The sequence below is a fragment of the Lolium rigidum genome, chromosome 4 (genome assembly GCF_022539505.1).
Source record: "Lolium rigidum isolate FL_2022 chromosome 4, APGP_CSIRO_Lrig_0.1, whole genome shotgun sequence".
NCBI classification, from domain to species: Eukaryota; Viridiplantae; Streptophyta; class Magnoliopsida; order Poales; family Poaceae; genus Lolium; species Lolium rigidum.
Genome location: NC_061511.1, coordinates 150,053,867 through 150,118,023, shown reverse-complemented (window position 1 = coordinate 150,118,023; position 64,157 = coordinate 150,053,867). Strand labels below are relative to the sequence as shown.

Genomic DNA, 64,157 nt, shown 5'->3' with positions numbered 1-64,157 from the left:
GCGGCAAGTGATCGTCTACCGCAGCAACGAGAGCCTCCTCTCGTAGGCTTTGGAAATATTCAAGGGTTAGTCTCGTTCATCCCCTCGTTGCTCCCATCTTCTAGATTGCATCTTGGCTTGGATTGCGTTCTCGCGGTAGGAATTTTTTTGTTTTCTATGCTACGAATCCCTACAGAATCCCCTCCCTGACAATCGATCGCTTGAGCAATCACTTTCCTTGGCGCGGAAGCGCTCACGGAGCGGAGTCAATTCCCTTTTTATCACGTAGTGTTTTAATTGCGTTCACACATGTTCACACTAACAACTTGTATTACTACTTTGCAAGTTGCATGCAATCAAGAGCGTTCACACTGCATGCATGCACATGCACAGATCATCTCATGGATTTGCATTTAATGAGCCAACTTCTTAGCACACTTTGATAAGTTGTTGCATGCATACACATAGCATCTCACTATTTTTCTTCAGCACGAGGCAGGCTCTCAATTCTCTTTTTGCAATTCCCACTTGGGTTTTATTTTCGTACGGTAATTCATATTTAATGGGGTCCTTTTGCAATTCCCTTTTTCGGGCCAGTGGTTTTTAAGGGGGGAAATAACGGGTGGGAAGATCCACTTGCAACTCAAATGAACTACCACTTGCTACTCAAATTAAGTATTGTTTTAAGTTGCAAGCTAACAAAAGTTGCTAAAATATTCTAAATGAAATTTACTTTTTAGGGTTGCTAGGTATTTATATTTACCGTTGATAAATAACGAGGCACCGAGTTGATAACTTGTAAACAAAAAAAGTGTGGCTACATATTTTAAATTAAATTAAATATTTAGGGTTGATATTTATTTATATTTACCATTGATAAATAGCGGGTCACCGGGTTGATAGCTTGTAAACTAAAAGAGAGTCGCTAAAATATTCTAAATGAAATATTTTTTAGGGTTATTATTTATTTATATTTACAGTTGATAAATAACGAGGCACCAGGTTGATGGTTTGTAAAATAAAAAAAATGTTCGCTAAAATATTCTAAATGAAATACTTTTTTAGGGTTGGTAGTTATTTATAATTACCATTGATAAATAACGGGGCACCGGATTGATAACTTGTAAACTAAAAAGAGTCGCCAAAATATTTGAAATGAAACAAGATTTTTAGGGTTGGTAGTTATTTATTTTTGCTGTTGATAAATAACATGACACCGGGTTAATACTTTCTAAATTAAAAAAGATTCACTAAAATGTTTAAAATAAAATTAACTTTGGGGTTGATAATTTTATACATTTACGGTTGATCACTCGAGTACGGAGGGGTTGATTATTCAAATAGAGAGGGCTGATAACTTTTAGCCAGAAAAAAGTTTGCCGAAACATATTAACATGGGTGCTAGTTTTGAAGATCTCGTCGAGACGGATTTATTGGTGAAAGTGAATCTTAATTTGGAGTTATCGTTTGAAAGTTAAGACGTTTTGAATTTTCAAATTTGGGAAACATTCCGCTGACATCAGCAGATTCGTCTATTTGTGCATGCATGCAGAACTTTCCCTCAATAGCCTGCACCAGGTTGATAATTTTATACATTCACCGTTGATCACTTAAGTACGGAGGGGTTGATTATTCAAACAGAGAGGGTTGAAAACTTTTAGCCCGATAAAAAGTTTCTCGAAACATATCAACATGGGTGCTAGTTTTAAAGATCTCGTCGAGACGGATTTATTGGTGAAAGCGAATCTTAATTTGAAGTTGTCGTTTGAAAGTTAAAACGTTTTGAATTTTCAAATTTGGAAAAGATTCCGCTAACATCAATTCATCTATTTGTGCATGCATGCAGAACTTCCCCTCAATAGCCTGTAACAGGTTGATAAATTTATACATTTATCGTTGATCACTCAAGTACGGAGGGGTTGCTTATTCAAATAGAGAGGGTTGATAACTTTTAGCCAGAAAAATTTTTTGTCGAAACATATTAACATGGGTGCTAGTTTTGAAGATCTCGTCGAGACGGATTTATTGGTGAAAACAGATCTTAAATCGGAGTTGTCGTTTGTGAGGTAAAACGTTTTGAATTTTCAAATTCGGAAAGATTCTCGCTTAGGTCATCAAATTCGTCTGTTTCTACATGCATGCAAAACTTTCCCTCAATAGCCTCCACTACAGTCCAAAATTTGCCAAAAATGGAAAAAAAATTGGTTGGAAACTAAGCGCTTAATCCCTCCCTGACGCTCGAGCGCTAGCTAGGGCAGCCCCATAGAATAAAGCCTACATATGGAGGGTGATGACAGACCGTTCGTGACAAAAGAAGGCTTCAGACCGTTCCCTGAGCCGAGTCGGAAGTCTTGATGCATGTTTCTCTAGTTGTAGTTCCGAACTATCAATAAGCATGTGTCGTAAGTCTTTATCCTTACATTAACTTGCCTAGCTCTACCGCTTCGACAGTCGTTTCACTTTATTGTGAAAGGTGTTGTTTAATTATTTTTTCGAGAGTGCGCAAAAAGGGCACCTTATCTTTACAGAAGGAAAGAGTTAAACATTTACAAGAGCCAAACTGGCAGCGAACAACCAGAATGGCAAACTCCATGACTCACACCTAGGCCTACTCTCTCACCACCCTTGCTCCCCCTTCGACTGTCGCTAACTCCAAAAGTCTAAACTCCTTGTCAACTCTCTCGGTGATCTGGACATGGCGTTGATGGCTGTGAAATACGCCATATTTTCTTGCGTTTAAATCCCTAGCCAAGTCACGAAATTGACTAAGTTTGTCACCCAACTTGCTACTAATGCTCTATCAATGCAAAGACGTGCAATCTCTTCTATTTTGGATGGTGTGCAGGATATCACGTCATAATAGCAAATGGACCTGTAATTACTATAAAAAATCGTGTCAGGAGCATGAAAAATTTGACTACGCTCGGAAAGGCGGTTTCAGGGGCTTTAAAAGGCACCGGTACGGGCAAGCTCCGCTCGTACCGTCCACCCGTACCGTGTGCCGCTGCGTTCCCGATGACAAACTCTATTAAAATCGTGAAGGGAACGATGCCAAAGAGAGAGTCATTCGTCGCCAAACAGAGCCGCCATCCACCAGATCCATCTGAAACACACCGAAGGAGATCCATTCCCCTAGTTCATCCATTCCATCCTCCACCTTCTTTATAGCCATAGCCATCACCATTGTAATAGAGATCTCCTTGAGATTGGCGATCATTGTAAGAATATTATGATTTCAATCTAAGTATTTTGCACAATGATTTTTATGTTTGATCTTGATCTTGATATTATGTGTGAGTAGTCGTCACGGGCTGCGGGTTGGGGTGAATCCTCGCACCAACTATGTGCATCTAATCTTATGTTTACGTGTAATGATTTTATATGAGTTTTGTGATCTTGTATCCTTGCCTCTTTGCCTCGTCTTTGGTGATCTACAGGTACCCATATCATTAGAGAGGATCTAGGGAAGAGGTGCGATGAGCGGAGAACGATGTGTACGCGAGAAACTCAGTTACAGAAAGGGGAAAATACCAGTACATGTTTAGTGATTCATTCGGGATCATAGCACAATCATCTAGCTTAAGGCTTTGGTATGTATTTACTTAATAATTGTTCTTGCTTGCGGCTGTAAGGACAATGGTTGGACCATTAGGCTCTTGTCACCTCTGGCTATAGGGGTAAGGGTATTACAGATGTGATACCTACAAATCTCTTATCTATATTTTATTTTTTACACGCATGAGCTTTATTTATATATATGTATGCATAGCTGCAGCTGGAACCTTAACCCTGACCTATTTCCATCATCAAACAACCTTCTCCAAAGTAAACTAGATAGGTCCGGTAAATCCAAGATAAGATACACTGGTAAAGTCTTGTGGATGTTTCCTTCATTTACACTATTTAGTAGCTAGTGCTTCCCAAAGTTCGATTAAACCTAGATCTTCTAGGGAAAATGCTTATCATACTACAATCGGTAATCCGATCGAAGGTATCAGGCGTAGTTGAAGGGTAATGTTCCTAAAACCCTAGCGTTTCTCTGCTTCCACTGCACGAGGCCATCAAGGGAAAGATGTGTGCCTGGTCGTCATCCACCTCTGCTGAGTGGCTGCTGCAGGCAGCACTATGCATGTACCAGGCCTCCAATCACCAGCGCCATGAACTACAAGACTAGAAGGTATGGATGCACCATCAGATCTAATGCACCAATACATGTGTGCGTGCATCATGGGCTACATAATCTGCATCAACTCCTCGTAATCTATGACGCCTCTGCGCGACCACGGTATCGACTGCAAGAGGGCCATCTCCCGCGCGTCGGCACACCGACTATCGAGCCACACCAATCTGCACTTCATTGAGCCGGAACTACAATGAGTTGAACCACGAAATCAAGCTGTATGACTACGCTAAGCTACGAGCCAAGAACTTCGTTGAGTACGTATAGAGAAGCGACATCAACCACACACAGGCCGGTGTGGAAACTTCATCGACTTCTCCGACAGTACGACATCATCACCATTGTCGTTGCGAGGGACGCCTCCAAGCAACACATCAAAGACATGCATGCTACTTCATCGCCGACACATCTTCTCCAAGGTCTACATCAACGTGGTCTTCATCGACATCTTCGTCAATACGCCGCCGCCGCACAACGTCGTCACATGATGGACACAAATCTATGACGCCCTCTAACAGTACAGCAGTACAGCTGCAAGGCACGACGCCGGTATTGACCGCGTCCCACGACACTGACGATGGTATTGACCGCGTCCGACGGCTAAGACTGCATCGACAAACCGGCGTCACAATTGTGATGCCCTACAACCGCCCATACGGTTTTGACAAAACTGTTGTGTGCGGTGAGTTTCCTACAGTCCTGGCAAAACTGGTGGTCTCACTTCTGACCACGTCCTCTGACATCTGCAAGACGCCCCCAACGATACCTTTCAAGGTGCAAAACGTCGGCCATGACATCAACACCGTCTAAAAAGAAATGAAGAAGAAACACATGCAATTTTTTGCGCCTCCGGTGAATGCGGCTACACCAGAATGGCGACTACGACATCGACCACACCCACCTCGACCACGTCTACACCATGATCAGCTATCTTGACATCGACATCAAGGCTACGTCTAAAATGACACATTGGCAACAACTCCAGTCGACAACGCCCGCATTGTCACTTGCGTCCACACGACACTCCCGCTCTGACTGCGGGAGGGAAGAGAAGGCACTATAAGGGGACGCCGATGATGACAAGGAGGAGAAGAGGACTGAAGCGCAAGACTTCAAATCCAGTCGTAATCGTCAGCTTCACTCCGGCTACGACTGAGGGGAATATTAGAATATGTATTGGATAATGAGATAGATTAGGACTCTAGAGATAACATCTTGTACTCCAAGTCTCCTCCCTCCTGTACTTCTATATATATCCCATGAGGATCACCGAAAAAAACATGAAACAAATATTAGGGTTCTACAAATTTCTACATCCACAACGTCCACGCCAGGAGAGTGACAAAGGTATCAAATCTCTTCATGTCCTTCTTAGGCACCCTCTCTCTTGTGGCAGTCCACCAAGCCTTCAACAAGCTGTCCTCCTGCGGTGCGGTTTTGCCACATGAATGTCCATGATGTCGAGGCAGCCAAACCAGACCACTCTGGCGTAGGGGCACTGCGTGAGTATGTGGTCCATTGTGTCTTCCGCTTGCAAGCAGGTGTAACACTCTTCGGTGTGATCCTCGAGCCCATGCTTGAATCTCCTATCCGCTGTCCATAACCTGTACTTCAGCGCAAGTCCGATGAATATTTTGCGTTTGAGAGACGCAAATGATCCGCAAATCAGTTTGTGCATACTACCCTCCTCCCTCCCTTGGCACAGAAGGTTGTAGGTGGCTTTTGCCGAGTAGATTCTAGACTCCGAGCCCTTCCACCATATGTTATTTAATTATTAGAGTTATGAATCTTGTTATTAACTAGCAAGGTGGCCCTCGCAAATGCGAGGGCATCATCTTTAACAGGTTAAAGCTCTTGATGATATAAATATATGATGTCATAGGTAACCGAAATTTGAAATTCTCCCAAAAAAATTATATGAGGTAAAACATCACATTTGTAATAATGTTGATTTGTCAAGAATAATTACTATGATGTTTCAAAGAATACCATGTCACATATTCTATTGTTTATATACCTTTTGTAATTAAAGTACACTAATTTGTTGACTCGATATTGAAGGTGTAATCTTGCATTAGTGGATTTTTATCGTGACAATCCAACATATTGGTATTGCTACTCTTACACATACATCATTATTCTCTCTAATAATCTACCAACAAACTACCTCCATGCACATATTATTCTTATTATCTTTCCTATTTAATCCAACTATGCTAGCGGATTACTTCCGCGTCCTACCCTCTCACCCGGAGTCCGAATTAGTATAACCATAAACTTGTGTCAACCGACTTAGAAGTGGGACATTTCTATCTTGAAATTACCATTTGTAAAAATTTCGTAAATAAACGTAGCCAAACATGGCGGTGAGCGTTAAATCCAAAATCATCTAATAATATATTTCTAATCATCTATAGAGCTTTTTCTAACATGGTATAATATATTGGGATAGACCCTAACAGTCTATCGAAAATAATTTGTCTAGTCCTTCGGAACCAATTACACCCTTTTCTCATAATAATTGATTTGGAATGTATTGGGATAAACCCGATGGCATGTATGTGCGTGATGAACACATGTTAGCATGTGGTCACCATGAGTGTATATACTTAGGGCAATGATCGACCGTATTACCTACAACTGAAGTTCTGGAGAAAAATTCGGTATCCAACTATCGAGCAAAAGAACTGTGGAGCAAGATGTGCACTCAATATTTTTGTATAATTCTTTTTTAATCAGACATACATGTGCTCTACTTTGTACTAACTCCGTCCATGAAAAGATGTCACAATTTTTTTGAAATCTGGATGTATCTCTACACTATTTAGTGTAAGTGTAAAGATATATCCTAATTTAGATAAATCGGCTACATCCTTCTCAAGAGGGAGGTGTATTTTTTTCTTCCGATTATTTAGATATACTCAATTCATTTATTGTATAAATCAATCCACACTATTTAGCCTAATGTACACCGTCATCTTGTGAGCTACCCGGCTCGCCGACAAGACGATAGCAGCAGAGACACAACATGTCCTCCTCGCCGGCACTCTCGCTCAGCTCATGCTTGCGCATGTGGTTACTAAAAAATTGAATTCTAATTTTAATATATTTGACGTCCTAGTCTAGAAACCTTGCCATGCATGTGTGGTTCAGAAAATATACGCACGCGACACAGTCCCCGTATACACAGATAACTCACCTAATTTTTTAAAAAAAACTGATGTAAACGTGATGGGATAGGCAACATGTATGGCTCAATCTAGACCTTACTTAGACGTGATCAAATAGGAGTCTTAGTCGTATGGGTAAAGAGACTCTGGTTTCATGTTTTTTCCTAAACTACACGTTACATGCCTTAGACTTTCTATGTAAAATAAAAAATTCACACTACTATTTATGTCATGAAATCTGGGAGGTAAGGTACAAACCCGAAAGGTACATACCTACCGTGATGGTCTGGATATTTTGCCAAGAAAAAATAGCTCGTGTCAAGTTCATGTCTGTGTTACACATGTGTACGTTACGTAAATCTCTTATTAAATCCTAGTCACAAACTACAGATCCAATGATTAAAAATAATTTAGATAATATGGATTAACCTCGTGTCTCTATTTAAAACCCCTTATTTTGCTTTTAGTATATAATAGATGCTTAGCTACATTGATTTTAATTAATGCAACCCTACTTGATGTTCGTTTTTACAAAAAAACGATGAATAAAATGTTGTGCCATCCGGTAGCAGAGGCAACAGCCAGAGAATGGGTGTACATGGTCTCCAAGATATCACATTTTTACATGGTTTTTTTCATATTTATTTAATGTGTATTGCTTTAGCCATAGCTACTCAAGCCTTTTTTTGTCAAAATTAATGGGTGTACATATGTATACCCATGTCCTTAAGTTGCTCCGCCTATGGTGCCATCACTATCCATTTACTTTGATCTTTCTTAAGTTTATGACGCGCAAATTCGAATCATTTTCGTTTACTTTAGTCTTTCTTAGGGAGAGTGTCGATGATTAAAATATTATGGAACTATGAGATTATACCCCAATGGTCTAGTGAGCTTTGTGATATGCACAAGTACATACCTTGTGCATTCTTCTGGCCTCACTATAACCATCAGGGTTTGCTTGTGTGCCCAACCAAAGTACGAGGCACAAATCGGAATCAATTCCATTTTTCTTTTGTCTTCATTCGAGAGAATGCCGATGATTATATTTGGCACCATCTAATGACAAAGTGAGTCCATAAGGCCATGTCATACGTCCATGCATATTTCTTGCACATTTAATTTGGTGGTATGTACTCCAGATTGTGTGAGCCTCCACAACCACTCCTTTAGTGAGGTGAATGTTTTGCAGTCGTGATCAAAGGTTCACAACTTGAATAATGTGTTGCTCAGATAGCCCATTTCACATGTTGATTCTAGAAATTCATTCGTTATCTTGCATGGCTTCAAGAATTAGGCACTTCTTTCTTCTAGAGATGGTGAAAATGGAGGGCGCGATGTCCTCTGACTTCAAACCAAACAACTATGGGGCATTGCTAAAAGCTAGCTTTTTCATTGTGGCTAGTGGTGATCTCAATCACCGCGTAGAAAAAATGCATATCCTCCTCGGTGCAAGGGTTTGCAAGGCCCACCCATCCCATCAATATATGGTTTTAAAAAAATGTTTCTAAATGCGGTATCTGTGAGTAGTGCGCACTTGAGACCTAACACAAGAATTCCGGACTGAAATTAACACACCCTGCGGTGATTTTTTTTTTTTTGAAACGGAGGTAAAAGCTTTGCCTCATTCTATAAATTAAGGAGAAAAAAGAAATTTACAAGGTGACCCAGCGAGATTTTACAAACTGCCACTCTCGCGGCATCAAAATACTCACATGCTTCGGCCCTGCGGCGACCCAAAGTTTTAGCTCTTTTTTAATGTTCTCGAAAACCACCGTTGGCGGAGCATGTTTGTGTCAAAAAATTCTAGCGTTTCGCTTATTCCAAATCTCCCAAGAGGTGAGGAGAACAACGGACCCAAGAGCTTTCCGGTTTGGCGTAGAGGCACCGATCATGAGGCTCTACCACTCATGAAGAGACATTGCAAGCCACGTGTGGATTTCAATAGAATATAAACCGAGCCACTCTTTGATTAGACCCCAAAGCCTTTGGGTGAAACGGCAATGAACGAGAAGATGATCGATGGACTCCGTACTCCTCATGCATAGAGGGCAATTGCCGCAATTAGGCCAACCTCTTTTTTGCAAACGATCCGCCGTCCAAAGCCTATTTTGAAGGGCAAACCAAGCAAAGAACTTAATTTTTGGAGGTGCCCAAATCTTCCAAACGGTCCTCTAAAAATCGGAGGCAATGGTGCCAAAGAATTGTGCTTTGTAAGCTGATGCCGCCGTGTAGTGCACATCTTCCGTGAGCGTCCAAGAAATGGAATCCTCCACTTCCTCTCAAAGTGAGTACCGAGCTGAGTAACACCATCATGTAAATTTATCAATCTACATAAGCCACCTGACAATGATGAAAAACAAAATACATGATGTACTGCCGTGATCTCGTAAGCATGCATATATACACACTGATTGATCAAACGAACAGCGATATCTGCTTTCCCAGCTATGCTATGCCAGGCATGGGAATCGATTTGTTGGGTGATCATGCGGACCAGCAGCACCGCATGCGATGTGTGAGCTTTACTCGTCCTCACACTCCTCTTGCTTCTAGTAGTAGTTTGCGGAGCTTAACGACCGTGATTGCTTTCGGTGTAAAATTATGGCATTGTCTACTACTATGATCGAGTAGTAACTTAACGGCCGCACGCACGTTCCAACTTCCAACCCTCCTTAAAACCGGATGCAAACGATCACCTGACAACGATTCTGATTGTTAGATCATTACTACTGATTCTGATTGTTAGCGTAATAGGCGATTAGATCATTACAGGTAGACGGGAGATGATGTTTGGTATCGTAGTTCAGCGATAACGTCTACATCTGCGGGGCATGCTTTACGGGTGCCTTTACCCAGGTACTATCATAGTACAGTCAACGATAAGCCCGCCACGATATACAGACATGTCAGATCTACAAACGCCACGGCGGTCCAGTGCCCCTCCAACGGGCACCGAACCATCTCCAAAAATCAATCTTGTGTCTAACCTATCTTTCGTCTAGTCTATTTTAGCTACCCCGGGTGCCTTTATATGTCAAGCCTAGGTTCACTTGTAGAAAACAAGTTTGTTGTTCGGAGCTGCCTGGAGTAGTAGTCCCGGCTGTGTTTGAATTCGGGACTAATGTGCCTATTAGTCCCGGTTCGAACGGCTAAAACGCCGAAAAGTTTTAGCCCCGATTCGTAACGCGATCTTTAGTCCCGGTTGGAGACACCAACCGGTACTAAAGGGGTTGCGCCGTGATGCCAAAACCTTTTGTCCCGGTTGGTGTTACAAGTTGGGACTACAAGTCTACCCTTTAGTTCCAGTTGGTATTACAAACCCGAATTAAAGTTTTTCTGGGGTCCTTTTTTGCCTCCGCTCTGTGTGGATAGATTTTTTTAGTTTTGTAAAATAAAAAAGAAATTGATAAAAGTTTCAAAAAATAAAATCCTTCGAGATGTTCATGTGTTATGTCATCTAATTGCAAGAGAAATTAACAAATATGAATTTCGATTTTTTTACAAATTGCGTCATGTATCGGTAAAACAGGATTTCTGGTTGCATACGAACCGGAAAAAAAACGTTTAATATATGAAAATGTATCTACGTAAAATTTGCCATTCAAATTCACTCGGGATTACCTGGTTATCCAATTTTTAGATTCTGAACTGCAAAAGGGAATTATGATATTTTTTAGGTTTTAGGTTTTGCAAAAAAATTTTATTATTTATTAAAAAATATTTGAAATTTAAACAATAAAAGAAACGTGACCTTAATATGATTGATATGATAGTAATATCAATAACATACGCGCAAAGCACTTGAAAACGAGATGGGAGGAACTCGGAAGTTAAGCGCGCCAGCAGCCTCGTGGAGGGCTTTTAGTCTGAATTTGTAACATAATCGGAACTAAAGAGTGGGGCTTGAGTCCCGATTTCATATTCTCGATTGGGAAATCGGGACTAAAGGCCCTTCCAACCGGAACAATAGATCCGTTTTCTACGGGTGGTTACAGAGTTCGACTGCAACACGTAATCTACCGGCACAGTCTAAATTTAACAATAGCCTATATACATACTCGATACAACTTCAATACTGATGATATGCCGATCGAATGAGTCTGGTTGGAGCTGCTGACATGACAAGCCGAAAAATAGCGTTGGCTGCCTCTGTCCGAGATGAATTCCCCATTCCCGCGACCGTCGAGGTGTAGCTAGCGAAGGAATGGATGTGGTTGTGCCCCGTGATCACCATCTCCCATCATCACTGCAGTTGAGGTTTTCGCGGGGTTTGTTTCTGTCGACCGGCATCGTGACGGTGACCTCCACGTACGGCGCGAGCGATCCATTGCAAGTGATGAAGCAGCTAGCAGATTTGCGACTTGCATGCATGCATGTTCTGACCAGTGGAACAGTGCCCGTCCAAACCGACGAGCTCGTGCCGTGACTCGGATCATGGCGCCTCCATTCTTGTGCACCGCAACGCTCAACAGCTACACAAAATGAAATCAATGCCTCCCCTCTTTACAGAATGATCGAAAACAGAATCTGTACTAGCAGCATCTGAAAGAAAGTTCATTTGCCCGCCCTCCTTTACAGCCTGCGCCTCCTTCAGTAATCCATCGTCACGAGAAGCATGCAAATTAAGAAGCTTACGTATTAAGGTGCCCAAGGACCGCCAGTTTCTGAACAGTGCAAGCAAACGGGTACTGTCCTACGTACGCTCCTTTACGAACCTTAACAGGAAAACTGTTCGTCCCGTCTCGGGACGCTCTGAGCTGGCGCGGTCCCTCCTGGCCATGTAAACAGCCCGGAAAGCCGATTTAATCATTGCTTGAAAGGATCCACGGGAATGTCTACCACCTGATGTATCTGTCTCCCCTTCCACAGATGCATCTCTACCTATCCAAATAAACCGGTTTTACTCCTCTAACGCGCACCTAGCCGAACTCTTAAAACTGTCAGCAGAATAAAACTTTTACTCCTCGCGTCCACCGATCCCTAAATACAATCGACCTTGGCCTCTGTGGAGAAAAAAACCAATCACCCACCCCGCCATGAGTTTCTTCCCCATTCTCACCGGCAACGCCTTCGGTGACCACAAAAACCCATCCGTCGGCACCCAAACACTGTGTCCCCCTCTCGCCCATCTCGATGTTGATGTCCGGTCCCCGTCGTCGTCAGAACCGACTTGCAAATCGAGATTTCGCTGCCGCCCCGATCTGTTGCAAATCGTCTACCGCCAAGCTCGATTCATTGCAAAACGGTGCGGCCGAAGGATGGAAGGGTGGTAGAAGACCCACACCGGAGCTAGGTTGCGCCTGAATCATGGAGGTCGGCGAAAACCCAACGACAAGGGTCTACGGCCGCGGTGAGGTTGGTGTCTACAGACTACAGGAGACCGTGTTTGGTGGCGATTTTTCATCGGCTGAGCCCCTGCATCGACCGTCCACTGTCCTGCAACCCCGCCACCCCTCAAGGTGCCTCGGAGATAACTGAACATCGTTAGTCACTCTCCTCACCTCCTCAGTCCCTGCATTTGAACCATGCCCTGTTTTTGGCTTTGTATTATTTGGTTTGGAAACTTAATATTTTTCGTTCGTAAACATGTTATTTCATTGTATTTAAACTATGCCAAGTGTTTGGCTTTCAATAGTTTGGTTCCTAGATTTTTATTCTGACTCCTCTAGCTATAGGGGTACGGTTAGGAACCGCATCTAGTTTAAAGGATAGAGAGGCATTTTACTCCTCTAAATTTAGGGATCGGTTAGAGATGCCCTAAGCGGTCCCGCAAATTGATATTATTTTGATGTACTTCACTCATAACATCCAACAGGTTGCGGATCTGATACTTGGAAATTATCTGAGCAATGCCGAACCTTTTTATCGGGGTGCGGATTTTTTTTTTATTTAGAGCTCCTTTGCTTCATAGGATTTGTAAAGAAATTATGCAGAATTTGAACTATATGAAAAAAAAATCTATACAAGTTGTTTATTTATAAGAAACATCATAAGGAATTAATCTTATACTGCTCCGATCGACCAAGCATTCAACACTGCACATGGCCGGCATGTCCTCCTGTGATCAGTTTATTTCCACGTCAGTGCTTTCGTTCGCCACATAGCTTGCATTTTGGTCCAGGATTGGAACCTGAAAGGATTACATGTCACGTGAACTATTCCATGGAGAATGGTTTAGCATTCGCAGCTTTACAAGGTATTGTGGTCGTATGGTCCCGGACACTGTATCGAATGACACCACGGCTAGCGGTATAGCGCCATGCCGCCATGCCACATGCACGTGGTACGTACTACGTAGACATCACCGCCGACGAGAACAATTCTTTCGTGTCCGACAATACTGGTGCTAGTATGTAGTCCTCGTCCTCATTATTAAGATTTTTTCAATAGCTCATTCATGCATTAAACCCCATAACCGCCTGCTTTGTGACCGCACTACGCGTAGATAAAAGTAATAAAACAATTTTCGATAATCGATCTGCCTCAACTCTTTTCTCCCCCTTTTTGTACCAGTCAGTTTAATATCAAGTCTAACCGTTCTAGAGTCAAGTAGAACTAGCAAAATAAAATAAAATATTCACGTGCGGCTGATAAATATTCATGCAACTTATGAAAATGGCTTCAGCGAAAACATATTTTGCATGAAAAACTTTCTAAGTTTTAACTTAAGGTTCATTAAACCTGCGATGTGTATTTAGGGCCGAAGGGAGTAGTGTTTCTTAAACAAAAGGTTCATGTATGTTCGGCATGTAAAGGTTATTTTATATGGAGATTTTTTTTGTTATAAATAAGGCATTCTATATTTTTGAAAAATAACGCTCATATAACCTATAAACGAAATTAATTTATCACACAAAGTAGCTATGAAACTAAATCACATTGACAACTGGCAAACCAATGCATGCATATTTCCAATATGTTATTTAAATAAATTATGCACATGTGATTATCATGTTTTAGGAGTAACAGAATAGGGAGATAAAAAAATTATATATAAATGAATGGAAAAGGGGAAATCGGAATATGAAATCTGCGTGATGGGTCGGTCAAGATAAATGTACTTGCAGGAGATATGGGCCGGAATTAGCATTCCTGGTCGAAATGGGCAGCCCGGGGGTGACTCGGGTTCATGCTGTTCTAACGTTGCGCTTATGCTTTCCGTCCGGTATTAATTTCTGGCCCACCCATTCCTTTTTTTTTTGCTAACAAGCCCACCCATTACTTGAACATTTGTTTTTAGAACGGTGCATTTCCTGTATGCTGCATCTGTAAATAATCTGATTTCCTTGCGCCTCTTATCTGATTAATAAATACCTACAAGTCAAGTTGAAAACATCTTTAGCCGATAGTACCACCTAAAACTGCAGCTCTTCGGTACTAGTCTCTCCATTCCTTGATATGCCATATAGTTTCTTTTAGAAAAAAAATGAAATAGAAGGTATACTAGTATTGTACTGCAACACTCCTGTGAAGAACTGTTTTATGGATTTGATTACGTTTTCTTATCTCATGCAAACTCCTCTATTTTTTCATTTTAATTAGTCAACGGTAATCTCGACCAAAATTGGTGTAACTTTCTCTTCATTTGCGTTCTTTAATTTCTGTACCAAAACTACACATCCTACATTTAGGAATGAAGGGGATAATTTTACATGATACTCCATATCCCTATTTAGTTGGCACACCTTTTTTTCGAGGTTTAAGTTTGAACACCGAATTAACAACTAAAACTTACTTTATTGAAAAACACAGTACAACATAGATGGTCATATACACGCACACACATACACTCTGCTCTATGAACGCACGACTGAGCTAGCGGTTATTAAGATTAACGAAGTCAGCATAGGAGTCTCGCTATCGACGAGAACGTCATCTCTTAAAAACAAACATTCCACCTTTATAAGACACATGTGTCAAAACATGGGTTTAAACGTGGCTGGTGCACCATCCTAGCCATCCAGACCTCAGATTGATTGTCTGTATCTTGTATACTTTCTCCGTCTTATGAAATTTATCTTAGATTTGTTTAAATTTTGATATATCTACATATTTGATATTGTTTAGATACAGTAAAATTGTGTCAAATCTAGTACTCCCTCCAATTCATATTACTTGCCATTAATATTGATATATCTAGAACTAAAATGTATCTAGATACATCTATATCAGAATCAACTTTCATGGAACGAAGGAAGTATTATGATATTATACTTTTCAATCCATATTTAAATAAAATTTATAATAATATATTTCTCGTAACAAGCAACACATGCAAAATTGATCAAATTAGTGGTTAAAATATAAACACACAAAACAACGACGTTTTGGAGTACTAAGGTCAGCTAAGGTCTTAAGATCTTAGTCTCAAACCAAATAGTGCCCCTCTTTATATCAAAGAGAGCAATTGTTTTAAAGTAGAGTCCAGTTTAGTCACTGTACGGGTGCAGCTTGAGTTTATTATATACGTACTCCACCGTCCATGGCTCCACCCACTATGAACTAATCAGTCCTGGTTAATTAGATGTTAGAGCATCTCCACCGATGATTTTAATAGTGTCTTTATAGCAGTATGGGGGTGTCACACATAAAGTGACCGGCATATTTTGAAACTTAATAGAATAGTCGACGATCCCAAAGCTAACACATACATGGAAGGGCCGGGTGAGGAATGCCGAGACTTTAGTTAACGTAGGATTTTGCACACTCGACCCTCATGGAAGCTGCACATGCCCATTCCCCATCACCTCCCGATCCACTAGATCATCATCGCCGCTGTTGTTGTCACCTCCCCGTGCTTGCCTCCCACCCGCCCTCCTAGATTCCCCACCGTTGCAGACACCACCGCCACGTCCGGCCATCTCTGTATGAACAGTTGACGGTTTAGTGGCAGTGTTTGGACCAGACTAATTGAGAGCACCAAATGTAGAAGACACAACGACTCAGATCCTGACACAAAAAGCAATGAGAGGATTTTCTAGGATGCTCGGAAACGTCAATTGCGTGCACTGGGTTTAGAAGAATTGTCCATTTATTTGGCAAGGATTGTACAAGGATCATACCGGAGAGTGCAGTATGATACTTGAAGCTATGACATATCATAGCCTCGGGATTTCGCATGCTTTCTTTGGCTTGGCAGGGTCTCGCAATGATGTCAACGTGTTGCAGCGTTCTTCAGTATTCGCAAGACTAGCTGAGAGACATGCTCCAGCCGTCAACTATGAGATCAACAGCAAAACGCTGTTGGAGCACATGAGAAATACTAAAGAAATAAAGATTTTGTTACTTCTCAACTAGCTGAGAACTAATTTAGTTCTTAATCAAGTCTTACGCCATCCGAATGATTCGTGATCTGTGTGTTCTATGAGTTGCAAGTTACAAGTTGAATTACAATTGGAATTTTTTTAATTGTGAGTTGGATTACAACTAAAACTTTTTTAGATTCGAGTGGCTTGCAACTAGAAAACCCGAATCCTTAGAATTCTTTCATGATTTGTGCTAACAGTGAGTTTGCAACATGGGTTGCAACTAAGATTCGACGATATTAGTTCTTAGTTGACCGAAAATTAGTCACACCCAATAAATGAAAGTATACCGACTCTGTCTGTGTCAACCTTCTAAAGAATATATCACATGACTGCAGTTAATGTCCATGCCGTAAGCGAACCCGAGAAAAATTTTAAAGCCTAGGCAAAATAGGTTTAGTGTGCTAATTTTGTATCAAATACATATGAAATAGGGCAAAAATAAGCTTGCCGGCCGGAAGCCCGGGCAGCCGCCCGGGCAAGAGGGGTGCTAGGTCCGCCCTTGGCCCCCGCTACGCCACGTCGCGGATACTCACCGACATTGATGTTGTAGAAACAACACCCTCTTCCAAGCGCAACTCTGCGGTTAATTTTTCGAAAGTTCAGAAACATTTTGATTCAACCATGTAATGAAGTTGAAAGTCGCAATTGATTCAGATGAGCATATATTGTTTCGTTCGTGTTACATCCTGCAAGTGTAATCACAATTCAGAAGTACTACAGTAGTATTTATTTGCATGCAGCACTTGATTATGAAGTTACGATGCAACATCAGAAATACCAAATAAAATAAGAGTACCACTTCCTTCTGTGTCAGCCCTCCAAAGAAATTGTCACTTACTTTATTACAGAGTCCGTCGACCGATGAAGAAGCATGCAGTAAAGTGTAAAGAGAAGCTCATGAGCGCCTGACGAAATCGGCCACGACGGCGAGCTCCTTGGCTGCATTGTCGCAGTCGGGCATGAATAAGAAATAGGTATGCATCTCGCCCTTGGTTTCGTAGAACTCCAGCTCGCCGTCCCACCCGCACTCCTTGATACCATCCGCGTACGCGCGCGACCTCTCCACGAATATGCAGCGTTCTGCAGTGGTAACCAGCACGCGGCCGCACCCGATCTGCCTCCAGTCCTCCGGTGACGCCGCGGGGTTGATGTACGGGTGGCTGGAGCCGAACTTACCGCCGGAGGCGAGGTCCAACGTGCGCTCCATGTTGGCGCGCGGCGCAACCTCGCCGCCCACCAGTTCTGTCCCCCAGAAGTAGGAATGCATGAGCGCGATGCCACTGACCTTGTCGCCGTAGCCCTCGATGCGTGCCTTCCGCAGCCTTATCGCCGTATTATGCGCAATGTTGGCGCCGACGCTGTCGCCGGCAAGAACGACGCGGGAGGCGTCGCCGTGCGTGGCGAGCCAGGGCTCGGCGCCATCCGGGCGGCATGCGGTGACGACCGCCTCGAGGGCCGCGAAGGCGTCGTCGTACGCCGCCGGGAGAGGGTGCTCCGGGGCGAGGCGGTCCACGTGAGGTCGAGAGGTCGTCCGTCCACGTGAGGTCGAGAGGAGTGAGGCGGTTCTACGCGCGAGCGAGCGGTCTGCTACGCACTGCAGCGACGCGTTGACCGCACAAGCCAGAAAGCCAAAGCGAAGAGATCCGATCCCCTCGCTCCAGTCCAGCCGTGCCCTCGCGGAATGAAACGCAAACGCGCATGTGTCACACTAGAGAAAGGGATCGATCGACGCGCATGTGCCTCGGCAACATCGGCGGGATGAGATCAGATTACCCAGGATCCATCCATCCATGGCTTCATTCATCCATCCAATCCAATCCAACGAAGCGAAGGAAAAAAAAAATCGGCGACGGACAAAGATGACAACTTACCCGTACAAAACCTTCCTTCATTCACGCCTAGCTCCGGCCCCCGCCGCTGAACCTCCGATCCGCCGCAGCAGCCTTGTCTACATATATTATAAAATAGAAAGGCAACATCCGTATTCGTAAGAAACAAATCTAAGACGAAGGAAGGGAAACAATTAATATGGCATGAAACAATATGTGGAGACAAATTAAACTGGATGATCACATCAGGTGGCCGAGAGATCAGCCCCCAAAATACAGAAACCGAGGATTATACCAGACGGCGACCGACGGAGTAAGCCCTCTCTTCTCTCCTCTCCGAGCAAGAGTCAAAGTCTAAGTCGTCACACACGACGCACGCGTAGAAACACACCCCTCCTAGTATATATAGAGCCAAGGTTGAGAGGGAAGAGAGGCTCAAATTAATTTTTAGGGGGAAAAGCAAGGCGGGAGCTATCTATCTAGTGCCTCTACTCTACACGATGGAGATGGAGGGCTCAGATGCCCGCTCCCACGGATCGATGAGCTGGCACCAGAGAAATCCTAGTCAATCCAATGAATTGCAGGGCGTAATAATTACTGTGTTGAGGAGCAACCGTTGCGCTGATTGAGGACACATGCAGATTCTAGGGAAGGGACTTAATTATGAATTGTTACCTACTCTGTTGAGGAACGTACAGAGAGCTGATTGACGACACATGCATGCAGATTCAACTATTCTTCTCTCTTTTTTTTCTTGTCATGGAGTAGTAAGATGTATGTTCTCCACTCCATCTAGCAAGCTCTCCAGGGCATTATTATTAGTCTTCTAAAATCGCAGACTACCAAATTAAGTTGCTGACAACCCAATACAGATCCACAACAACGAGCAATCAAAAATGGTTTTTCTCAAAATAATCTCTGTCTAGATTACCCAGATTACGCTAATCTTATCTCTTTGTCATAAACTCAGTGGGAAAAATGATCAAGGCAATGTTCCAGTAAGCACTAGGTCTTGCTAGCCCACCCCACTCCTCAGAAATTAGAAAAAAAAAATTAAGCCAAAGAAATATAAGTTTAGGGAGTAGTATTTTACATAGTTCTAAAATATTTGTATTGCCAGGCCGTTGATTTAACACTACCATGATTTTAGAACCGATGCTTTTCTTTATCTACACTAGGTAGCCACCAAAAATAGTTGTCAACATATATGACCACATGTTTGGCACACATATATTTCAATTCAACAGAAAAGTATTGACACACTGATTCAAAAGCTTTATTTGGATGAAGAAGCATATATATTTGTCATGCATACTCTACAACAGGCTCCGATACTAGTTGCTACCAAAATTCTCATTAATTTTCGTTCCATCAACCAGGCCATGCGCATACCACACTTGGTCTGTGAGGAGAGGCCTCTACTTATATATCAAGGTTAGAGGAGGTTTTGAAAACGCTTTGAATTTTTTGGAAGAAAATAGGGCGGGAAGAATATGATCTGAAAGCTGTCACAGAGACAGCGACGTGATCGACCGCTGAGATACGTCCTAGCTGTGGATTGGTGACCATAATCGATGACGTGGAGTTAGGCCCGTCAAAGGAATGCATGTCTGGTGTCAATTCCCCAATAATCACCTTCCGTATTCCAGGTGAGCTACCAAACTAATGGATCGATGGTTTCCAATGCTTCCGGAAGCTGGTGGTGCTGACTACGGAATCAACGTCCCTCCAAAATTAACTACCCCCTCCACAAAATCCCATATTTCAAGCGACCTACCAAATTAATGGATCGGTTCCAATGGTAGCAGAAGCTACGAGCGCATACTTCGCACTTTTGTTTTAAATTAAATTTATTCCTTATGTTCCAAAGATGTCGCGAGAATTTAACTACATTTAAATGTATCTGTACACACAAATTTAATCAACTTTATCAAGAAAAACAACCATAATAAATATCGGCATGTATGTATCTAGACATGTTTGAGCATGTAGATACATTGCCAATTCAGGCAAAGTTGAGATAACTTTTTATGAACGGAGGAAATACTTTTTCCTATAAAGTTCAAATTTGAAAAGAAACTAACTTAAAAACAATAGAAGGATGGAGAATCGATTCATGTAACGCCAACGTGCCGTGAAAAAAAAAACATGTATGTAATCTGCCCACATGTCACCGTTGCCTCATGCCAAGCTGGGCGTCCTCCTAGCCATGAAATGCATTCATACTACATACGTTGCAATCTGCCAAATTTTCTTCTTTTGCTAGATCAATCAATTATGTATACTTACAAATGGCCACAATCAGCTCTTGGCTACCATGGATGTTGCTCATCACTGCCCTTGTCGCTGATCACTGCCGTTAGTTCACAAATAATGCATCAAGGTGAAGACCAATAGTGCTTCAGCTAGCACCAACGGTAGAAGAAAAAAAAAATTCAGATCGCTGCAACTAGAAACCGCCGAAGAAGACCAAATTCAGTGTACATTGATGCTCAGGGCTGACTTGCAGTCAGCCAGTCACAACGATCAGAGATGGAACCAACAAGCACAAAGACAAGAGCTCCAAGCAACAACACGTCAGGTCAAAATATCAGCTATTATATGTGCCAATGATTAGAAATCGCAAAAAATAAACTTCTCTCACCAGTCACAGCCACATAACTAAGTTTCCAAATATAATAAAAGAGACGGCCATGTTCATCAAGATTCAAGTACTGGATATAAATATACAAGACTTGTTTCTAATCCCTGCAAGCTGCTAACAATATCTCCATTCGTTCGGTTAGTCGGTCTCTTCAACAACACATTCCAGATTTTGCTACATCTTCTCACTTCAACACATCTACGAAAAATATATCAACATGAATTCAAAACACTTCAACTCCGGCCTGTGTGGATTCTGTCGGCTGTCCAGCTCCTTCATCTTTGGTCCAAGCAACAACTGATCAACGCATGCAAGATCTGTATGGCTTTGACCTATGTGCCCTTGGTTGGTTGTTCAACGACCTGAGCAACGGATGATGCACACAAGTAAATAAACATCAGATTCGTAAGAGGTGGCTGCTTCAAAGTGCAATATTTTCAAGTGAACACATGATGTTCGAAATTGAGGTGCAAGGAACTATATAGTATGGTTATACACTAGCAAAGTAAAACAACAAAGTGATTCTGATTACTTTGCGCTACTAACAAAGCGGCATCTCAAGATGTAGAAATAACGGCCAACATGCATTGATGACAAGATATGCTTTTAACCTGGAAATATACAAGTTAAAAAAGCAAAATGACGTCGACGAGAGACTACACTGAAAAACACCATCTACACAGCTACATTAGCGTACAGTCAGCCACCGCACAGAACTGTCAACGACCACCAGCACGGTTAGGTACATGCTTAGTACTAGGTCTCACTAACTTCGGTACCAACACAAATCAAGGCAACTCACTAGCAAAATTTCATGAACCAATGACAGATCTCAGCGAAAGATATAACAAAATATCAGCATATGATATCTCTCTTGCTACCAAATAATCTAATATGGAAGGAATGACAAATCGCCGGTAACAATACACACAAGGCCAATTGAGGCAAACCATCCCTAGAATTTGAAGAAAAGGGAAGAAGACAACCCGGTTCACTGTTATTCCAAGAAAACTGGTCTAAACATAACTGGTTTTCATATCATGTTAAGTTTTGACAACCGAGTTAACTGTTATTCCAAGAAAACAATAATTTGAAGTTTTCAAATCATTCCACAAGAAGACAGCTCAGTTCACTGTTAGATCTCATTTTATGTACCATCGCACAAGACAGTCAAAAATTGGCTTCAAGTATTGACTGATCTGGTTTCCAAAGTTACCAAAGAGCATGGTTTTATCATCTTTATACTGCAAATAAGTCCTTTCAAATCAGCAAGTATAAGTTTCTCTATTGTGCACTTCTGAACCACACGAAAAAGCAGAAAAATTGCATGAAAAGATGGCATGCAGTAACGGTGCGGACAACACCTCCACTACATCACGGGCAATAGCAAGGGAAGCCACCTTCAGCCAAACTTCTGTATGATCAGGGTAAGAAAAAACTATGTAAGGAGATGCATTGATGGGATAGAAAACATTACAATGAGAAACAAATTGTTCTGCTCTAGGATTCTGGACTATGTAGACAATATGACAAGCATCAACAATAAAAAAAGCAATGATCTTTATCCAAAAAACGCTACGATGAAGCCATAATCCACCCATAACCAAATAACATCAACCAAACAAGGAAACAACAATATGAAAAATCATAAGAATTTAATATAATTCATACTTGACAGCGTCGTACATTAAAATAACTATGTCCTGTTACTCCATTTTCAGTTCAAAAGATTAACTAATGTCTGGTTTCTAATGAGAAACTAACTAAGGTACCTCAGCTTCTTCATGGATCACCACCTCACTCCATTCATGATCCATCAATCCATACAGGTAACAAGAACCAGATACTGAAAAGGTAAGCAATAGCATAAGAGTGTGAAATCTTGCATCTTATAATAGCATACAGCAAAACTACATTAGGAAAAGTATTACTAAACCGTAGTATAATGTGATAAAACCCACAAGCTACTCAGTACTACATAGAGTGCACAAGGTTTGTTGTAAGAGAGTAATGCAACCTACTCAAGGATCTCAACTCAAGGTAGAAAAGGAATGATACACTTACCTCCAATCGCAAATGGTTGCCTCCGAATAGTTCAACAAAGAGGGGTTGTGTATATTTGGCCTCCATGGCTCCACCAACTATCATTCCAGCTGGCAACATGCTCTGGAAATCGATAACAAGTATCATAATGAGATGACATGTGTTCAAGCAAGTAAACAAACATTTAGAACCGCCAATATTCTTGTATTCACAAATGCCGCCAAAACGTACTTGTTCAGATAGTCCATCAACCTAACTAAGTTGGAAGAAATTTTCACTGTAGCTGGTTGCCCAAGACGAATACTGTACACGAAGGACAAATTTCACATCAACTACACAATTAGGTTGTACAGTAACATTTACACCTATGAGATCTAGGTTCTATTTAGGTCATTCAATGTCACATAATTTTATCAAAAGCAAAACAGTGCTTTGCATAGAGTACTTACGTGTGTTGGTGGAGAAAATAACGCACATAATCTGAAATAACATGTGTATCAACACCTGCAAGACAATAAGAAACACGTTATATGCAAGGTTCAAAAAAGCGCTAGGCGCTAAGCGAGCGGTGAGGCACTGCTTAGAGGAACTGTTGCTTAAGCGAGCTTAAGCGCGGCTTAAGCGCTCAGGCTAAAATTGTACGAACATGAAACAACATGAAACAGGAAGTCAAAATGGGCACATATAACCCTATAATATGCTGTAAATTTTTATCTTAAGCCTGTAATGCTACATTTCTGAGAAACAAGAGGATTAATACCTTGGTTAGCCTCGGTTTTGCTCCAATTTTCTTATAGAGACAAGCAGCTAAGAAAACAATGTAACAAACACAAATAAGCAGCTAAGCAAACAATGTAACAAACACAAACAAGCAGCTAAGCAGATAACGTCTAAACAGAATATGCGAAACAGATAACGTCTAAACAGAATATGGGATTTCTAACTACCAAAAAAGCAGAAAATCAAGACTAATTATGTTGTCATATGTCACTGGGAGTTCCGTTCTTCGAAAAGACAAGCTATGATAAGACAATGACATGCAAAAGCCTAACACAGCATCAAAGAAATGTAATGGGGGACAGGGAACTCTCCAACGATAACTCGGGTGAAGAACAAGCAACTGACAATAAACACCTATAGCTTGAATAAATAAAACTAAGGGATGCAGAATTTAATTTTTAAACTATCTCTGTTCATCTTATTCAAACAGAGATGTACATTTGATACAAAAAAATGTCAGGGAATGCATAACTCAGCAGTCAGCACCAAAATAGCGCTTAACCACCCACAACACAAGTTATGGCTAACAGCCCATAAAAAAGCAGGCTCTGACTAGAATCAAACAGATGTTCAAAATAGCAAACAAAGAATGATGTCAACACGCGGGGAGGAAAAACTCACAACTACCGGTATAGAAATCTTGCTGAGAATAATTTCACATTCACTCTGATGAAACCAATAGTTTCACACATGAACTATCGCCGTTGTTTATCTAAAAAGCACTCCTTCAGATGAAGTCGGGGATTATTCACTTACCTACCATTAGACCTCAAGCAACTTCACAAACTCACATTCAGTACCCATGGTACCATGTATAGTTTTAGTGCCTACTTATCATTACTTTTTACAAACAGATTAACACGATGAAACTTCAATAATTAAAAGCTCTCTTAGATTAGGTGATCAATCAGACTAGACACATTCCAGCACCAATATATGAATATTTTATCATGTAAGTATATAACCAACAATCTGGGCTGGAGAAAAAGATACATCAGGGTTGCAGACTAGAGAAAACATGAGCAAGTTCTAGACAGGTGCTTCTATTGCGCATAGTACATACATTCACACTTGCCTCAAACACAAATTTTCCCTACAATATTTCTGACAAAATCCTTATTCCTTGCTAACCTATTATTTGCATTTGACAAGACCATAATGAACACTGTGGACTCAGTGGAGCAACCACCATACATAGAAAATCGATAGGGTTGGAGTGGGATTACTCAGCCCCTGAACAAATATAATAATCAGTAACACATCAGTGGAAGAATGGATCTTATACATAAAAATAAACAAGGTAGTACTCAGCCTGCTAAAAGTGTAAGATCTAACATGGCATGCACAAGTGTGATCTTATATGCTACTGCCACACGTTTTTATACCTCCTCATGTAGATACTTTAATATGTTTGCAGAACATTGACCCGACAGAATCATATCAATGTTGTAGAAGAGGGTTAACTTCCAAAAAATTGGACAGCAACAGATTACATCTAGAGAAGCAGAGTTCTATCACGATGTAGCCATCCAAAAATCATGAACCTTGTACAATTAATTTCATAATGGCTAACTCTTGCGATTTCTTCCCACCGCTATTTCTGATCACATCCATGTGTATATACTAATTATTTAAAGTAAGCACTAAAAGGTGCATATTTCTCATGTTCTGGGAGATGAATCATACTCTATACAACACCTAAACACAACAAAAGTTCCAATTTTTTAGCCCTCAAGCAAGAAGGGTGAACTCAGAGGTATACCTTGCTACGATGTACACAGTAGACTGGCGATGCGCTCGGACTTGTTCATCGACGCGGTTCCACGTTGTGCTTGTGAGGACGCAATGCAGCCCAGGGCGGACAACAGCGAACACCGCCATGGCCATGGCTCCCTCCTGGCCAGCTCCACTTCTCCCTTGCTGCCCTGCAAAGGATGGATGAGCAAAACCATCGATTAATATAAAGAGCACCCTAAGTCAAATTCAAGGGGATACGCAACAGAACCTTTAAGCTATAAAATAGCACAATGTCATGAACTAATGACAGATCTCAACGAAAGATAGTACAAAATATCAGCATATGATCTCTCTCTTGCTACCAAACAATCTAATCGAGAAGGCATTACATAAAGAAATCGCTTGTAATATTACACACAAGGCACCAATCGAGGGCCACCATCCATATCACAAGAAGAGAAGGGAAGAAGACAACCCAGTTCATTGGTATTCCAGGAAAAATGGCCTAAACAAAAGTATCAAGTTAAGGCCTAATGGTGTACAGTTATCTGAACAATCCTGTAGTGCCTATGCCAAAATACCGATCACCTTCATGACACGAGCTACGCACCATAAGTTGCAAATTCTAGCATCAAGTATTATAAGGAACCTATATAACTACAAGCTCAGTATCAAAAATGAATACAAGCTCAGAGTCAAGAATAGAAAGATCCGACACCTTTCAGGTTCAGGGGCACTCCTGAAGAGAGCCATGACAAGGGCTAAAACAGAGCATCAGTGATTCAATGGCACCTGCCACAAAATTTCAGCAGCGCATATTACATTTGTGTGCTACTTCTTTTACAATACATTCATGAAATACCATCCACCTAACTACCGAGCATCTTCAAGAAATAAGAGCTCGGTACTGGAATCTTAAGTTCTAGTAGCTGATGAAAAGTCATACATAATTCTATCTATCTCCTCTCAGCCATCCACTCAAACAACTGAGTCTAGTACAAGAGCCTTCAACCTCAGGCAGCTAATGATTTTATTACAATTAGAGACAATTACACAAACACGTGTTTAGATAAAGCAATGCCATTCCGTTCTTTATACATTAACAGAAACACATGCCGAGCAGCAAAGCATAGGGTCAGGTAACTGGTTTCAACTTCTTAACTGAACATCGGTTTGATCATAAGTCCACAACAGGCATCATACATAGGTTACTTGGTTCGCTTTCACTTAAATGTTGACCAACATTTCAAGGCTAAACTTGATATATGCATCATGTTTGGTGATTCTCAATATATTTTGTACATGATGCAGAACCAGACTGAAAACGAGGGCTCGTAAAGCATCACAGATTCACGGTACAAGATGAAAAAGGACCAGGACCAATTATGTAAATTTTAACACTGGCTGAAAGAAGATATCTGGAAATTTTCAAACACAAAAAAGAACTAGATGGTGCACAGGAGAATAAACCCAATGTAATCGAAGACACAGAACTCCCCAAGTAATCAGAGACACAAAACAACTATAGCTTGAATAAATAAAACTAAGGGATACAGAAATTTAATTTTGAAACTATCTCGGTTCATCTTATTCAAACAGAGATGTGATTAAAAAAAACGCCAGGGAATGCATGATTCAGCATCAAAATGGCGCTTAACCACAGCAAACACAAGATATGGCCCTCTGACCATAAAAAAACCAGGCTCTCACTTGAATCAAATGGAGAATTAAAACATGATGTCTAGGCCACATAGTATTTTTTTAAGAAAAAACAGATGTTAATTTCGATGCACCTCCGATGTCACCCTACTCCAAATAAAACTATCAGGACTAACTAAACACACTAATAACATCTAGCCAACGAGCGGAATTCCCCAAGGATCCATATTCCAAGTCTGAAGACATTCCTTTACCAAATATTTCAGAGAAAAGAGTCACTTCAGTTAATGAAGATAATAGCTGAGGGTCTTGTCACTATTTAGGAAGTTATGTTTCAAGCATAGGTTGTCTCCAAACATCGTTTCATGCAGAGATCAGGCCACTATAACTTCCAGACAAGAGTTTTTAGCTAGTACATAATACACAAAGCTCATTCGTTTTTCCCTTATTTTCGTCCACCGCCATGTTCTGATAATGACATCAAGCCGGTACTATGACTAATATGTAAGATGAAAGCACAAATGGAAGCCCACACCTATATATAGGTAAAGTTTAAAGGAGGTATTCGATGCATTTTTAGCTATAAATTTCATAAGTGGCTAAAGATCTCCATGCTATATTTATTTTAGAAATTAGAGCTACTCAAAGCTAACCAAAACATCAAAGAAGATTAACCAATTGATCTAAATTATAAAACCGATCAGTTGCGGGAGAGTTCATGACCGCAGAACAAAAAGAGCAAAAATAACTAGCACCATACCATCACAATTATTTTCATGACAGCCAGTGTGCTACCACCAGGTGGCATAACATGAATGGTGTTGTTTTACTGCCATCTCTACCACACAAACCAATATTAGCGGGCACTCACACCTAGGTACTGATTTAGGAAAGTAGTAAACAGTTCAAACCGACAAGCCTGTAACTGGGAACACCCTTGCATATATTTTGGTTTACTGCTTAACGCAAGGGCGTGTAAAGCATTTTTTTGACAAGTGCTACCAATATTTCAAACATGGGATGATCACGGTTGGTTATAGTTTCCCCGGACAGCACCGATAGTTTCTTTTTAGTTTTTAGTTCAAATTCGAGTCACTTTTGTATAAAACTAGTCTAAATTCGTATGAATTTTTTTTTTACATTTCAATTCTATTGGGGGCTGTCGTATGGGGGGTGCCGGTGTGGGAACACCTTCCCCAAATGAAGGATGCAGTGCCGGCGCCCCCCATACGGCAGTGCCGGCACCCCTACTGGCGCCTATTTGGGGGGCGCCGGTGGAGATGCTCTAATAGGACCATAAATAAGATTACAAAAGAGTTGGTGTGACTTCAGTACCATCCCATACTAAAGACTGGAAGCCTCTCGGTATAACTCTGGATCACTTTCTTTTGCTCTATTGTATGCATCCATGTCGTCTTCTCTTTTCCTGGTCCTCTTCTTGTATGCAGTATGCAAGGTATCTGGTTAAAAAATGCAAGCAAGAAAAATCTTATTAGAAAACAATTATGGAAAATGGCTTCTGATTTAACTTAAACTAATAATATATTAACATCAACTTTATCACAAAATAATTATGTAATTTGCACCTTGCACTGTGTGTCATTCAGTGTTAACAAACAAGCAAAACCCTAAACTGATGTTCCAACATAGGAAGCTGTATGCAAGAACAACAGTAACTAGCATGGACAATCATCACATGCCTTAGAAAGTGGTGAGTAGCTTCCTAACACTAACAGGTTAGTGAGGTAGAAACACTCTTTCACGACACCAAACGATACATGTAGACAATAAAATCCTTTTCCTACTCTTGGAATTCAAATACTGAATACGCACATAGAAACTAGACCTTATGAGTTATGACAGCAGCATCATATACAGGTGTTCAATGTGCATGAAAGCTGCGGAATTTAGTACAAACAAGATCTAATTACACGCATGAATAGGTAACCATGAACCACAAAGGTCAACTATACAGACCAAACCCTCTGTAAAAGGAAGCTCCTTTTACCAAAGATTCCACTAAAACCGGGAAGGAAAGCAAACCTTGCGCCTGTATTGGTTGACATCGTAGCCACTGTGGTACATCTGGCCGATGAGCAGCTGCATAGTGGCAACACCGGTGCGCGCGTCTAGAAGCACCACCTGGTGCAGTCCAAAATCACCTAGGCAAGCGACACCCACTCTTCCTACTGCATCCCGCACACGGCCGCCAAACACCGCAGCTCAGGCCGCCCAGACCCAGCCCCAACACCAGCGTTGGCGTTCCTAGGAGTACCCAGCGGGATAGGCGATGAGCAGCAGCAGCTCTGCCAGGCAACCACCAGCAGCACCTCAGGGAGGCTGGCAACAACCACAGTGTGGGGTAGTAGTCCTTCCACTTCCTAGTTCCTACACATGAATCCCCCAAGCGCAAACACGTGATCTGCAAAAGATGCAAACACAAATTGTCAGAAAACTAAAATCTGCAAAGTATTTGTTTGCAGTTGTATTTTGCATCAAACGCATAGAAAAAGGTGGAAGTGTAGAACTCAAAAAAGATCCACCAATCTGGCGACCAAGTACTATTGACAAAAAATGTACTAACACTAATTCAGTGTTGAGATTCAAAAAATAATGATTTTGTTCTCATATAATTTACAGTGCACACTTGTCAACTTCATACTGGTTCTGTTTAAAAAAGAAGAGATTCCAGGTTAACAGAAAATGATTGACAGACTCATTGAATAGAGTTTCATTTACCAAATTTCAAACTTCATTCACAAAATCTTAGGTTTCAGGATTTTCTAGCAAACTTATTCAGAAAACCACGGAGCTAATATGGGTGCGTGAGAAAACTTTGCTTCAGTCCAGGACAGCATGGCCGCAGATTCATCACCAAACCTCTTTCTATTGGGCTTTCCAAGCAAGTTTTTTGGCTACAGATGTGTTTAGCCAAAATTAATCATATTTAAAATGCACAGTTACCAAACTTCAGCATATATATGTTTACCGTGCTACTTTGAATTGACTGTGTTTGGATGATTCAGCTGTTCATGCTTACAGAACTACAGACTGTTGGCAGGATTACTAATCAATTCATAAAGTTCAGATGAGGAGAGGGACCTCACCGAGCAGCTGCAAGCTTGGGGAGGTTGCGGATGGCAGCAGGATGAAGTGGTCTCCCCCAGCATGGAGTTCCGCTAGGAGCACCATGACCAGGTGTTGTGCCACCTCCTACAAACAGAGCTTCTTATTAGCTCATATACTCAAACAACAGATGTAGCAAGAAATGTAAATGAATATTGATTGGTGCAGAATATTACATTTCATTGAAAAGATAGAAGTTATTTACATCCTCCTAGGAGGCAGAGTAAGGTACAAAAACATGAACATCAGTGCACATCCCAGGTTGGTGGCAGCACGACTCGTAGGCCCTGAGCCCCTGCCCTAGCCCAAGTCCTAAGCTCATCCTTGATGTTTTGCAGCAAGAGTTGCAAGGAAGGTTGGGCTCCATCAAAGATGCAAGAGTTTCTGTGTTTCCATGTCATCCATGGGATCAGGAGAGTGGCGGATGCAAGCCCTTTGCGGAGAGGCGCAGGCGTGTCCTGTTTGGCGTGGTGCCACCAGTCCATGAGGCTGGGCTCGCCGTCAGGTGGTCTCGCCGTCATCCGCAGCCAGGCCAGGACCTCAAGCCACGTCTGTCGGGTGAAGGGGCACTCCAGCATCAGGTGGCGCATCGACTCCGTCGCCTGGTCGCAGAGGAGGCAACGTTGGTGGTGAGGGAGGCCATGTCGGGCCAGGCGCTCCGCTGTCCAACATCTGTCCATGTTTGCCAGCCAATGGAAGAATTTGACTTTGGGTGGCGCCCATGTCTTCCAATATTACAAAGAATTGGCAGCACAATACATTAAGCAAGACTAACAATATATGATGCTTATAGAACTATTTCTAATATTTCTTATTCGCTATATTTTCTTTACAACAATATTTAACATTTCAATAAATATAGATGATGTTTCCCACAATTAAAAGGACGATGAGGTGATAAACCTATCTCTTTAACACAATAGTTGGTCTATAAACACATTTATACCACAAAAATTGATATGTAAACACATACATCTAATCATTGTACGTTTTTTTCCCTTAAAAGATGAAATTTAGCCACCATGGCACAAAACATTGCAATTAATAATATACCACAAAAGTTGATATGTAAATACAAATATCTATTCATTTGACCTCTAAAAAGCTATCACAGAGCACAGCTCATAATGCATAACAGACAGCATAAAGACCAAGTAAAAAATATCAGCTTATTCCAAATGGGCCAATCACTTGGTTTTAACCTCTAGAGGTGCCACAAATCTAATTTCCTAAATTAATAAATATTTATCCAGATCGTCCAGTTGGCAATAGTACAAGCTTCAGTTCAAGGGAAATCAATAGTACTACAGACACAGTAGCATTAAGAAGGTCACACCAATCCAAGCATTTCTCATCAATCCCAGATAAATATGAAACCTTTTGGCTTTTGCAGAAGTAGTGGCAGTTAAATCTTAGCTTTGACAATAAAAACAGCAGTCAGAAGCCACATAAACCTCTAGGAAAAACCTGGGCCATAATAATACTCTCAAGAAAGATGCAACATTTTCACCTCTAGCTACCTAAATGCCCACAAAAGAACCCTCGACTGTTGGATTCTGTCACCCAAATGAACCAAATCAACAGAGATCCACACACGAACAGGAGAGAAGAAACATGGTGAATAAATGACTGTGGATGACGTACTACTCCATCAGGATATGATCCTTTAGGTGCTTTGCCAAAACAACACTCGAAACACACAAGACAAAACTTGAAATAAAGGATTACTACCTCCCTGTGGCAGAAGCACCTCGACAACAACTGTAGCCTCGGGTCGTCAGCTAGGCCAGGGCAGGGGTGCCTCTTGGCTCTTGGTTCGGCTCAGGTTCTTATAGGCTTTCTTTAGTTCCCTCATCTAAGATCTCCAATTTCGTCCACTGTTGCTCATGATCCATAGTTTTCGCTAAGCTCGGCAAATTTACAGCTTCCTCCAGTGACAGCTAAAATTAAGAAAAACAGGCAGACATAGTAGAATAGTTAATGAGACGGATAAGTTGTAGTTCATGCTTGTGAGGACTCAGTGATGCAAATTGGTAAGTACCTTCAGTTTGGTGTTTTCTGCAACTAAAGCTACTTCACAAGTTTTGAATCTTCCAAGTTGTCGTCTTGGTGTTCTACATTGAAAAAAGAAGGCAACAATATCAAGAGGACGTGGCAACATAACACAGGGAACCTCCTCTGTGGACTAGGCCATCCATGGTGTCGACCATCTCAACTCGCCGAGAGAAAACATATATATGGATTGCGACTCAGGAAGAAATGGATTAGAAAAATGAATTGTTCTTACCTGAGGTGCACCGCTGTGACGAGTTAGCACCACGGAGGGAACCACAGCATTGACGTTGTCCTCTGTAGCCTGCTGGACATGTTCATAAGCACTCATAGCTGCGGGGCATTTGCCGAGCACCTGGATGCCTTTTTTCTTGATTTTTTCTTCTTTACCTGGAAGTCACAACACACAAGATGAAAATTTAGTCTCGGTAGAAAGACAGGACACAATCCCAATTTAGGAGAACAAAAACCAAAAGGACACAGTTTCAAGTTTAACACGTTGAAGATGTAGTATAACAAGTAGATTTATCTAACTCTAATCTAATTAATACTAGCCATAAAATCCATGCATATAATCAGGCAAGCATCAGAATGATTGTGATGGTTAAAGTACTTCTTCAATCTGATTTCACTCTACAAAAGCACTATATGAAAAATAACACCAGTATTCTTCCAGTTATTCAACTATCAGAAGACATGAACATATTTAGACGCGGACCTACTGAAAGTATATACAGTAGTAACAATCGTGTCTTAATGTGCCTTTGTGTGGGAACTATGTACAGTAGTAATCAACCATGGCATACTTACTCAGGGGTCTCATTCATTCACGCCTACGTGCAATGGATGGAAGAGCTAGCTCGCCAAGTTCCTTTCGAAAGAACAAAAAAAAGGAGCACTAGACTTGTTTAATTCTAGCCAGCTCTAATTTGCCTTTCCGCACATATCTGTATAGAAGTGTTGCCCCTTTTGCTTGGATGGATCGGTTGGTGCTACTAGTACAAGTTTTGGCAAGGCACTGTTTTTGTGAAAACTGAAGTCTACTGTTTAGGCAGTGATCCAAGTATTCTTATTTAGTGTTAAAAAAATCTGAGGGGGTAGCTTAGCTGCTAGTCTACTGTACTGTAGTTCAAAAACAAGCAAAGCTAGCCAAGATTGAAGGAGTTATATTGACTAATTGTAAATGTGCCAAAGTTCAAAATCATTTGTGAGATGTCCCTGATTTGAATTTTTAACCCTTTGGATAAATATTAAATTGAGAGGCCAAATTAGATTAGGACATAAAAGGGGGCGGAGTTAAGATTATAGGACCGAAATATGATTTCTCTAGTTGAAAACACCAAACTGAACTCTTGAACATACCAGCTGTTAATTAGCAACTCTGAAAAGCACAAATGATCATTTTTTTGGCATCAGAAACATACTAATGCATAAATAAGCACTATTCGTTATTTCTCTCCCTAGCAAGATATAGATTAAGTATGTAGAGGGATAACCATAAATTCATTGGCTCCCAGAAAGAACTCTTAAGTATTATCTAATGTTCTGTTAGGGAAAATAACGCCATAATAATTATTTCTTTCTTTCTAAGCACCTAGTCCTAGACCACTAGGAAGTCTAATCTACAACTAATATTTATAAAAGAACACAAATAAGTAGCGAGAAGCTCTAATGTAGATTAATATTATTCATAATATGAGAATGCAAAATAAGAAATATGATTCATAAATCTGGCGCAGAACCAAGTATGCGAGAATGAACCCATAGAAAAGATGAATTGAGAAAAGGAGAGAACAAATCAAGACAAGCAAACAGCATGTGAAAAACATAATGAAGAGGCTGGGGCTTCACCATTGCGAAAAGAAAAAAAATGTCATCAAAGCAGATTGGGCCGGACAAGACAGCGTCACTAGAGAAACATATAAGAAAAATCCAAGCATTGCTCCAAAATCATCGATACATGTGATACTCGTAACTGAAGATGATTTGGTTTTAAAACGTGCATTAAGGACATCCCATACTTGTCCTTTTGACAAAGCAATATATCTTCAGCCAAATTAAAGAAAACCAATACAAACATAAATCCATATCTTACCATCTTACATCTTATAGATGCATAGCAGGAAAATGTACAAGTATGGACCATCCTATGCACATAGCACGTTTTATTTACTGAAAGGGATTTCCATCTACTGCATATATGTATGCTCAATCTAGAGAAAAAAGAAAGAAAGCATTTTTAGCAAGAAGAACAGATGCACGAGGGGAAGAGGGAGCTCAACCAGCACTAGATTACTAAAAAAAAGTTACCAGCAGGCGCAATGACTATATATCTACTCCATGTGTTGAACTTAAACTAAAAAATGACACCAGCGAAAAGAAAGAAACTGCAAAAGGAACTAATTAGCACAAGGATATACCCAAAAATACTTCCTATTTGTACATATACCCACCAACGACCAAGTGCAGTTGAAATCACATCAGGTGCATTAGCAGTGCTTTATTATCAGAGTACCATTTTCTCTTGCTGAGTTAGCATTTTTGTAACATTTTAAAACTAGTTACTGTAAAAATACAATTTTAGTACTCCCTTCGATCCAAATTAATTGACATAACTTTGTCTAGATACACATGTATCTAGAGCTAAAACACGTCTATATACATCCATATCTAGATAACGTTGAGTAAATTAATTTGGATAGGATGAGTACTGCCACCTATGCATAAAAAGCAGAAAATAAAAATATTGAGCACATATATTTCATATACATCTACTGCTTATGCACATGACAAGTTATAACTGAGTCAAATAGATTTTCATCTGCCATACAGGCTTTCTGTACTGCCTACAACCAGCCTGAAGTTCAGTTGTATGTTGGTCAACTAACACACACGCGCAGTTAGCTGATTTCCTGGATCGGTTAATTGGAGGCCATTATGCTTGCCTGCTAGAATGAATCATGCATGTGCTATTTCAAAAAAAAAATTAATATGCCAACTTTGAGTAGCCCGTGCAATCACAAAGTTTGAGTAATCATGCAATCTCAATGTTCCAGGCCACCTACCGAACTAGCTTCACCTGGCTTGTGTAATTAACCAATCGACTGAGCTCATATATCCAAAAGATTAGTGGATTCATTCATTAGGGTCGAGAATAAGTAAACATAAACAGAGTCAAACTACACGTTTTGATTTAGTGAAACGGATTTGTGGCTTCTGTTCTGAATATCTGCAAGCTCAATCTACGACATAAACAATCAACTCAAGAGGAAAAAATAAGCGATTTTTAGCAAGAAGAATAGATACGGGAGGGGAAGAGGAGCTCACCCAGGAGTAGCTTGTTGGGGAGGTTGCCAGCAGCGGCAAGTCATAGTGGTGGTCAGCGGCAAGAGGTTGGGAATGCCACCAGCATCTCGGAGAGGTGGTCGGGGAAGTCACTGGCAGGAGGTCCCCATGAATGGCAATCAAAAGCTCGGGGTAGCAGCCTGTCCTCCAGGCTTCCCCACAGCCAGGAAATGCGCCGCCAATGAGCTTATGCAGCCGCCGATGCTCCTCCCTCCGGCCGCGACCGTCAGCGAGCTTGACTGTCATGTCACCATGCTCTTTCCTGCCGGCGGTGGCGTATTGCAGGTGTATTAGCTGTACAAATCATTTAATGAATGATCGGAGGAATTAATTATTAACATCTCAACATGATGATTAGTGTCTGCGATTTTGAGAGTTAGGCTCCTATGACAGCACGCCCATGTAATTTACAGTGTACATCAGTCAACTTTCAACTGGCTCAGTTTAAAAAAGAAGAGATTCCAAACTGGTTAACAGGAAACGATTAACAGCTCACTGAATAGGGTTTAATTTACAGAAATACACACTTGATTCACAAAAATCTTAGCTTTCAGGAATTTATAGCAAATTTGTTCAGAAAACCAAAGAGCAAATATTGGTCCAGGACAGCATGGCCGCAGATTCATCACCAAACCTCTTTGTATTGGGCCTTCCAGACATGTTGTTTGGGTACATATGTGTTTAGCCAAAACTAATCATCATATTTAAAATGCACAACTGACAACTTCAGGATGTCTATGTTTACAGTAATACTTTAAGTTGACTGTTTGGATGACTGAGCTGTTGATGCTTAAAGAAGTGCAGAATGCCTGCAGGATTACTAATCAATTCATAAAGTTGGGAGGAGGGGAGGGACCTGACCGCCACCGGGAAGGTGCAAACTCGGGGAGGCTGCCGACGGAAGCGGGACGAAGAGGTGTCCCGCAGCAGCAGGTCGGGGTCGTGGCTGGCATCCGAACCTCGGGGAGGTTGTCCAGGATGTGGCCGGTGACCGGGAAGACGACGTTGCCCCCATCTCCTCCTCCTTGTCTCCCCGCAGCGAGCTCCACAGTGGAGGGAAGCGGACGGCGTGGATCGAGGCAGGGAAGGAGGGAGGCGGAGGGGCGCCGGAAGCCCAGGTCGACGGAGGCGCCATGGCGGTGAGTGGAGGTGACCTGCGGGTGGACGGCGGCGCCCAACTCTGGGCCCACATTGCGCCGGACGGCCAGGAGCAGGACCCGGTGGAGGTTCTCGACGCCGCCTCTAGGGCTTGCCGGAGGCGCCGGGAAAGAGGAGATTTGGGTGGTTGGGGAGCTGCGGCGAGGTAATTTTGGAAGGGGAACGAGATGGATCATCTGTGCGTGAGTTTTGTCTTTCTTTTGCCAGCGAGAGATTTGGTAGTACAGTACAAATCATACATAGTAACTCTTTAATTGCATTCCTTTTCCCTTCTTTTTTTACTTACAGTATTCTCTTCTCTCCCTGATTTTTAGGGGGCATTAAAAATCCTGGCCTTCCCCAGATCGCTAATTGGGAGCTGGGGTTTGTGCGTACGTAATTATACCTCTCCGGCGTTACACTCGTTTGATATCCATGGTTTAACATAATTGTGTTTCCTTTTTTACTCCCAATTAGTTTTTATTGCTAGAGAAATTGAAGGAACCTGTCAGATGCGATTTTGGGGGCATTCGATTAGCCAATTTGACATAGTAGCGCTCAAAATTTCATGTGGCGTCTGTTAGGATTAAAAAAACTAGTAGCTCATTTTAGTGTATAGATGCATACCAATTTAGGTAAGTGTAAAGTACAGTTTTTGGAGCCAACTGTAAGTGTATTGTGAAAGACCCTCTGATTGAATTACAAGAATGAAGGCGTTCCAGTGCATGCTTTTGCATAGTAGATGTCACGTCAAGTGTGTAACCGGATCATGTCCTACTTGGGGAGGAAGGCCAACACTTGCACGTGTTTGAATCCGTATTTTCATGCATGCACATACTATGTGATGCCATGATCTGGTTGCATTTATAGGGGTATATACTCTTAACAAACAAACTTTTTTTCCCGGGATCCGAAAAAATAAACTTCAGCGATCAACTCGGACGTGAATGCAGTTGAACACCACAGTTGGCGTCCTCCCACGGGCATCAAGTTGGTGTCGTCACGAGACCAAGGGAGGAGAAGCATATGTTGTTGCCGCAACGGCCGGTTCCATGTAGACACCCGCTCTTCCCCGATATAAGCTGCTCACAAGATCGATGTAGAACTAGGCCCGACGGCTGCAACGATCAACCTAGTACATACCACGGAAGGAGACGAGCGGTGGCATGGCCGTACACCCCTATATCCTCGCTCGGATTGCTCGGTGATAATTGAAGTATGGTCTGATGAGCACGGAAAGTCTGTGATCGCTTGCATGCATAGCATCCTCCATCGCGTGATTGGCATCATCAACGAATATGTGTGCTTTCACTTGCACACTCTGTCACTGACATAATTTCCAAGTAAACTCCCGTAGATCAACGACTACACCTGAGTTCACCCATGCCAAAGAAGACAAAGTGAGGAGCTACTATGAGAGACGGAGGCAAAACCTAGGGTGGGTGTCGCTATCTAAAATTTCAAAAAAAAAATTAAAGTACAACCGGAGCGCACAATGTACAAGTATGGAAAAACCTATCTCCGGTCTTGAGAGCTTTCCAACGCCTCCATAATCGCATCAGTCTACATGCAAAAGTTCTCAATCTCGATCTCCAAGCACAGAATAAGGACCCTAAAAAGGCATCATCCTCGAAATGGCACTTGAAATGACAGATAATAAATATCTCACAATAGGACCCCATGCCAACGGGAAGGTTCTCCGACTCTTACTCACCCGATTTTCATGTGCACCCCCTCTGTATGCCTGGTGGCGGGTATACCCTAGCTTTTCATCAAAAGTGAGTATTTCATATGTCCTCCTCTTTGTTTTTGTTATATTAGGTCATAGGAATATGACCAACCGAAGAATAAGACAAGTACTCACAAGACTTGGGTGGGTCATTTAAAAGTGGAGAATTTGCGTTGTAAGTCCAAAATCTTCTGGCCGGGTAGTTTCGTTTGTGAAGAAGCAAGTTCAAAGTTTTGTATTGGGCGGCTTTTAATCTCTACACCGTTCTTATGCATGAAATGATAGCATAAGACCTGCCATTTCACGTGTCGTCTCGTCGCTGCATTTTACGAGGGCCCTTCTTCTTTTTCGGGAGAAAGCTTTATAAACATCGCTTCATGTGATGTGTCGTCGTGGTTGCGGCGTGCTAGGAATGCGACTGTTCGGAGTTTTCTCCAGCGGTGCTATTTTCACGAGGCTTAACATGCACATTGGAGCATTGGAGCTCCCCCGAGGTTAGGTCTTATGAGACTACTTTTTGGGATCTTGTTGCTTCGGCTCTTCTTATTGGGTGTCATAGTTGGGGCCGACAAATCTTGGCAAAGTGGTTGTGATGCTTCTACCTTAAGGTTAGGACTCCCTCCCAAATTATTGAACTCCTAGCTCAAGCATTAGCGCAATTTCTTGTTGGTGGAGTAAACCGGTATGGAGGTAGTACTGTAGTCAAGTCGATGATATCTCTCTCCAAGCTAATGAGTGGTACTCCCTCCATACCGGTTTACAGGGCAATTACGTTTTTCGAGAAAAAACTTTGATTAACAATTTGGTCAATAAAATATGGAATATATATTACAAAAATTATACCATTGGAAACTTATTTTCAATATCAATCCAACGGTATTATTTTTGTAGCATATATCTTATATTTTATTGACTAAAAAATTTTGTAGTCAAATTTCTTTCTCGAAATACGTAATTGCCCTTTAAACCGGTATTGAGGTAGTAGTATATGAGTATTTCGTTTCCTGTGAGACGTAATTTCCTTGCCTTGATTAATTGCCGGGGTCAAAACATACGGACCAAATTAAAGCGCTTAATTCGAGTCCGCGCCAATTAAGGTTCACATGCATCTAAAGGAAAAAAAATGTTAATTTTGACCGAGTCTCTGGTCGTCTTCCAATTTATCGATTCAGAGGAGGAGCGAGATTACAAAGTTACGATGCTAGCCTACCAACACACACGAGCAGACGTGGGCATCCAAGAGTGAACCCAACCATGGATGCGTTTCACGGTTTCAGCCAGCAGTCCGTGCGTGGCGGAGATGCAGCTGACGCGGTGAATAAATCACAAACAAATTGCGTGCTCCGTTTATTACTACTGAATCATCATACAGTACACACGACGCAAATCCAACTTCAGCAGCGCCTGACGAAACCGGCCACGACGGCGAGCTCCCTGGCGGCATTGTCGCAGTCGGGCTTGAGCAAGAAGTAGACGTGCCCGTCGCCCTTGGTCTCGTGGAACTCCAGCTCCCCCTCCCACCCGCACGCCGCCATCCCCTCCGCGTACGCGCGCGACCTCTCCACGAACCAGCACAGCTCCGCCGTGGCGACCAGCACGCGCGCGGCGGCACCCGACCCGCCTCCGCTCCTCCGGCGGCGGGTTGATCATGAACGCGCCGCCATGAAAGAACAGGACCACGGGGAGCTTCTTGCTGGGCTCGGCCGCGGCGAAGGCGGCTGGGAGGTAGAGGCGCGCGCAGATGTTCGCCGCGGGGTCGAGGACGACGTCCTTGGATGCGACGCCGCTTGCTGGATCCCCGGAGGGGCAGGGCGGCACGGTCTCGGTGCCTTGCAGGCGCTCGACGCGGCCGCTCTTGTGCACGCGCACCACGTAGGGTATCTCGTACTCGATCTCGGATCCAGGGTTCATGGCGGGGAGCAGAGGCCTTTGGCTCCTCGACGTGGCACTTGAGCTGGAAGAGCGAAGTCAGTTGCTGAGCAGCGAGACCAGGAACAACACGCCGGGTTCACTGCCGCTCTCAGTTCACTTAAAAAACTACAGATCATATTCTTGCGTAAGCGCTTACGTGGGAGCTAGCTAGCGTGGCTCCTCATACCCGTGTGGTGTAAGAAATTAGGGTTATGAGCTATGTGGTGCAAAAAATTGAAAGCCATAAATTTCTACACGTGGAAGCACTATTAAGTACGTAAATCACACTCAAGGTTTTGGATACCGGTTTGAAAAAAATCTGAGAGGGGAGAGGAATTTACCGGAGATAACCAGTTAAATACCTGACGAAATTTTCAAACAAAAATTAAATTTCAAACTGAAAATATCTAAATATTTTAAAAATAAGGTTTGGAGGAGAAGGAAGTGAATGATTCGGACAAATGAATTGGGGCATGGAATTTTAGTGGAGGGGGAACACATACGGTTTAGGTTGGACTAACCAATCAATCTAAATTCAGACCAAATTCAAATAGAATGAGATTTTTTGGCCGATAAGTTCATTTACCGGAGGGGGCTGAGAATTCCGGTTACCGGTCGGTAACCGCGGCATTTCATCCGGTAACCAAATCCCTGATCACACTTGCAAGTTGTAAGAGGAACGGAACAAGATATGCTCCTCTGAATCAATTGCCAGTTGCAACTTCATTGCATGGTTGAAGCAAAATGGACTTTGCTGATATTTTGGTTGTTTCTGAATTTTGTACAGTACAAATTAGCGCGCAGAGTTCTGATTGTGCATCCGACGAGTGATTAAGTATTTTAGGAACACGCCATTTTCCAGTTCCAAACACTTGGATTGATTCTGAATTCCTGATGTGCATCATAAGCAAAGTACTTGTAAGCTGTAACACAAACGGAGAAGGAGCAGTGCTTGCTCCTCTGAATCAATTACCAGTTGCAACTTGAGTGCATGATATTCCGGCTGTTTTATCAATTAGCATTACCGCGGACTTCTGATTGCGCTAGTAACACGAACGAGACAAGATTTGCAAATGAAAAATACACTGAGCACATGAATCTCCTCTGAATCAATTGCCGGTGAGGAAGGCGACCACCCGGTCCATCAGCTTCAGAGACTCATCGCACTCAGGCTTATTGATGAAGAACACATGCTCCTCTCCCACGGACTCCAGCCACTCCACCGTGTCGGGCCACCCGCTCGCCTTCACGGCCTCACAGTACGCCGCCGCCCTTGGCCGTGCGTAGTCAAGATCCGTCGAGCAGACGAGTAGCTTCCGGCACGCCAGATTCTGCAGGCTCGGCGCTCCACGAGCCATCGGGTTCAGCCTCGGGTCGTCCAGCCCGTCTGTGCTGTCCGGGCATATCAGAGGCCAGAGCTTCTCCATGATCTCTCTCGTGAACACGGCCTCGCCGTCGACTGGTTCCTTGCCTCCGAACATGGGGTGAAACACGATCGCGCCCTCCAGCAGTGCCCCTGTGGGCAAACCGTCCTGGGTGCCGGCCATCATCGCCATGTTGTGAACGATGTTCGCGCCGCCGCTGTCGCCAGCCAGGAAGATTCTACCAGCGTCGCCGTGCTCCGACAGCCACGGATCATCCCTCGACGCGGCCCAGCTGAGCGCCGTCCAGGAGTCCTCGTAGACTGCGGGGATCGGGTGCTCCGGCGCGAGGCGGTAGTTGACCGACACGGCCAGGACGCTGGCCTTGGAGACGAGGAGGTTGAGGTACCTGTGGTACGTCGGAGAGGACGCCGACTCGAGCACCAGGCCACCGCCGTGGAAGTAGACGAGGATCGGAAGTTTCTTGTGCTCGGTGTCGGAGTCAGGGAGCAGGTTCGCTGGGATGTAGAGGCGGGCGAAGACGCCGGTGGTGCCGTCGAGGACGACGTCCTTGGAGGTGACGCCGGTGGCCGCGTCGAAGCCCGCTGGGGTGGTCTCCGTGCCGAAGAGCCGTTCCACTCGGCCGTCCTCGTACACGCGGAGGAGCGGCGAGTCGAAACTCAGTTTGGTGGCTGGATCCATTGCTGGTGCAGGCGAGGCCGAACACTCAGGCTCAAGGCTCAAGAATAACCAGTGGATTCCCTCCTTCCACGACCACCCATCTAATGCTGAACAAATGCAATCAGTGGATGACTTTAACATAAAATAAAATAAAATAGAACCAACCATATAATATTAATTCTGCATTTTCCTTTTTGCATTTCAATCATTGCTTAAAGTGCTACGTTCCATCGCTGATTAGTTCATGCCCATTTGGTGGAAAAAAAAATGCTGGGAACGGGCCGCACACTGCCTCTTTTAGGGCCCCTCTTTAGATTGTGACACGTCGCCTTCCACACGCATCTTAAAGCTGCCTAGAATCCCCTCATATCTGTGCTTACCTGGACGTATCGATCGGAGGAAAGGAAAAAAAAAAAGATGATATGTACGTTCTATCCGTAGGCCTTCGTATTAGCCGGACAATCTGGAAGATCTCATCACTTGCAACGAACGAAAAGAGATTGCTATTGTAGAGAAAGACGGAACCAGGTGAATAGCGATCTGGAAACTACTCGTCGCCGCAGCTACCTCCGTCGTCTGGCAATCTGACGTTGCAGTAGCTGTAGTGCTAATGTCCAATGATCAGGAGGTGACCACAGTAGTTGAGGTCGCCGATGTGCAGTGCAACGCTGTTGTCGCCGGTTGTGAGGTGATCACGGGAGGCGATACCGTCGATGTTCCGCACAACGCCGCTACTGCTGGTGGTGAGGTGGACACAGGATCCAATGTCTCCAATGTCCAGTACAACGCTGCTGCCGCTGGCGGGCAACCGGTTTCTTCCTTCACAGTAGACTCATCCCACAATCATGTTGCCATGGCCACCTCCTCGACCCTTGCCGGCGACAAGACAATTCACGCGCCAGATGAACGGGCTTCCACGTTCACGGCGATCCAATCGAGCTCAAATCTGTCCACCTTGAAAGCTTCATCTACAATGGCAAACTCCAATGAGGTACAAAACTGATCTATGTATTATTGCAAACAATGTCATGATTTATTCGTAGAAATTAAGTTAAATATATTTGAATGTAGGTCCATGGTACTAGTTCTGAATTACTTGTTCCTAAAATTGGAGTGGCTCTTTCGGATGCTAAAACCAATCTTACCGGCATACTCGTTGTAAAATTCGTATGCATCCTCCTCCGACTTGAAAGCCAAGTTGAGACCTGATAAATCAGTATATCAGAAACATATAGTTTGTAGTAACGAAGGGAAAAGAGGCACTCATTCGAAACATGACACTCTGAAACAAAATGTTGCCACAAGGTCTAGTTGTGATGCCCGTATTCAGTTCAGTATTACTCGTGAGGGCGTTTGGACGGTGCAGAAGGTTGTACTTGAGCACAATCATTATCTCGCGAGTCCAGATAAGAGACACATGTTGCGGTCATAGCGTCGTTTGGTAGAGTCTGATAAACTTGTGACTGGTCATATGAGGAAAGCGGGATTAAAGCCTGCCCAAGTGTTTAAGTTTTTCAAGCAGTGGTATGGAGGACCTCAACATGTACCTTTCTTGCGGGTGGATAGTAATAATTATATTGGCCGCTCACGAAAGAAGTATTTGGATGTCAATGATGCACAAACAATGTTGGAATTCTTGAAAAACAAACAGTTAGAAGATCCTTCTTTTTTCTATGCCATACAATTAGATGAGCAGGATTGCCGGATAGCTAATTTCTTTTGGGCAAATGGTCAATCTATCATGGATTATGCTTGCTTTGGCGATGCTTTGTCATTTGACACCACTTTTCAAACAAATAAGTTTAAGATGCCCTTTGCACCACTTCTTGGAACTAACCATCATAAACAGACAATTCTTTTTGGAGCTGCCCTATTATTTGGTGAAACCACCGATTCATTTATATGGCTCTTCAACACATTTTTAACAGCAATGCAACTTGAGGATGACGCACTAGTTACCTTCAACCATGAGAATGTGACCATACCATGTTCCTATAAAAAGTACGAATCCAAAGGTATGCAATTAGATTTTGACAATTTTTTTAGTATATGATAATATTTCATAACATGTGTGTATTTATGTCATAGGTCTGTTATGCAAGCATGCACTCCGAGTGTTCAACATCAATGAGGTTATCACTTTGCCATCACAATATATACTGCGTATATGGGCAAAATATGCAAAAGGAGGTTATTCTTCAAATAACCCCAACAATCCTAAAGAAACTTTACAAACACGTGCTGCTCGATTTCTCGGAAAGCAACCGCTGTTGCACTTAAGTGTGCTGTTTCAGAAGAGCTACTTGTAGAATTAGAGAAAGCTAGAAGGGAAATTCCCGACTTCCTTGACTTTACTAGATTCGATCAGTCACATGCACGAAGGGAAACCCCAAAAGCAAGAAAACAGTTGCAACATGATGTACAGAGTACATGTTAGCTCTAGTTTGTTGTTAATCATGTATGTACGGCAATCAGCGATGAATCCTCGCGACCTCACGTGCACGGTGTTGCATCCATGGCCATGGATGACGCGCTACCTACCCTGAGAAAGTAGTGAGTGGGTCACCACGACTATTCCCGGCTGAGGTATCCGGCCGCGAAAGCCAGCTCCTTGGCGGACTTGGGGCTGGCCGGCGCGTCCAGGAAGTAGACGTGCCGCTCGCCGGCGGTCTCGTACTGCACAATTTCGCCGTCCCACCCGCTGTCGTTGAGCGCCGCCGCGTACGCCTTCCCGCGCGCCTCGAAGTCGTCCAGCCCCGACACCGTGACCGCCACGCGGGAGCACGCCAGGCGCCGCAGCTCGGCGGGCGGCGTGGCCAGCGGGTCGATCCGCGGGTCGTCGATGCCGTAGCGCCCGGCGCAGACGAAGGACCACGTCACCTCGTACTGCCGCCGCGTGGCCGGGTCCGTCGTCTCCGCGCCCACGGCGCGCTTGCCCCAGAAGTAGGGGTCCAGGAGCAGGATGCCCCTGATGGCCGCGCCGCCGCTCTCGTTCCCGGCGCGCATGGCCATGTTGTGCACGATGTTGGCGCCCGCGCTGTCGCCGGCCAGGTACAGCCGCGAGAGGTTCCCGCGGTCCCGCAGCCACGGCTCCGGCCCGGCTCGCGCGTTCTTGGCCACCCAGTGGAGCGCCGCCCACGAGTCGTCGTAGGCGGCCGGCAAGGGGTGCTCCGGCGCGAGGCGGTAGTCCACGGACACCGCCACGACGCGCGCCCTGGCCACCAGCGCGTTGAGGTAGGCGTGGTACTTGGGCTCGAACGGCGACATGATGACGAACGCGCCGCCGTGGTAGAACACGAGCACCGGGAGGAGATCGCCCTTCTTCTTTCCCTCGTCGGATGGCAGGTACATCCGGGCGGACAGGCCGGTGGCGTGGTCGATGAGGACGTCCTTGGAGGTGACCCCCGTGGCCGCGTCGACGCCGGCGGGGACCCGGTCGGTGCCGTCCATGCGGTGCACGCAGCCGCTCCTGTACTTGACGAGGAACGGGGAGAAGTCGAAGGCCACCGCGCCGGCGTTGGCGCGCGTGGAGCAGTTGTCCCGCGGGGGCGTCGCCGGCGGCAGCGGCTGCTCCCTGCGGTGGCGCGGGATGAGGAAGATGGGTAGCAGGATGGCGGCCAGGAGGAGGAGCAGGGTGAGCAGGAGCAGGGCCGCCTTGGCGAGCGTCGGGAGGCTGGCCATCGAGACCATCGTGCGTCGTGGCTCGTGGCTCGTGTAACGAACCGGACAATGATTGTGGGCTGGGTTGAGGAGCCTGGAATTGGGGATTTGGTAGATATACTGTATCTGCTTCGTTGCAGCGTCGCTACTTGAGAAGTTCAGATAGGATGGAATACTGGATGGCGTCGCAGCGTTGTACTTACAGGATTTTGGTCGTGATGCCGTCATGGCCTCATGGGACTTGAAGATAGAAACGTGAGGATTGAGGTGACCTTTATTCGGCCTCGCCGTTGCAGTTTGTGCTTGGCTGCTTTGACCGGTGGTTCTGAAATTCTTGATGTTTTTACACTGAACTTCACAACTTGGTTTGTGCTTGACTGCCAGTCATGGGTTTGGGATCTTGGTATATCATATACACTTGGGATATGATAGGATACGATAGTGCAATTCTTGACGTTGAGGTCTTGCAGAGGATTTGGATGGTGATGCCGTGATGGGACATGGAACTATGGAAGCAGGAACGTGTGGACTGAAGTCAGTGACCTCTGAAGCTCTCGGCGTACCGGTGGAGGCTGAGTAGACGGTGAGAGGAACTCGTGCTGTGGCTAACAGTTTAGTGGACGGTTTAAGGTTAAGATCCGACAATAATTGGCGAAAGCTTGAGGGAGGGCTACACGATTCGTTCAAGGTGCTTTTCACCCAACGGACTAATGGACTATCGTTTTATAGGAGGCTGTCACCGTGTCGTGTGTAGTCACTGTCCAAGTGTCCATCTTCTAGCTGCCATGCCAAAGATTTCCGACTTGTCTTCTTTTCCTAGAATTCACCATGCTAATCATGTACTCCAGAAGAAAGGTCTAGACGGCCAAGTATGGCTACAACTTAGCATCTCACGGTTTAGAAACACCCATAACAAATAATGTTGGGCTAGAAGAAGATCATATTGATAGTAGCTTGAATACTTTACCTGTTGTGGGTGTTGATGATTCCTTTCAGCATGATATATTTGATCTTAAGATACTGAGGTTCTCTTGATCATAAACCCACTGTGCCTTACGTAGACGGTCCAATTGAGATAGAAAATAATGTTGAGGTAGACGAAAATCATATTATACTATTAACTTGAATACTTCACCTCTTGTGGATGTTGATGATTCCTTTCAACATGATATATTTGATCGAAAATACTAGATTATGTTGATCATAAACAAATTGAAAATTTAGGTGAAAAGGGACAAGGAAAAGACTTGTCACTTAAAAAGGCTCCAAAGATAGATATTCTAGAAGGGTTTTCTATATTATTCCATACAAGATTTATATCAAATAGGGAGGAATATGGTAGGGATTGGCTTGTCTACTCTAAGGATTTTTTTAAAAAAAAAATAGGTATCCGAAATTGATAAGGATCCTATGACATGTAGTCAGGCTTTAGGTTTGGCAAAAAAATTGGTATGAGGTATTGTCTATTGTTAATTTAGTAAGAAAAACCTTGCAAACAAAGGATATACTTATTGATTTTGCTATTGAGAAAGTGGAAGGATTTTTTTTCGACGGTACAGGGAAACTGGTTTCTTAGAAGCATTTGAGATAGCGAAGCGAATTTCACGTGAGTTGGATATTGGTGCAGAATTTCCCGAATGTCGAGATATTAAACGAAAGAATTTTTTTTTTTCCAAACGATCCACGTGGGATCGAATTTTCATTACCATGGAGATAACGAAAATACAGCAACAGTTTTCAGAAAAGGGGGGGAGATCGCCGCCTAATGCTAACGTTCAGGACAAATATTACAGAACCAGGAAGTATATTACAAGAAAACGATAACCTTGTCGGCGACAAGGGAACAACTCAAAAGGGCGCGGCAACAAGAGGAACCGGGGAACATCCTAGATCGCACAGACAAACGACTTCGGGAGGTTGTTGAGTCTTCACGATTATCTTCGCAGTTCTTATCCTCCGAGGCGCAAGCGATTAGCTCGTCCGGAACTCCTCGTAGGTGGATTTCCATCTCCCGCCGCAGCAGACAAGGCGCAGTAGTCCATCAGCTCCAGCGACGAAGCTCCAAAGCATCCCGCTCACCATGGAGACCCGACCAATAATTCATGAAAACAAGAGCAGTAATCGATGATATCCATCGGTGAGCTGATTAACTTTTTTCAAAACAGGATTTATTTCTTAGTTTCCAAATGGCCCAGCAAACAGCTGACCAAACCAGCAATCTGAGTGTTGCGACTAGCATGAGAGAACTGAGGGAACCACCAGAAAAATTGGGAAAAACTCCCAGGTCGAGTAGGAGCTTTGATAGCAGTGGCTATTGCACTCCACACAAACTTGGCAGCAGAACAGCCAAAGAAGAGGTGGGTGATGGATTCATGTTCATTACAGAACTGACAGATGGGGTCCCCAGGCCAATTGCGTTTAAGCAAATTATCTTTAGTGGCAATAGCATTATGCCAGATCAGCCAAAGCCAAATTTTGATTTTCAAAGGGACTTTGCTTTTCCAGAGATGCCTAAAGGATCTATCTCGACCTCCACCACTGATCTGCTTATACACGTGATTTTACAGTGAAATTGCCCTTTTTAGTCCATTTCCATCTGGGGGAGTCCTTCTCCTGAGATAATTGGGATTGATTCAGTAACTGAAATAAGCCAGCCTCTTGAATAATCAAATCCGGAGGTAGCCATCTTCTGTAAGAAAATCTCCAGTCCATATTGGCTGCATCAGCAACAGTGATGTGTTGTTCATTGCAGATATCAAACAGAACAGGGAACATATCCTTAAGAGGATTAGTGCTGCACCAAGAATCTCCCCAGAAGCTAGTTAATTCCCCATTCCCAACTTTCATTCTCCCGCCACGAGAGATAAAGATCTCTAACTTTCAACATATCACTCCGGAGGGAGAGTCTCCAGTCTCGTGTTTTGCATAGTAAATGCCTTTGTGATTCAAGTATTTTAATCTCATAAAATCTTGCCAGGGACCAGTGTCATGCTCCAATTTCCACCACCATTTGCACATCAGACTAATATTGAATCTGGATAAATCCTTTACTCCCAAACCACCTTTCTGTTTGGATTTACAGATCCATCTCCATCTAACAAAGTGATATTTTCTTTTATCAGCACTACCAGCCCAGAAAAAAGACCTGATAGGCTTATCAATTTGTTCAATAGTTGATTTATGCAAAAGTCTCAGTGACATCAGGTACACAGCAGTGCTAGCAAGGCAAGCATCAATCTTAATCAGCCTCCCCCCAATGGACATGGAATTTCCAATCCAGCCACTCATCTTTTTCTTGGTTTTCTCTCCCAGGAATCTCATGTCAGCTACTGAAGCTCTTCTGGCACAAACAGGAGTCCCCAGATACCTGATGGGCCAAGTACCTTTCTGACAATTGAATAATTCAGCATAGAAAGTTTGTTTAATATCATCCTCCAGAATCAACATAACTTCACTTTTCTCAAAGTTAATTTTCAGACCTGACATGGCTTCAAAGATATAGAGCAGGAGCTTTAAGTTAACAGCTTGTTGAGCATCATCTTGCAGTAGCAAAATAGTGTCATCTGCATACTGAAGAATTGCAGTGCCCATCTGCACCAAGTTATCTGCCAACCCAGTAATCAAGCCATTGGATTGTGCCAAGTGCACCATTTTGGCCAGGCTGTTAGCAGCCATATTAAACAAAAAGGGGGCAAAAGGATCACCTTGTCTCACACCTTTATGACTAGTAAAATATGGGCCCACCTTGTCATTGACTTTGACACTAAGGGTCCCACCAGCTCATGATTTCTTGATCCAAGTCAACCAATTATCACTTGAATCCCTTCAGTTCACAACGATCAAACGGAATCCCCGATTCACTTTATCATATGCCTTTTCAAAGTCTATTTTCAAGACAATCCCCTGTTTTTTCCTGAATTTGCTCTCTCTCAGAACTTCTTGAAGCAACATTACTCCATCAGAGATGAATCTCCCCTTGATGAAGGCAGTCTGACATGGAAGTAGAAGTTTACTCATCACAGGGTTTGCTCTAACAGTCAGGACTTTTGTTATTATCTTGAAGAACACTTGAAGCAGACATATGGGTCTAAATTTTTAAATAATGTCAGCATCAGCAGATTTGGGAATCAAAGTGATAATCCCATAATTGATCCTACTCAGGTCAATTTTGTGCTCAAACAAATCTTTGAAAACATGCAAGACATCAAACTTGATAATATCCCAGCAATGTTGATAAAATTCAATGGGAAAACCATCAGGGCCAGCAGCTTTATTTTTCTCCATGTGGTCAATGACATCTTTAATTTCCTCCAAGGAAAAATTCATATCCAACCCAGCTCTATCAACATCATTCAGTTTTTCTTCATCAGACCAGACATCTCCACTTAGCCTGATGCCAGAATCATTCACAGGACCAAACAAATCCTTGTAAAAGTCAGTGGCATGCTCCAACAGAGCAGCATCACCAAGAACAATAGAATCACCTTTTTTCAAAGAGAAAATAGTTCTCTTTCTTTTACACCCATTAGCAGCTTTATGGAAAAAAGCAGAATTGCTATCCCCATAAAGGAGCCAATTCTCTCTTGACCTCTGTCTCCAAAAGGATTCCTCATTATCCAGCACTTCCAACAAATTAAGTTGGAGGGAAGCCCTTCTTTCCCTTTGACTTGGAGATAAGGGTCCCACTTCTTCCAAATCCTCAAGTTCTTTTAATTTGATGAGGACCCAGATGACATAAATGGTGCCACAGACAAGTCATTTAGAATCAACTATTTTATTCCTTTTGTTGGTATGGCAATTTCCTTACTGAAAGCCAAGTTTGAACAATACGAGGGTTATAAATAAAAATTGGTTTCTTATTTACCTTTAAAACAATTTAGTCATTGGATACCCATAGTTTGAAATCTTATTGTGTTTATCTGTCCCTAAGGATAAAAAAGATGATAGTGACGCCGATGAAGATAGAAAATCTGACATTGATGCCAATAAACTCTATGTTGGAAAATGTATACTTCCTATTTACAAGTCCAAAAAGATGACGCAGGTCAGAAATTCAGAATTAAACAAACATGAACAGATCGCTCCTTTATTACTGAATCAATCAATCATCCAAAGCAAAACCTCAGCAGCGCCTGACGAAGTCCGCCACGACGGCGAGCTCCCTGGCGGCGAGGTCGGAGTCGTACTTGGGCAAGAAGTAGACATGGCCCTCGCCCTTGGTGTCGTAGACCTCCAGCTCGCCGTCCCACCCGCACGCCTTGATCCCCTCCGCGTAGGCGCGCGCCCTCTTCACGAACCAGCACAGCTCCGCCGTGGTGACCAGCACGCGGCGGCACCCGAGCTGCCTCCACTCCTCGGGCGACGCCATCGGGTTGATGTACGGGTGGTCGGGGCCGAGCTCGCCGGCGCAGGCGACCTGCCACGCGCGCTCGAATCCGCCGCGGACGGCGGGGTCCGTCGGCTCCCCGCCCAGCGGCTCCTTGCCCCAGAAGTAGGGGTGCAGGAGCGCGACGCCGCTGACCTTGTCGCCGAGCCCGTCGACGCGCTCCTTCCGCAGCCGCATCGCCGTGTTGTGCGCCATGTTGGCGCCGGCGCTGTCGCCGGCGAGGACGACGCGGGCCGCGTCGCCGTGCGCAGCGAGCCAGGGCTCGGGGCCGTCCGGGCGGCACGCGGCGATGACGGCTTTGAGGGCGGCGAAGGCGTCGTCGTAGGCGGCCGGGATGGGGTGCTCCGGCGCGAGGCGGTAGTCGACGGAGACGACGACGGCGGGGGCCGCAGCGGCGAGGGTGGCGGCGTACCTGTGGTAGAGCGGGGAGGCGGCGGTGTGGACGAAGAACGCGCCGCCGTGGAAGAACACGACGACGGGGAGCCTCTTCCCGGCGGCGGCGGCGGCGGGGGGATGTAGGTAGAGGCGGGCGGAGAGGTTGGCGGCCGGGTCGAGGACGACGTCCTTGGAGGCGACGCCGTTGGCGGGGTCCCCGGAGGGGGAGGGCGGCACGGTGTCGGTGCCGTCGAAGCGCTCGACGCGGCCGCTCTTGTGCCAGCGTAGGACGCCGGGCATGTCGTACTCGATCTCGGAGCTGGCGTCCATGGCGGCCTTTGGCTCCGCGGCGCGGGGCTTGAGGATTTGGATGGGGAACTGGAACTGGTACCGGAAGAGCAGAGCGGCGAGCGGAGCGAGGAGGAGAGCCGCCCACCACAGCACCCGTGGAGCGGAAATGGGCATTTCTTTCAGTGTCAGTGTCTGGTCTGGTGGCAGGTCGCCGTTCAGAAAACGAGAGCTGCACCGGATGGGATCTGAGCGATACTACCTGGCGTTGCTCCGATTCCGATTCAACCGTCTTTTTTTTATCCGAAAAGTTCACCCATCCATTGATAATAATCCATAGCAGTAGTGCAGTACGAAGAATTTACAAAATTATAAATATGTCCATAGAGGGCGAAGGCGCACCGCTATCCTCACACCTCCACCACCGAAATCAGACAAAATTTGTTGTAGTAGACAAACGGGAAGTCATCGTGCTAAGATCCTAAAGAACCAGCGCACCAGAGCAGCAATCATTGTCAAAGATGAAGTGCGTAGATCCAAATAGCCAAACCTGAAACCACCCCAACAAACATGAAAATCGACTAGATCCCAGGAGATCCACATGATACACAACTCCACAGGCTCTCCGCCAACGCTAGATGCACCACCGGAATGAGGATAAGACGGGGAGGACCTTATTCTAACTTTAAGATGTGGTCACCGCCTCACCATATGGAAGAAGACACTAAAAAATAACCTAAACAAAGAACGGAAACCTCCCTCCGGTGAGAGGCCGTGGTCCGTCACGCCTCAAAGGCCCTAAGGTCACCGGAGACGGAGCAAACCAACAGCATCGCCGGCGATAGGGAGGGAACCGTAGATGGGTTTCGGTTTCACCTCAACGATCGCCTCCGATCCAACGGTCTTTGACCGAACACGCCGGATGCGTTGGTGGTATCGTGGTCATTCAAATAGCTTTGCCGGTGTTTATCGCGATGGTGGCCACAAGGGTTACGGTCGTGGTCTCGTGGATCATCACCTCTCGACTACCACAATTTTCACATCTGTCGTTACGAAGCCGGGCACAAGGGCTACCCCAACAATGCGCTATGATACCATCATGTTGTCGCCGTCGACGCCATGACCATGTGGGCCATCCACGTAGTTTGCCACAAGGCATCCCACGACGATGCGTAGAAATACCACCACGCCGCCTCCCACGTAGTCAGGTAGAAGGCATACCACAAACAGTGCACGGAAAATACCACCATGTCGTCGTTCACCACTGAATAAGATGATCAATAACACAAGTGAGATTTTGAGAAATATGTTAAAGTACCGTTTTGAAACGACTGAAATTTCTAATGCATGGAACTTGGTAGGAGTGTTTCTAATGCTCGGTGGAGGTGGAGTGCTTGGATGGGGAAAAAATAGTGACAACGAGGGGTGGTTTTTATACCGGGGGAAGGGGAGGCGCTGACGACCATTAACGCTGACGCGTGTCCCAACAACAGGATACGTCAATGCCTGCTGCCGCTGCAAAGACTGGCGTTGAAGGCAATCAGATGCGGCGCGAAAGGCGAGGAGGAAGACGACCGGTCCGCACGCTGACTACGCTGGCCCACGAACGACCGGTTGATTGGCGCGCTCTCTATCTGCCCTCCTTCCCGCCAACTTGCATCCATCCGATGCCCCCGCTAGCCTCCTTGTGGGGTGCGGGTTCGGCTTAGGGGTGCCCGATTAGTTGTTAGGCCACGCCATCGTCAAAATGAAATTAGACATGCCACGTAGACGCAATTTCTTTCGCTGGCACCCCCATATCTCTTTAGGGGCTTTTAGGGTCCAGAGTGGAGATGCTCTTATGTTTAGTTAAAATCAAATTTTATAAAGTTTGATTACACATTAAAAAATATTAACATCTACAATGTAAAATCTATCATATTAGAATTGTTATTAGGTATATTTTTAAAATTATATGCATTTGATTTGATGAATTTGATTTTTTCTTCTAGTTTTTGTCAAACTTTACAAGTTTGGATTTTGACTAAACCTAGAAGGCAAGGTAATTATAAATGAAGGGAGCAACGGTCTCTGTTCCAGAAATAAATGTCACAACTTTTTCTAAATATAGATATATCTAGAATTACATTCATTGTTGAAAAAGTTGTAACGCTTCCTTTGGAAGTGGGCAGTAGTTGTGAAGGGACAAAGCACATGCTCGGTGGAGTGCACAACTTTGCACTAACACTGATCGATCAATCTTTTGGACTTAACCATATGTGTCGGCAAAAGCACAGAAAATTCAGATGGGGTGTTTGTTCAAGGGCTCAAGGCAAATCCAACACAAATCATACATCAAGACCGCCACGCAGATGCGTAAATTTCGCTACAGGTTCAGGAACCTGGAGATGACCTCATCCTGCCTGACGGCGTCGTCGCAGGCGAAGTTGCCGAGATGGAAGCAGTGGCCCTGCCCGGCCACCTCCAGCACCTCCACCTCGCCGGCCCACCCGCTGGCCCTCAGCCCCTCGCAGTACGCGCGGCCGCGGTCGCGGCACACGTCCGTCTCCGCCAGGCACATGAGCACGCGCCCGCACGCCAGCGCCTCCATCGGCGGCGCGCCCGCCGCCAGCGGGTTGATCCAGGGGTCGTCGACGCCGCTCGTCCCGGGCCGCACCACGCGCCACATCTTCACCACGTTCTCCGCCATCACGGGGTCGCTGTCCTCCGACGGCACCTTGCCGTGGCCCAGGAAGTAGGGGTGGACCAGCACGATGCCGCCGCTGATGCGCGCGCCGTGGGGCAGCAGGCCCTCCTCCGCGCCGGCGCGCATCGCCAGGTGGTGCGCGATGTTGGCGCCCGCGCTCTCGCCGCCCAGGGACAGGCGGGAGAAGTCGCCGTGCTCGGCGAGCCAGGGCTCCTCGCCGCCGGCGCCACCGCCGGGCGCGTGGGACGCCACCCAGGATAGCGCCTCCCACGAGTCGTCGTAGGCTGCGGGGAGGGGGTGCTCGGGCGCGATGCGGTAGTCCACGGAGACGACGATGGCCCTGGCGCGCGCGGCCAGGGAGGTGAGGTACCCGTGGAAGACGAAGTTGAAGGCCGTGTGGAGAACGAACCCGCCGCCGTGGAAGTAGACGAGGATCGGGAGCTTCTTTCCGTCTGTGGCGGCGACGGGCGGGAGGTAGAGGCGGACGGCGACCTCGGGGGAGATGGTGTGGTCTTTCGAGGCGACGCCGGTGACGGCGTCGGTGGAGGGCGGCACGGGGTCGGAGCCGAAGTAGCGCTCGACGCGGCCGCTCTTGAATATGCGGATGCAGTGCTCGATCTCGAGGACGACCTCCTCGTCGCTGGCGCCGGCGCCGGAGCCGGCCATGGGTCGTCGACTCGTCGCTCGTCGGGGACTGTGGGTAGTGCTGGGTACGCGGTGGTTTGGTTAGGAATGAGTTGTCGAATGAGTAGCTGTGCACTACTTTGCTTGGTTGGGCTTGGCCCACGTTCATGGCTAGTACTCCCTCCGGTTCATATTAATTGACTCTAATATGGATGTATCTAGACATATTTTAATTCTAAATACATCCATATTAAAGTCAATTAATATGAATCGGAGGGAGTAGTTGGATCGAACTACTCCTACCTAATATTTTGTTTTGACTTTTTGTGGAGTAGATTCGGACTTCAAATAGGGTGATAATTTTTTTTAGGAGGATATCTGATAGTGCAATTTTGGGTAGAAAAAATATCATTCATGAATGATGACCACTATGCAAATTATTGTGGAACTTTGATGAAATTACTCACATGTACAAAAACAGATAGCATATTATGGTTTAATTTGAACATCCGTTTTCTTTTGTTATTTCCTATGGTTTTGAATATAAGGCTACTACTAAAAATATATTTTTCAGTTATATACGGCCCACTATCTCTTCTCAAAAAGGATTGATTAGATATCTACTGCCTCCATACCGGTTTACAGGGCAATTACGTATTTCGAGAAAAAGTTTGACTATAAATTTAGTCAATAAAATATAAGATATATGCCAAAAAAATTATACCATTGGATTCATATTCAAAATAAGTATCTAATGGTATATTTTTGTAATATATATTCTATTTTTATTGATCAAATTGTTAGTTAAAGTTTTTTCTCGAAAAGCTTAACTGCCCTCTAAATCGGTACGGAGGGAGTACATGGTATGATGGGCTGTATTAATGCAAAAGTTGCATGCAACCATAAAAAAAGAAACTTCCCATGTAATATTTTATTTTCCTGAGATTTTCCACATGACTAAACTATGCTATTTTAATTCAAACATCCGTTTTCTTTTGTTATTTCCTCTGGTTTTGAATATAAGGTCACTACTAGAAATATAATTTGCAGCTATATAAGGCCACTATCTCTTCCCAAAAAGAACTAATTAGATTCCTACCCGGTATGATGTGGCTTAATGCAAAAGTTGCATGCAACCATAAAGAAAGTGACTTCACATGCAATATTTTAGTTTACCCAAGATTTTTCACATAATTATTTGTGATATTTATTAATTTCCTTTTTATTGATAGCTGAAAAATAAGGAAAAAACAAAGGAATCCTATTGTATTCAAAGCTCATTTTTTTTACTTTCATATTCTAAAAAAATGGGAAAAGGCCATAAATTGCCTATATTCATGTGAATACATAGTTTAGTAAATTTTCTATCTTTTCACAATGCTATGTTTTCACATGAAATCCTAGTCCTATTGGAGTGTTTTTCTATTCCTATATTTTTGGAATCCGCAAATAAAGAGGAGGTTGTCGTGGATGTTCTGATTCTAATGAATTGAGTAACAATAGCCCTGTTCATATGAATTTGGGTTATACCATTCCTTTGATAAAAAGATAGTCCATAGGGAGAAAATCCTAAGATTGAAATTCTACAAAAATCCATGAAAATCCCTACAATGCCAAGACGAACTTAAAGGAAAAGAAACATAGTAAGTTTAACATCCACTATGAATAATCTATGTATTGTCCTTGTAGCACCATTAATTCGTAAGATTTGGGCGAGAAAGTACATGGAAATTTCTCTGTTTTTGCGGAAAATGTTCTTTGTATGCTATGTTAGAGCCTCGGTGGATCGTATGATTGAGAAACACATGAGTAGAAAAGAACATGAACCAGACAAATTTGTTAATGTAAAGCAAAGAATTGCAACTCAAATAAAACCGTCGGTCTGGATTGAAATGGATTTCTACAAAAATCTCAAACACATGAATTATACAACTGAACTGTTTAGATGCTCTACAAGAATTTACATTAGTCTATCTACTTTCTTAAGAGATTAAAAAGGAGAGGCATGTTGCAACTTCTCAGAGGAAGTAGAGACATGAGATTTGAGCAAATGTGTAGAATCCTCAAAGAAACTTTTGGAGGAAATGAAGGATTCTTATCAAGATTCTTCAAAACCAACCGTATATTCCAAATGGTATTATAAGGAAATAAAATCTACGGGGTTCCATTTCTATGAGATTTCTTTTTTCCAAAGAGTACTCTACGTATTTTCCTCCGTATCAGAGAGAAGCTGGTGATCTTACATCGAACCCTTGAACTGATGTGTATCACGACTTCCATCCCATGCGGACTCACTGATGTGTCGGCGAGGATTGCGCGGAGGTGCCTGCGCCAGCCGCGCTAGGTTAGCACCCCAGCGTTGCATAGTCAGATTTTTGCAGATCCAAGTCCTGAAGCAGGCAAATATTTCATCCGTTCACTAATATAAGATGTTTAAGGTTTTAGTATATTTATCCATTTTGATAACTCCTCGCAATCGTGATGTGCCACGCCTTAAACTTATTTTAGTGTCTTTTTCATAGTAATGTAGAGGTTGTAATAAATTGGCACATGAATAATGAATTACAGTCCAATGGTGTGCGTCGGCAGGAGTTAGGCTGGTGCCAACACGGGCGGTAGGAGGGGCGGTAGCGCCGGCGTCGGGGCGAGAGGGAGGCGAGAGGAGGGCGAGACGAGAGCGCGGGGCGGTGGCGCGGGCGCCCGGCGGTATCGCCCGTTACCGCCCGGCTGCCGCCCGCGCTGGGGGCGATAGGGGGGCGAGAGGGGGGCGAGAGGGAGGCGGCAGCGTTGGCACCAGCGGGGCGATAGGCGGGGCGAGAGGGAGGGGGTAACGGCTAGCTGAGGTGGCGCGATCTGATTCGTCCACCTCAGCTAGCCGTTGGGGTAGCCGTTGCTGGTTCAAAAAATTCGAAAAAAGCCAAAAACCCCAAAATTTCATCTCCACCCCCTATAAATACCCCCATATGGTTTCACTCATTCCAAACCTCACTTCATCTCCTCCACTCTCCATTTCCACTCCTCTCAACGCCATGTCTTCGTCTAGCAGCAGTTCGAGCGACGGAATGGAGGGTGATATGATCGATGCATTCCAGGCGGAGTATGAGGAGGCGATGCTGAACGAGGAGGTGGAGCCAAGACGGCCGCGACGCCGCCGAGAGTTCATCAGGCGTGATCATCTGGGTGCCCACGATCGGCTCTTCGAGGACTACTTCGCCGACGACTGCAATTATCCTCCGAGCTTCTTTCGGCGAAGGTATCGGATGAGGCGATCCCTTTTTCTGCGCATTGTGGATAGATTGGGTGAATACTCTCCGTATTTCACCCAAAGAGTTGATGCTCTCAACCGTGCTGGTTTTTCTCCCCTACAAAAGTGTATTGCGGCTTTGCGTCTGTTAGCTTATGGAGCCGCTGCAGATACGATAGATGAGTGGCTTAAGTTAGCTAGACAAACTTCATCATATTGTCTAGATAGATTCTGTGAAGGCATCATTGACTGTTATGGGGAACAGTTTTGCCGTCGACCAACCGTCGAGGATACTCAGCGTCTGTTAGCGAAAGCCGAGGAGCGTGGCTTTCCGGGCATGTTAGGGAGCATCGATTGCATGCATTGGCAGTGGAGGAACTGCCCAGTGGCGCATGCCGGTCAATTCACAAGGGGAGACATCAAACACCCTACCATAATCTTAGAAGCCGTTGCGTCGTATGATCGTTGGATCTGGCATGCCTTTTTTGGAGTGGTCGGGTCCAACAACGACATCAATGTACTCAACCAGTCGCCGTTGTTCACTGATGTGCTTAGGGGAGAAGCACCCAAAGTGAACTTCACGGTGAATGGACACGAGTACAACTATGGTTACTGCCTTGCCGACGGCATCTACCCCTCCTGGCCGGTGTTCATGAAAGGTGTTACTCTTCCACAATGTGAAAAGCATCGACTGTTCACTGCTCAATCAGCTTGGCGCAAAGATGTCGAGTGTGCCTTTGGAGTGCTGAAGGCTAGGTTCAACATTCTAGCAGTTCCGGGACGCTCCTACTCGAGGCGTACTCTTGGGTTGATCATGCGTGCATGTGTCATTCTGCACAACATGATCATCGACGATGAGCGTGATACAAATTTGGAGAACATCTATGAGACAGTTGATTCCAATGTCGGCCCTGCGATACACAACCATGCACCACCAAGCCTAACAGTCAGGATTCAGATGGACAACGAAATGAGGGACTCATCGATGTATACACAGCTCCAGCATGATTTGATTGAGCATGTGTGGGCTAATGCCTAGATTATGTAAAAAAATTTCAAATTTTTATGTATTTTTTAAAAAAATTATGTAATTTTTTATAATGTAATCGGTAACAATTTTAGTTGAATAAAATAATTTTCTTGCATTATTTTGAATGTTGTAATCTGAAAAAGAATTGCTGATGTCGAGGAGAGAGAAAAGCTGATGTGGAGGAGAGAGAGGTGAGAGCTGGCACTATAGCCCGTGCACTGGCACCGTGGGGTGAGAGTGGGGTGAGAGTGAGGAAAAAAGCTGACGTGGTGATACGTCTCCAACGTATCTATAATTTCCGATGTTCCATGCTTGTTTTATGACAATACCAACATGTTTTGTTCACACTTTATATCATTTTTATGCGTTTTCCGGAACTAACCTATTGACGAGATGCCGAAAGGCCAGTTGCTGTTTTCTCGCTGTTTTTGGTTTCAGAAATCCTAGTAAGAAAATATTTTCGGAATCGGACGAAATCAATTCCGGGGATCTTATAATTTCGCGAAGCTTCCAGAGCACCGGAGAAGGGCCAGAGAGGTGCCAGGGAGGGCCCACACCACACCCCGGCGCGGCCAAGGGGGGGGGCGCCCCCCTATAGTGTGGGCAGCCCGTGGCCCCTCCGACTCCGATTCTTCGCCTATATAAGCCGTCGTGACCTAAAAACATCGACAGAAAGAACCACGAGACGGAAAACCTTCCAGAGCCGCCGCCATCGCGAAGCCAAGATCTGGGGGACAGGAGTCTCTGTTCCGGCACCCTGCCGGAGCGGGGAAGTGCCCCCGGAAGGCTTCTCCATCGACACCGCTGCCATCTCCACCGCCATCTTCATCACCGCTGCTGCTCCCATGAGGAGGGAGTAGTTCTCCATCGAGGCTCGGGGCTGTACCGGTAGCTATGTGGTTCATCTCTCTTCCATGTACTTCAATACAATGATCTCATGAGCTGCTTTACATGATTGAGATTCATATGAGTTTTGTATCACAATTCATCTATGTGCTACTCTAGTGATGTTATTAAAGTAGTTCTATTCCTCCTCGCACGTGTGTAAAGGTGACTAGTGTGTGCACCGTGTGGTTCTTGTCGTAGGCTATGATCATGATCTCTTGTAGATTGTGGAGTTAATTATCATTATGATGGTATTGATGTGATCTATTCCTCCTACATATGCATGAAGGTTACGGTGTGCATGCTATGCTAGTACTTGGTTTAGTCTGTTGATCTATCTTACACTAAAGGTTACTAAAACATGAGCATTATTGTGGAGCTTGTTAACTCCGGCATTGAGGGTTCGTGTAATCCTACGCAATGTGTCGTTGCCTAATCGATGGTACCTCGGAGGAGGGATCCTCACGAGGGGGAGAAGAAGTAGGGGCCATAGGGCGGAGTGCACACGGGACGGTGGTACGCGAGTTACCCAGCTTCGGAACACCTGCACGATGACAGGGCCTACCGCTGCTTGTCTGGAATTATCTGGGCGCTTTCGCGTTGTTACAATGAGTTGTGGTTGTGCCTCTAGGGCTCCCGGGATCCGGCTTATAAAGGCGCACGGATCTAGGGTTTACACGAAGAGTCCTAGCCGGATTACAGATAGCCTAACTACGGTACAATATCTTGCCGTGCACGTCACGGATCCGCCTTCCATACACGTCGTCCTGGATCCGGGTTCCTCATGGGCCTCCATGGATCCGGGTCACTCCTATGTCGGTGCGGATCCGGCCCGCTGATCCTGGACTGGACTTCTTCCTTCATGATCAACAGCAACTGGGCCGCCCGATGGGCCACATGCCTCATCACCATCTGTGGGCCACCCGGGCTTGCCGGATCTAGGCACTGTCGATGGTACACCTATGAAGTATACCCACAACAGTAGCCCCCAGAATCAACTTTCATGGAACGAAGGAAGTATTATGATATTATACTTTTCAATCCATATTTAAATAAAATTTATAATAATATATTTCTCGTAACAAGCAACACATGCAAAATTGATCAAATTAGTGGTTAAAATATAAACACACAAAACAACGACGTTTTGGAGTACTAAGGTCAGCTAAGGTCTTAAGATCTTAGTCTCAAACCAAATAGTGCCCCTCTTTATATCAAAGAGAGCAATTGTTTTAAAGTAGAGTCCAGTTTAGTCACTGTACGGGTGCAGCTTGAGTTTATTATATACGTACTCCACCGTCCATGGCTCCACCCACTATGAACTAATCAGTCCTGGTTAATTAGATGTTAGAGCATCTCCACCGATGATTTTAATAGTGTCTTTATAGCAGTATGGGGGTGTCACACATAAAGTGACCGGCATATTTTGAAACTTAATAGAATAGTCGACGATCCCAAAGCTAACACATACATGGAAGGGCCGGGTGAGGAATGCCGAGACTTTAGTTAACGTAGGATTTTGCACACTCGACCCTCATGGAAGCTGCACATGCCCATTCCCCATCACCTCCCGATCCACTAGATCATCATCGCCGCTGTTGTTGTCACCTCCCCGTGCTTGCCTCCCACCCGCCCTCCTAGATTCCCCACCGTTGCAGACACCACCGCCACGTCCGGCCATCTCTGTATGAACAGTTGACGGTTTAGTGGCAGTGTTTGGACCAGTACTAATTGAGAGCACCAAATGTAGAAGACACAACGACTCAGATCCTGACACAAAAAGCAATGAGAGGATTTTCTAGGATGCTCGGAAACGTCAATTGCGTGCACTGGGTTTAGAAGAATTGTCCATTTATTTGGCAAGGATTGTACAAGGATCATACCGGAGAGTGCAAGTATGATACTTGAAGCTATGACATATCATAGCCTCGGGATTTCGCATGCTTTCTTTGGCTTGGCAGGGTCTCGCAATGATGTCAACGTGTTGCAGCTGTTCTTCAGTATTCGCAAGACTAGCTGAGAGACATGCTCCAGCACGTCAACTATGAGATCAACAGCAAAACGCTGTTGGAGCACATGAGAAATACTAAAGAAATAAAGATTTTGTTACTTCTCAACTAGCTGAGAACTAATTTAGTTCTTAATCAAGTCTTACGCCATCCGAATGATTCGTGATCTGTGTGTTCTATGAGTTGCAAGTTACAAGTTGAATTACAATTGGAATTTTTTAATTGTGAGTTGGATTACAACTAAAACTTTTTTAGATTCGAGTGGCTTGCAACTAGAAAACCCGAATCCTTAGAATTCTTTCATGATTTGTGCTAACAGTGAGTTTGCAACATGGGTTGCAACTAAGATTCGACGATATTAGTTCTTAGTTGACCGAAAATTAGTCACACCCAATAAATGAAAGTATACCGACTCTGTCTGTGTCAACCTTCTAAAGAATATATCACATGACTGCAGTTAATGTCCATGCCGTAAGCGAACCCAGAAAAATTTTAAAGCCTAGGCAAAATAGGTTTAGTGTGCTAATTTTGTATCAAATACATATGAAATAGGGCAAAAATAAGCTTGCCGGCCGGAAGCCCGGGCAGCCGCCCGGGCAAGAGGGGTGCTAGGTCCGCCCTTGGCCCCCGCTTACGCCACGTCGCGGATACTCACCGACATTGATGTTGTAGAAACAACACCCTCTTCCAAGCGCAACTCTGCGGTTAATTTTTCGAAAGTTCAGAAACATTTTGATTCAACCATGTAATGAAGTTGAAAGTCGCAATTGATTCAGATGAGCATATATTGTTTCGTTCGTGTTACATCCTGCAAGTGTAATCACAATTCAGAAGTACTACAGTAGTATTTATTTGCATGCAGCACTTGATTATGAAGTTACGATGCAACATCAGAAATACCAAATAAAATAAGAGTACCACTTCCTTCTGTGTCAGCCCTCCAAAGAAATTGTCACTTACTTTATTACAGAGTCCGTCGACCGATGAAGAAGCATGCAGTAAAGTGTAAAGAGAAGCTCATGAGCGCCTGACGAAATCGGCCACGACGGCGAGCTCCTTGGCTGCATTGTCGCAGTCGGGCATGAATAAGAAATAGGTATGCATCTCGCCCTTGGTTTCGTAGAACTCCAGCTCGCCGTCCCACCCGCACTCCTTGATACCATCCGCGTACGCGCGCGACCTCTCCACGAATATGCAGCGTTCTGCAGTGGTAACCAGCACGCGGCCGCACCCGATCTGCCTCCAGTCCTCCGGTGACGCCGCGGGGTTGATGTACGGGTGGCTGGAGCCGAACTT

The 64,157-nt window shown here is 44.2% G+C and overlaps 5 protein-coding genes, 2 long non-coding RNA genes and 1 pseudogene across 8 annotated transcripts; all 8 read right to left on the bottom strand.

Moving 5' to 3' along the window:
- Positions 1-17,535: 17,535 nt before the first annotated feature.
- LOC124647629 (probable carboxylesterase 2) lies at positions 17,536-40,632 on the bottom strand. Its single transcript, XM_047187541.1, has 3 exons — positions 40,358-40,632; positions 25,716-25,732; positions 17,536-18,224 (listed from the first exon to the last, which is right to left on the bottom strand). The coding sequence occupies exons 1-3, from the start codon at positions 40,630-40,632 to the stop codon at positions 17,536-17,538; spliced, it is 981 nt and encodes a 326-aa protein (XP_047043497.1).
- On the bottom strand, positions 21,045-22,983 carry LOC124705986. The gene is made up of 2 exons (XR_007004210.1): positions 22,886-22,983; positions 21,045-21,475 (listed from the first exon to the last, which is right to left on the bottom strand). It is a non-coding gene; the product is annotated as an uncharacterized LOC124705986 (long non-coding RNA).
- On the bottom strand, positions 30,438-36,950 carry LOC124705985. 2 transcript variants are annotated; one of them, XR_007004209.1, is made up of 7 exons: positions 36,712-36,950; positions 35,838-36,149; positions 34,606-34,723; positions 32,746-32,900; positions 32,500-32,572; positions 32,190-32,398; positions 30,438-30,545 (listed from the first exon to the last, which is right to left on the bottom strand). It is a non-coding gene; the product is annotated as an uncharacterized LOC124705985 (long non-coding RNA). The 2 variants fall into 2 exon arrangements; XR_007004208.1 differs by lacking the exon at positions 34,606-34,723.
- A 1,071-nt stretch (positions 40,633-41,703) lies between the features above and the next one.
- LOC124705982 (2-hydroxyisoflavanone dehydratase-like) lies at positions 41,704-42,718 on the bottom strand. Its single transcript, XM_047237663.1, has one exon. The coding sequence runs from the start codon at positions 42,693-42,695 to the stop codon at positions 41,742-41,744; it is 954 nt and encodes a 317-aa protein (XP_047093619.1). The 5' UTR covers positions 42,696-42,718; the 3' UTR covers positions 41,704-41,741.
- A 2,329-nt stretch (positions 42,719-45,047) lies between these two features.
- LOC124647628 (probable carboxylesterase 2) lies at positions 45,048-46,355 on the bottom strand. Its single transcript, XM_047187540.1, has one exon. The coding sequence runs from the start codon at positions 46,353-46,355 to the stop codon at positions 45,246-45,248; it is 1,110 nt and encodes a 369-aa protein (XP_047043496.1). The 3' UTR covers positions 45,048-45,245.
- A 5,065-nt stretch (positions 46,356-51,420) lies between these two features.
- Positions 51,421-52,560, bottom strand: LOC124705980 (probable carboxylesterase 7). The gene has a single exon (XM_047237661.1). It carries the CDS (start codon positions 52,558-52,560, stop codon positions 51,457-51,459), a length of 1,104 nt encoding a protein of 367 aa, XP_047093617.1. The 3' UTR covers positions 51,421-51,456.
- A 2,050-nt stretch (positions 52,561-54,610) lies between these two features.
- Positions 54,611-55,735, bottom strand: LOC124705981 (tuliposide A-converting enzyme 1, chloroplastic-like). Its single transcript, XM_047237662.1, has one exon. The coding sequence runs from the start codon at positions 55,733-55,735 to the stop codon at positions 54,749-54,751; it is 987 nt and encodes a 328-aa protein (XP_047093618.1). The 3' UTR covers positions 54,611-54,748.
- An 8,143-nt stretch (positions 55,736-63,878) lies between these two features.
- Positions 63,879-64,157, bottom strand: part of LOC124647627 — an 889-nt pseudogene continuing 610 nt past the window's right edge.

Coding starts and splice junctions, on each gene's coding strand:
- LOC124647629 (XM_047187541.1), bottom strand. CDS start 40,632: ATGAACCCTGGATCCGAGATCGAGTACGAGATACCCTACGTGGTGCGC.
- LOC124647628 (XM_047187540.1), bottom strand. CDS start 46,355: ATGGCCAGCCTCCCGACGCTCGCCAAGGCGGCCCTGCTCCTGCTCACC.
- LOC124705981 (XM_047237662.1), bottom strand. CDS start 55,735: ATGGCCGGCTCCGGCGCCGGCGCCAGCGACGAGGAGGTCGTCCTCGAG.
- LOC124705982 (XM_047237663.1), bottom strand. CDS start 42,695: ATGGATCCAGCCACCAAACTGAGTTTCGACTCGCCGCTCCTCCGCGTG.
- LOC124705980 (XM_047237661.1), bottom strand. CDS start 52,560: ATGCCCATTTCCGCTCCACGGGTGCTGTGGTGGGCGGCTCTCCTCCTC.